This window comes from Carya illinoinensis, chromosome 13, assembly GCF_018687715.1.
Source record: "Carya illinoinensis cultivar Pawnee chromosome 13, C.illinoinensisPawnee_v1, whole genome shotgun sequence".
Lineage (NCBI taxonomy): Eukaryota > Viridiplantae > Streptophyta > Magnoliopsida > Fagales > Juglandaceae > Carya > Carya illinoinensis.
This window is the reverse complement of record NC_056764.1, coordinates 29,988,334-30,060,422: the sequence shown is the minus strand read 5'-3', so window position 1 is coordinate 30,060,422 and position 72,089 is coordinate 29,988,334. Positions and strand designations below refer to the sequence as shown.

The 72,089-nt window shown below is 35.9% G+C and overlaps 6 protein-coding genes across 7 annotated transcripts in view; 2 read left to right on the top strand and 4 right to left on the bottom strand.

Moving 5' to 3' along the window:
• Positions 1-4,068, bottom strand: part of LOC122290765 (DDT domain-containing protein PTM) — a 13,769-nt gene extending 9,701 nt beyond the window's left edge. Inside the window, exons 1-3 of the mRNA XM_043098397.1 lie at positions 2,168-4,068; positions 1,458-2,072; positions 1-805 (exon numbers count right to left, since the gene is read on the bottom strand). The exon at positions 1-805 is cut by the window's left edge and continues 357 nt beyond it. Of these exons, the coding sequence (XP_042954331.1) occupies positions 1-805; positions 1,458-2,072; positions 2,168-3,864 (3,117 nt within the window). The 5' untranslated portion in view covers positions 3,865-4,068. The remainder of the gene's footprint in view (positions 806-1,457; positions 2,073-2,167) is intronic.
• Positions 4,069-5,101: 1,033 nt separating this feature from the next.
• LOC122291795 (nuclear cap-binding protein subunit 1) lies at positions 5,102-26,471 on the bottom strand. The gene is made up of 19 exons (XM_043099772.1): positions 26,175-26,471; positions 25,914-25,973; positions 24,581-24,637; positions 19,694-19,765; positions 17,630-17,692; positions 16,760-16,936; positions 15,922-16,053; positions 15,264-15,330; positions 14,147-14,346; positions 11,523-11,593; positions 11,054-11,138; positions 10,642-10,710; positions 10,384-10,502; positions 9,480-9,618; positions 8,218-8,718; positions 7,265-7,564; positions 6,271-6,449; positions 6,027-6,141; positions 5,102-5,511 (listed from the first exon to the last, which is right to left on the bottom strand). The coding sequence occupies exons 1-19, from the start codon at positions 26,256-26,258 to the stop codon at positions 5,407-5,409; spliced, it is 2,595 nt and encodes an 864-aa protein (XP_042955706.1). The 5' UTR covers positions 26,259-26,471; the 3' UTR covers positions 5,102-5,406.
• A 10,961-nt stretch (positions 26,472-37,432) lies between these two features.
• On the top strand, positions 37,433-38,633 carry LOC122291614. Its single transcript, XM_043099420.1, has 2 exons — positions 37,433-37,938; positions 38,379-38,633. Exons 1-2 carry the CDS (start codon positions 37,599-37,601, stop codon positions 38,393-38,395), a joined length of 357 nt encoding a protein of 118 aa, XP_042955354.1. The 5' UTR covers positions 37,433-37,598; the 3' UTR covers positions 38,396-38,633.
• Positions 38,634-40,216: 1,583 nt separating this feature from the next.
• LOC122291129 lies at positions 40,217-40,722 on the top strand. Its single transcript, XM_043098774.1, has 2 exons — positions 40,217-40,565; positions 40,700-40,722. Exons 1-2 carry the CDS (start codon positions 40,217-40,219, stop codon positions 40,720-40,722), a joined length of 372 nt encoding a protein of 123 aa, XP_042954708.1.
• A 4,874-nt stretch (positions 40,723-45,596) lies between these two features.
• On the bottom strand, positions 45,597-48,117 carry LOC122292420 (scarecrow-like protein 3). Its single transcript, XM_043100763.1, has one exon. The coding sequence runs from the start codon at positions 47,232-47,234 to the stop codon at positions 45,819-45,821; it is 1,416 nt and encodes a 471-aa protein (XP_042956697.1). The 5' UTR covers positions 47,235-48,117; the 3' UTR covers positions 45,597-45,818.
• A 3,929-nt stretch (positions 48,118-52,046) lies between these two features.
• Positions 52,047-61,371, bottom strand: LOC122292743 (pseudouridine-5'-phosphate glycosidase). 2 transcript variants are annotated; one of them, XM_043101229.1, is made up of 13 exons: positions 61,209-61,371; positions 60,874-60,985; positions 59,798-59,908; positions 58,871-58,953; positions 55,856-55,915; positions 55,659-55,719; positions 55,019-55,125; positions 54,828-54,905; positions 53,947-53,992; positions 53,733-53,853; positions 53,533-53,618; positions 53,245-53,319; positions 52,047-52,332 (listed from the first exon to the last, which is right to left on the bottom strand). In XM_043101229.1, exons 1-13 carry the CDS (start codon positions 61,281-61,283, stop codon positions 52,310-52,312), a joined length of 1,038 nt encoding a protein of 345 aa, XP_042957163.1. In that variant the 5' UTR covers positions 61,284-61,371; the 3' UTR covers positions 52,047-52,309. The 2 variants fall into 2 exon arrangements, with proteins under 2 accessions (XP_042957163.1, XP_042957164.1); XM_043101230.1 differs by lacking the exon at positions 61,209-61,371 and having other exon boundaries at positions 59,798-59,937.
• Between the last annotated feature and the right edge of the window lie 10,718 nt (positions 61,372-72,089).

Sequence of the window (72,089 nt, the reverse complement as noted above, 5' to 3'; positions counted from 1 at the left end):
AATTGCCTTCATTTGTGTTGAGATTATATCCTCCTCTGATAGTAGGGAGTTTTCATCAATTTTGTCTAATGATTTACGCATCAACTCCTCTGCAACTAATGAGGCAGTTTGCGCAAAACCGTAATAGTTTGTGTAGCCAATCCCGCAATTTGTGTGTAATGTGTCACCTTTTCTAGTGGTTATAGCAGATGAGTACTGCCGAGGACCAGTAGATTCCAAATTACTTTCTCGTCTAACATCTATGCTGGTAGACGCCAACGAACTGTCTCCAAAACGTGAGCGCTTACCTTGCATTTGAGACCGATGTAAGAATTCAGCAGATCTATTGGAATCACGGGTCCCATGATTTTGATAATTTTGAATGTCTACACAAGTTTGTGTAGCTCCAACTGATCCTTCTAAAGTTATATATGGACTTTCTGAAGCATTCATGGAACCTAAGACGTTCACAGACTTGGAAAACTTAGAGCCAAGATGATCAGAGCATCCACTAGTAGGATTTTCTTCCACTTTCATGTTGTCAGTTTCCTTCTTAATAGTATTACCGTCTGAAGATGTCAGTGGTGCCAAGGGCATTAAAATAGCCAAGCTTTGCCTCTTTGTAAGAATGTCTGAGCATAGAGAATGATTCCTTGAGTCAAAATTACTAGCTCCTTTTAAGTTCAAAGGGATATCCCAGTGCTTGTATAAAGCCATTAATATGCCACTGTAGAAAATGTCTGAAGTCTTTAGCACTTCAATAACAACACTCAAATCATTTCTGTGGTAGTAACTAAATGCAGATTCAGTGTCACGTGACTCTGACCTGCGAATTGAAAATCCAGACATATATGAGGGAAGAACATAACCAAATGATCAGAAGTGTGGAAGAAAATTGCTCAGCATGAAATATACATTCTTTTTTTCAATGGTAATCAAGAATTTTATTCGTAAGAAAAGGAGGCATAGCCCAGCATGAATTATACATTTAATAATCAGGAGGAGCATAAGAAGATGCACAGCATTAGGGCTATGCTTAACAAAGGATGAAACAAAGTATTATTGCTTAAAAGAACTCCAATCAAAGACCAAGGCAATCAGTTCATTTAAATTGTAAAACTAAATCAGGCAGCCACGCTACTGTTTAAATCCAAACAATAAAACAAGGACAAAAGAACTAACAACCCGCAATATCATGGCCTTTAAGAACAATTAAAGATCCAACAGCTGATAAGAGATAGACTGATTAACCTTGTACACATGAATCTTGCAATTCTGAGGTGTATGCAAAGAATGACATAAACCATCCTTAGTAATTGTGGAGGTTCCTAAAATTAAATATTAGCTTTTTATGGGAAGGATTTGATTGCAGATGATTAGGGAACACAGTGCCAAGGAAATTTATCATATAAATAAGAATGGCTATTAGTAACACTTGTGTACGGATAGCAGTCATATTCAAATAATAACCAACTTACACCAACAAGTAACCGCAGCTGCTAAAAAACAGCCGTCCATGAGGGTCAATTCCCAGTAACTCTGCCCCACGGGGTGACTTCTGGTGTTTCATCCAAGGCTTACATCTGTCAATTGCACATTCGGGGCAGTACCAGTCACCCTCTGGCAAAAGATCACTACTAATTCCTACACACTTTGAATGGTAAGCAGCAGGACAACCGTCACAGCATATTAAGTTTCCATCCATTTTACAAAGGCAGCAATCATCACTATTCCAGTCAGTGGTGTCCTCAACAATCTCTTCTGTCAAGCAAGAGCCCACAGAAACATCTGCTGTAACTCTCCTTTTCTTGTAAACATCAAGGTTCATACTCCGATCGAAAACCATGTCAGGCTCAGCTATCAACGATCTTCTACTAAGCTCGGACCTTATAGCTTCCACTTCAATCATATCATCAGACAGACACCGAAGTACCTCGACCTTCACAGAAGCAGGTTGTTTGTAGTAGTCAGTTCTGAATAGTTTTAAGCGACTGATATCAAATCCAGGTTTCAATTCTGAACCATGGATCAGTAGGTACTCGGCCATAAAAATGGGCCACGTAATTAAGTCTAACAAATCCCAATTAAGACTCCTACACCAAATGTTGATAGAGAGAATGTTAAGAACGAATATAACGAACCAAATTACTTTAGAAAAAAATAGCAAGAGGAAGAGAGATAAGGATACCTTAAGCAATCAGAAGCAGATTCAGAACCTTCATTCGAAAGGTACTCCAAATGCTTCCTCAGAGTTTGCAAAATAGAAAGATGAATGCAATCAAACAATGTACTAGGAGACTTGCACTTCAGTGCTGTTACAAAGTCCTCCAACTCAAAGGGACTCAGGAATAATAAAGTACTAAAGGATCTTAAACATGCATAGACAGAAAAAAGGTCAAGAACAGGAATGTCGTCTAAATTCAAATTTTGTGAAGAAGGGGGTAATTGCGGCTTTGGAGGAAGTACACTGGTATTTTCAGATGCTTCACAACCTGAAATTGCCGCCATTTCCTCTGTTACAACACTAACGGCAGGGGATGATGATAATGGATCTTGGAAAGAATATGCAACACGATTCTGAGCAGACCCTCTGCGAGAACTTCTCCTCAAAACTGTCTCTGTGATCGATTTCAAATTATCTGCTTGTCTCCTCCTCTTTCTTCGGCTACTTCCTTGTGTACATGGACTTCCTAAGCCGCCTTGGTCCCCATGAACAACTGTAGCACCAGCCTCAGAAAGACCATCCTCCAACTGAACTTCCATAGAACCACGATCCTTGATGCAGCTATCATCCAAAAAACCAAGAGAACGATGAGCTTTCAGATCTTGACTACAAACACCAATTTCCTTCTCAAGTCCTTCAGCCAACACTAAAGATACATCTCCGACTGTAGCCTCAAGTGACCCACTAACATCTTCTTGCTTCGAATTACTATCATTAATGTCTGAATTAAGTTTCTCCAAAGACCCCTTTGCGACACCATCTTCCTCACACTTTTCTTCAACGTCTCCAGCAATCTCTTTCTTTTGGGTTTCTTCAATCCTAGAAGAATTGCTAACCCTAAATTCTACTCCATCATCACCATCCGGATCCTTAATATCCTCGCAAACCTCCAAATTCAAATCAAAATCACAATTCTTCTTCTGGTTTCCCGAAACTGAATAACCCAAATTAGCCTCAGTCAAGTTCTCATCAAAATCACCACTTACGTCTAAATTCAAATCAATACAATCCCTTTTCCTCGGAGATTCCTCAGATTTTACACGTGTATCACATCCATCCTTCAAGTACACCTCCTGCTCATTCACATTAAGCCCAGCATTCAAATCAAACCCGTCTTTCAAATTATCCTTTCCATTAACATTTCCACTAACGGAAACACTCTCTTTCAAATCCACCCCAAACCCACTTGCGTTTTCTAGGCTTTGTTCAATATTAATATTCAAATTCAGATTAACCTCCACATTTTCTCTCAAATTCCCTCCAAACCTATGTCCCATTTCTAAAATCCTTACAAACCCATCATTTAAATTACCGTTTCCATGTAAATTGCCACAGGTCCCCACAGTTTCCCTCAAATCTTCTTCAGGAGTATTTAGTAAATTACCTGAACTGCTTCGAACTTCGCACATCCGCTCGATACGGCGGCGCTTCTTGGTCTTACGGCCAAGCCGCGGTTTTTCGTGAGGCAATTCAGAGGCGGCGGAGGCTTCTTCTCTGCCCTCGAAGAGAGAAGCCACTTCGGCAAACTCCAGCTCCTCGGAACCGCCGTTCTCATATACGATCTCGAAGAGCCCAGACGAGGCGTCGTAGGATCTCACGGTCCCCGAGAATACCCCGAAGCCCTTGAACTCTTTCTTCACGGACCTTCCCAGGAACTCCATTCGGAGCAGCCCTTGCGTGATCTGTGGGAAGGGAAAAAAAACAATAGAAGATATATCAGGGTTGTGGTGTTTCTCGCAAGAATTGCCTTTTAGGCAAAGTGGCTCTCTCGCTCTGGAAATGCTTTTCACGCGCAGAGAGAGAGAGAGAGAGATGGGCAGGTCAGCACTTTGACTTTTCTATATGGGCAAGTACAAGTGGGTGAAACGAACCAATCGTGCAATGGGGGATGGGGGGGAGTAGGGATCACCATCCTTACAAATTCCTTTGTTCTAAACCGTGATAAATACTTCAATGAACTCTCGTATCTACGAATGATTTATTATTTTTATTTTATTTAAATACATATATTTAGAATAATAAAAATGATAAATCATTACACACTATACATCATTTATATGACATAATTTAATTTATAAAATTTAAATTTTGAGATTAATAGTTCATTGCATTTCTTATTGTTAAATAAAAAAATGATAAATAAGGATTTAAAAAAGACCCGCATGATTAAAACTTTAAAAGTTTATTTGGCAACACAACTGTTATAAAGAATTTTCAAATATTTCATTTTTAAACATTACTCAAAACACAAAACATTTTCTATTTAAGATTTTTTACTTTTTGATCTAATCATAATATAATTATTACAATTTTCTCAAACTCTTAAACAAAGTGAAAAAAAATAATAATACTACTTTTTTAAATATCAAAACAAAAGTAATATGAAAAAATAATATTTAAACAATTTTTTAACTTTATAATATTTTTATTCAACTTTTACTTTCTCATTTTCCAAAACCTAATATAACATCTTAATCTAAAACATTTCACTACTATTTCCTGATATACATAAATAATCTTTAATTATCCAAACGGTCTCTAAAACATTTTTGCAATCGCAAACGCCATGCATTAAAATATTTTAAAATTATCCCAATAAACAGTGTGATGTATAGAGGTTTTAGAATAAAAAGAAAATAAATGGAAAGAGTTTGTTAATTGTTACGCCAAAACTCTTACTCAAAATATAAAAGCTCTTATAAGAGGTTTGATTTGACAGAAAGAGCTTGTTTTGATTTTTTTTTTTTTTTCCTTTCCCTTTCATAGCCAATAGAATGTACAAGTCAAGTGAGAAGACTAATTTCCCCGACCAAAAATAATTTTTTTTTTTTTTTAACCTATAATAGTTGGAATGGATGGAATTTGATTGAAAGATACTCATATGGCCCCCATCAAACATAGTAAATATTCCTTCCTAACACAAGGAAGCAGACGATTCAATGAATCATTTTCCATGTATAATATACACATCCGCATTAATTCTAATCAAAGTTGCTTTCTATACTACTTTCTGGTTTGTAAACTAACATATTTATCTATCTTTGAAAACAAGCCACCAATTAAAAAAAAAAAAAAAAGGTAAAGGTTTTGCCTAAGAAATCTGCCTCAGCTAGATGTTAGAGCATTTTAATAAAGCGAAGTAGTCTCCAGCAATGTATCAACTCATTCCGATTTGCTTCCCCATGCAATAAATCACATCACACCTAATTGATTGGCCGACGAAGTCCGCAATAAACGGCTTTTCGAAAGAGAGGATGCACATTCTCGGTTAATACCTCCGCATCCAACTTCTCAATGTATAGCCATATCTGCTCACCAACAATTAAGTGGCAACAAAAAGGAAAAAAAAATGTTATAAAGGGTCAAATATCTGCCATAAGAAACAACTTTAATAATTCATGCACAATTTAGATAATATCTATTTATAGTTTATATATTTATTTTAAAAGATTTTGAATCTTTATATTATATCCCACTATTCCAATGAATCTTGGTGGCGGGCCACCCAATCGTTAGTTATCCCTTCATCTCTTCTGTACGAACTCCTTAATCTATAGTGGATACTTAAGATTTTCAAAACAGATCACCATATGTGAAAATGGGTGACCCAATGAATCTTGATTGAGTGGCACCCCAACATAGTTTAACCCTTATATATATATGCCATAATGTAGCAATAACGAACATATGCAACTCCATTAGCTGAAATGTGTTGCATCTGTGTGAGTTAAGAAAATGAGAACAGAAAAAATGGGAATAGGTAACTCTGACAGACTCATCAAGAAAGAAAGTAGCTAACAGGAATGCCAGAAACTTGATTTACCTCAGAGGCATATTGTCTCGAGAAGGCCTTGACATAGCCCAAAGTCGACAAACACCACTGCTCTTTTTCACCTATGTTATAGCCATCACTACTGGTCCTTCCACCATTTGATTGACTGCCAAAAATAAGACAACATTGATAATGTATAGTTCCACATGAATATCATTAGATAAGAAGTCATCAAAAGATAGTTTTTGTCCTTATATTATTTTTATTATTATTTGGGTTGGTTGGGGAGGGAAACCTTTTTTGTTGTCTTTCATTCTCATTGTCCACCTCCATTGCTGATGGTTCTTCAAGGTCAACCGACATTGAATCTGCACGAACAGACTTTAATTCCCACAATGTTCCAGCTCTAGATGCATCAGGCAGGCGTTCCGTCAATACATTAGAGAAGTTTTTGTACAAAGCAACGAACAATGCCTGCAAATCATTGTATAAGCAAATAAAGTGTGAGGCAGTGCTGAATTAGGAATGGAAACAAAAAAAATTCTATTCCAAGATTATCAGCGTTATTCTCAAAATTCAACCCCACTACGCCTTGCCGGTGACCACAAATCAAGAGGCAGCGACCAGTACGTATTTTCTAGCCATGCCATTGAAGCTTGAAAAATTGTTTAATGTTGTAAGCTTTTGTAAATGACACTTCCATTTAGGAAGTAACAAATGATGTGACTTGGATGCGCCGTAGGATAAATAACAGAAGGCAAGTAACAGTAATAAATAACAGAAGGCAAGTAACAGTAAGCTCAATCGACATGCATGCTGAGCACAAATCTCCAATACAAGGCGTGTATCTCTGGCCCATTTTCCATGCCAAGGCAAAGAGAAAAAAAAAAAATGAAAAGAAAAGGAAAGGGCCTGAACTGTACATAAAAACCATCGTTTAGCCAATGTTACCAGGTCAGGATGATTGGAGACTGGAATTGAAAGAATCAGAAATGTGTTCCTCATGTCACTCAAGTATAGTGGCAGGAAGCAAAATCATCGTCTAACAATAATGAAAGGAACCATTTTCACACAATCATTCAAAAGCATGAGCAAAGAATGCCTGCTTTTAGCCACCAATATATAATCAATCAAAATCTTCTTCCAGCTTCCACAATTTCTTTAATTATAGCACCTAATTCCAGATGATAATACGTGCTTCACTAAGTGAAAAGAACAATAACAAATTAAAGGCGTGCGTCTGTGAAGGGAAGGTGGGTTCCCCGGGGGGAAGATAAATACTCAAATACCTCATTTTCATCAATGGCCCGAGCAAGAAGGGCCTCCTTTGCCTCCAAAGACTCACGTATTGACACCTCTTCCTCTTTTGCCTTTTCAGCACGCATTTTCAAACGATTCAATCTCATAGGATTTTCACCAAGAACAGGTTCACCATCCACAAGTGTAAGCTTTGCTTCGGCAGCTTCTAACTCGGCTTTTGCCTTTGTTGCAGCTTCTTCAGTTGATACAATACCATTCTGAAGAGACGATATCTCTTTCCTAAGATCAGAGATACGGTTATATGTCTTGCTAACCGTATTTCTTAGAACCTGTAGACGGTAGAACAAAAAAGATAAGTCTATAAAACAAGAGTTTTAGGCAACTTTAAGATGCAAGTATTCGTTTGAACATGTCTAAAAGCAGTTTCGTTTGAACAAAACTTTCTAGTTTAAGAGATTTGGGGGAAGAGGTTTCTGCATTTTTAGAGAGAGGCAAATCAAGTCAACAATTTAAATTTTCTGTATGTTGTACAACCTGCACATAGATCACGTCATAAGGCAAATATCAACTCAGATGGAACAATCAGACATGAAAATGAGAATTTGTTGACAAGAAACCCGGCAAGAAATAGCATAATTGGATTATTTACAGGGTATTAGGGCAAGTTATATATGTATGTTTGGGTTAGGATATGTCAAGAATGTTTTGAGAATGTTTTAGAAAAGTTTTGAGAACGTAGAATTTGTAAGGTTTTGTCAAAGTTTTGAGAATTGTTTGAACAAAAATCTGCTAAGATATGATCTGATCTGTATTGGGGTTGGTAAAAAGTGGGAAGGTAGATTTGAAAAGTTGTTTCAATATAATTTTGAGTTTTTTTGGGGGGGCTTTTGTAGAAGTTATTTTGAAGGGAGTTTTCTACTCAATAAATATATGTAAAGCATCAAGTTAATGGAAACAAAAAACTACAGAAATTCTAACGTACCTCCCAAGGATGATCAGACGTATGAAATTGCTCAATATTTTCCGGAGAGAAGACCCATCTCACAATAGCCAAATTAGATATAAGCCGGTATCCCATCATCCTATCAATTGCTATAGCTGCCATTTGGGCATTATTCTTCCAGTAATAACCCACCTCATCTATAAGCATGACTTGCTTATCTTGATCAGGACATATCTTTGCTATTACTTGACCATATCTTTCTAAGACAGTGATTAAATGTGTAAAACTTTTCGATCCAATGTCAAGAAAAGTTTGCAGAACCACTTTGAGAGTTACTTCCAGACCATGAACTGGAAACAAACTTTCTTCAATCCATGAAATTATTTCACGGGCAGCAGCCCTTCCTTTCACCATGTTACTAAGATCCACAGAAAGTGCATGTTGTTCAGTTCTTTCTGTATCACCATCCACACTGAATCTGAAGTTTGGTCCACCCTTTGGGGGAAGCAACTCTTCTAAACCAGGTGCATTCTCAACGCTCTAAATGAAATTATGAAGGAAATATGTCAGATAAGTGACACCATGGACACAAACTGTGTTTATATTACCCTATTTTAACAAGAGTTTGCTCCACCCTTTGGGGGAAGTAACTCTTCTAAACCAGGTGCATTCTCAACGCTCTAAATGAAATTATGAAGGAAATATGTCAGATAAGTGACACCATGGACACAAACTGTGTTTATAATACCCTATTTAACAAGGGTAATAATATACCTACAACTCTTTTACAACTCTTTTACAACTATTTTACAACTCATTTTATAGCCAACCGATGTGATTGTGTCATTTCATTAAAAAATAATTTCAATTATACATAACCACCCTCCCTTTGAAATAAAGTTTTAAAAAACAGTTGTAAAAGGGTTGTAAGTTGATCATTTTCCTTTCAATAAAAATAACTTCTGCAGAATATTCCATACAAAACTGGTAATTTGTGGAAAATCTGTTTATAATTGATCACAATAGTTTTTCAAAAGACTATGCAGAGAGATTAATTTATGCAACGATAGTCCAGAGAAATGTCCACACAAGCATTTATTAAGAAATTAATAAAATGGTCAAAATCTAATCAGATGAGGCATAGGATGCACAGGGTGCAGTGTAAAATAAAAAAGGCTTGCCCTATATTGTAGTGATTGAAGTTTACGTCTGTAGGCACTTTATGACCACCATGTCTTGAGGCTGTGTCTAAAAGGAAACAATTACAACCATCTTAAACAGCCGACAGCAGGATGAATTACCTGTTTCACCTTGTCCCAGTATGACAAACGGACTTCTCTCTCCAAAACTTCCTGGACAAACACACGTTGTGGGGCCCATTTTGGAAGGTCCAAGACGTAAGCCCACTCTTCCCATGGCCAGATGAATTGGAAGTTTGACCTGCATGGTTAGGATGCCATCACAAAATGTACACAAACCAACTAAAGAATGTGTTCATTTTTTTCATGGGAGTATCAATTAGGAAGGCAAACATAGTTCTAAAAGCCTATGTTCTCGTCATGTGAACATAGATTGAAAGCAAGTCTGCAATTAGTCTCATGAACTCTTAATTAAAATTTAACCTGGAAATGTCCCAAACATAAATGATTGAAGAAAAAAGAAAAGAGTATTCCTTGATTCTAGTGCAATGGACTCTAATCCTAGTATGGTAAACAATAATTGTACAAGACAGTGTGTACCAGATTTTACATAAACACACACGTATACACATGATGAAAAGGTGTTGCCTTTGTACAAGTGGCGTACACATAAGAAATGCCTACAAGAAATAGAATGGGAAAAAAAAGTCCAGAAAACTGGAAATAGAAGAACCAAAGTGAGCAATCATTCAATAGTAAAGGGATCGAATAAAGAAGTTTTTGAGTTTCTGCTATCCAAATAACTCCAGTTATTTCTCTCTCCATATACACCACAAGCGACGGGACCGCCTTCTACAAGACTGCAATGCTTCACTTTGAGAACAAGAAAACTTCCTTTTCAAAATCTTCAAAAGATCTACCACCCAAAGAGGCATAACCCAAGCTAACCCAAACAACCAAAAGATAGAAGCCCATAAAAACTAGGCACCTCACAGTGCAACAAAAAATGATCAATAAACTCCACACTCTGAAATTAAATTGCTTAAGGTCTGAAAGCCAAACTTACAGGTGGTGTGAAAACCAAAGGATGAGTCGCGTCCGACATTCCATATCTAAATCAGCTATTTTCTCAAAAAGAGCACGAACTGCACCCGCCACAACTGCAGGAAAGGCCCCAGGAAGAGCCTAAGAATAAAAGGTCATAGTCAGGCAATAAAAAATGCAGCAAAATCTTAATTGCATTTGGAACAGACTTTAGACCTTCCATCGGTTCCTTCCAACAAGGTAAGATTTGTTCTAAACTAAAATAAAGTTTCTGCAGTACCTTACAGAGGTCAATAATAACCAAGGTGTAGTACATTGGCCTGAATGGAGGTTGTGGTAGCAAGAGTAACTGCAAAGGACAAAGTATCATTTAAGTCTCACATTCTCCAAAACCAAACTGTTATATGCAAGTACTAAAACTATACTCAAACAATTGAATTCAGATTATAAACATAATAAAAATCCTTTTTCTAATTTTTTTCCTTTTTGTAAGTCAAGACCAACCTGAAGAAAAAAGTGAGGTGGGGCATCAAGCTGGCTTTTTGGGACCTTTTTTTAGCAAGCTTAAAGCACATTTTTGTAATTTTGTTTGTACAGTCCAGTTGTTTTGGGTTACAGCCGTGTTAGTTTTTTGTTTACCAAAGAAAAAAAATATCAAAAGCATGATAAGATGGTAAGGTCAAAAGTCATACCTGGGAGAAAATTGTCTCCGCCATAAGATACTCATATCTGAAAGGCACAGGGAGGCCAACCATGAATGCAGCACATTCCTTCCGACTAGCTTTGCATGAACCAAGATACAGGGACAATAAAAATTACAATATAACAAAATAAAAAAGAATGTATAGGCCAAACAAATCAATCTAGAGACCAGAGATTGGACAAACTGAAACTACGAGCAAAAAATGTATGCAGCATAAACAAACAGAAAATGTCAGGAAACAAACTACCAATTCAGAGAAACATTCTAGGTTTTAGAAATCTCTTTCTGACCCAACATTCGTACCATGGTATCCCGACACATTGTGCTTAGAAGCAAATCTTGGTCTCTCTTCTATAGAAATTTTGTAAATTGATTAATTTATTCTTTTGATTGGTACATTATACGGGATAAGAAAATCAATCCAATCATTAAATAACTGGCACTAGTGATTCACAAACCAGCCGTTGAAGAAGAAAAGCACATCTAGCAGATACTCCTCCACAATGAACCAATCAATAGGTTGTAGGTCCTGTCATTCAAGAGGGAGGGAGGGAGGGAGAGAGAGCACAGAAAATCGTAGCATCAATCAATCACCATTCAAATGCTGTGACAATTTTCATTTTACAGAAATAAAAAGTTAAATACTTCAATGATGGCATGCTAAAACTCAATATTAAGTAATATAGTACTGGTGAATAGAATTATAATTAAAGAATAAATAGCGTTAAATATCAAAAACTGTTACCATTTGCAGACATATCAAATGTGTTATGTCAATTGGCATCAAAATTGCAAACATTAAAAACAAGAAAAAGGGATAAAAAAACCTCAAAATGTGAGTGACCAAAACAAAGGTTACAAGATTATAGTGGACTGGTGTTGTATGTGCAAAATAAGTGGTGATACTGTGGATCATCTTCTACTGCATTGTGAGGTTACTAGAGATGTATGGGAAGATGTATTAAGAAGGTTAGTGCTAGCCTAGTTTATGCCTGCCACAGTGGTTGAGCTTTTGGCCAATTAGACAAATCTAGGCAGTATTCCACAAATCACAGCTGTGTGGAAGATGGTTCCTATTTGTATTTTGTGGTGCTTATGGCAGGAGCATAATGACCGGACGTTTGAAGACAAGGAGCATTCATTAGAGGAGCTTAGATTAATTTTTGCTAGAACTTCATTTCTATGGGCCAAAACTGTAGATTTCAATGACCTTGATCTTCATGATTTTCTTGTTTCCATTTCTTCTTCCTAAATAGGTGTTACCTCTTGTATAACCTCTTATGTACTTGGGCTATGCCTATTATTATTAATACAATTGTTCACTTAAAAAAAAAAATTACAAGATTAGTTCCTTAAAGACAACCAAAATCCTCCATTCTTTCAGAAACCAATAGGTATCAATCAAAAAACAACCTGATTTTCATTTGCATTTTCTTCATAGGTATAATCATCTCATTAGAAAAGGACCAGAGGCTCATTCCAAGGATATACAATAATCATGGAGTGTAAACCCATTAAAATCTATGAATACTGTCTAGAGAGGGAAAAGTGTTTTTTTTTTAATGACGGGGGAAACCATCCCACGACAAAACCTTTAGGACTCACCCATGGAACCTAAACCCTCCGAGGAGACTAGCACAGCAACCCACCGCCATGGCCTCCCACTTAAATCGCAGTTTGATCCCAGAGGGAATCGAACCTGTGACATGAGGCTCATGCACACAAGTTCGCCCTTACCACTCTGTGGGTAGCCCAAGAGGTAAGTGTTGAAGAAGAGTTTTGAGCTTCTCTATTATCCATTCTTGATCCTTAAAATTTATTTTCTTCTTTGATAGGTAATCAAGAAGTTTTATTCATGGTAATAGGCATAGCCAAGTACACAGGACAAATACATGTGTAATACCTGACTAAATTTTACAACCAAAAAAAGAAATTCATGGGCGTTAAAGCCCCTTAAAATCTATTGCCCCCACCCAGAGGAACAAGGTTGTAAAAGAAAGGCTTTCAATTCATCCACTGTCCTCTTGCGACCTTCAAAGCTTCCATCATTTCTCTCCCTCCAAATACATCAGCACATACATATAGGGATGGGATCATCTTCCAAATTGCAGTCACTTGTGGATTGCTTAGAGACCACTCCAACTTACTAGGAAACCCACCAGCCTTCTAGGGATGACCCATCCCACAAAAAAATCATTCCACATGGTTCTGGCCACCTCACAGTGTACAAGTAAGTGATCTACTATTTCCCCATTCTTCTTACACATGTAACACCAATTCAACACCATGATCCGATGTTTTCTTAGGTTGTCTATAGTAAGGATCTTGTTAGCATCTTTTGCTAACAAGATCTTCTGTGCCTTTCTAAAAATGAGAAGTTTACAGTATGTTCCTCAAATCAATTCCTTATTAGTATGCAAAATAATAGTTCATTTACTTGGAAGAGCATTTGGAAGACTAATACACCTCTAAAGCAGCTTTATTTGTATGGACAGCTTGCCTTAAGGAAGATTCTCGCTATAGACAATCTATGGAAACAGCAGATCATTGCGATGGATTGGTGTTGTATGTGCAATTATGAGAGGGAAGACCTTTGACCATCAACTACACTACGAGGTAGCTACGACCTCATGGAATGATTTCTTTGCAAGAGTGGGGCTACGATGGGTTATGCCAAGAGGTTTGCTTGGCCTTCTTAGCAAATTGGAGAGGTCTTCATGCAATCCACAAATCACAACAATATGGAAGATAGCCCCAATATGCCTATGATAGGGTCTTTGGAGGGAAAGAAACTTTGAAGATCAGGATCAAATAATGAATGAGCTTAGAATTTTCTTGATCAACACTTTATTCCATTGGTCAAGTGTGATAGATTTCAATGGACTGAGTATCCATGACTTTCTTGCATCAGTTGTTAATAATGCTTAGGTGTCTCCCTTATAAAAAAAAGATTCATTTTTCCTAAAAAAAAATAATTTTAAAATCAAACAACTTAAGAACCAAAGGGTTGATATATACACATCAATATGAAAAAGGAGAATAATAGTACACAGAAACATTAACATCTTCCATCGAAAGCTACCTCAGCTTTACTTGCAGGAAATATATTCAGTCTGCGTATTCTTTGAGGATACTTTAGCTCTGCTTCGTGCCTCTGTTTACCATGAGTTATCCCAGAAAGTGTTGAAGGTGAATGGGGTTGCTCAGGGCAGCTAATGGGCCCAAACTCATGAGACTTACCAGAAACCAGTTGAGCTTCAAATGAAAGATGAGGCCTAGGAACTGACAAGTGAAAGAAGTACCAACACATATCAGGGGAAGAGATGTTAACAAGTATAACAACCACACTCAATATTGCATTCCTGTCATAAATTAACTATAGTATGAGTCCTTCCACAATTTCATGCTAAATGCATGAAATTAAATCACTGCAACTGGTAAAAGTCATTATTGATTATTACTAGTACATTACCTGTAAATCATGAAAACATTTGAAAACTAAATGTGTCCAAATACTACCAGAAAAATAAATGATTTGGTGGCCGAAATCACACAATGCAAAAGGCAATGGTTTTTTTTTCTTTTTGACAAGTAAAAATTTATTAATATCAACATGCATAACCAAGTACACTGGATGTATACAAGAGAGAACACCTAGCCCATAATAGAGAACCGCTAATGAACAGTAAGTCCATCCAATATACACCAAGCCCGATTGGTACAAAACGCACCTCCCCCCAGCAAACCAAATCACTTTAACTAACCTGACCTCTTGTTTCCACAAAACTAAGACTCCACCCGAAACTCCCTTAGAAGCTAAATAGGACCATTCTGCAAACTACACCCGAAACTAATACTCCACCACTTCCTACAAGGATGGAGGAAGGCTTCATTATACTGGTCCTGCCCTCCCTCTAGACCTCCCACGACTTGAACTATTTCCCAAAAGGCAATGGTTAAAATAAGGACTGAATTATACAAAGGAAACAGATATTATTTCTAGAGATGTAGCCCTCTTGTACATATCCTATGTACTTGGATTGTGCCTTCAGTGCTTTTTAAGGAAACTTTTATTATTTATTTGAAAAAAAAAACTAAAAAAAAAAAAGATGAAGATAATTAATAATTAATGTTTAACGAGCACCAATAATTACTTATCATTGTCACAACCTAGAAAAAGAAAAGAAAAACACCATTACCACTATCAAGTTTCCATCCATTGTTGGATAAATCTTGTATCCGACTCCACAAATCTTCCAAGAAATCCTGATGAAAGAAAATAAAAGAAGATAGTTTAAGCAGAAAGATGCAAGTCCAAGGAGAAACAAGAAAATAATTGTTGCAAAAATAGAATCATACGTATACAATTATAACTTCTTCTTTTTATAAGATCATAACATAACTAAAATTGAGTGTTAAAAAGCTTGAGCAAGGCACTAATTTTGAAGTCCACAATGACCCTTGGTTCATAGACATTAAAACAGCTTCAAACACAGGAATTTTCACTATAACATCTAACTATTCAAAATCAAAAATTGCTCCTTTTACAAACTAACAAAAAGATGGGGAATGGCTGCCAAAGCAAAGGACTTCTTCTGCAGGATCCTCTTTTAGGCTACTCGAGATTCACAAACTTTTGCAAGATAGCAGAAGCAACAAATATCTGTATACAACATCTCCAATAACTATGTGGACCTAGAGACAAAGGAACAATTGGCAATAAAAACAACAAAAAATGAAGTTGTGTTTGTTAATAAAATTGCTCAATTCACCCAAAAAGAAAACTGAACAGATTGATGACCCAAAAAACACAATTAAAACTCCCTGAAAATAAATATTTATGGTAAGAAAATATACCTTTTCACCAAGTCCATTCTTAGCTTCATCATCATCTTCGAAAAACGATAAGCCACGGTCAGAAGCATGCCTTCTGATGCTCAAATAAGCTTCTACACCAACCATGACTCTCTCAATCTCCTCAGGAACTTGCTGCATTTAACGTGCTATGTCACAAAATGAGAGAGAGAGAGAGAGAGAGAGAGAGAGAGAGAGAGAGAGTTTAATGTTCAAGAGAATTAAAACAAAAGACCAGAAGAACACAGGAAGAACCACAATAAACTTCCATGCAATCTAAGTTAACATGTGCCAAGAACATTCCAGAAAGACCATGCAAACTTTTAACCACAAAGGTTTATTTTCTCCAAAACCCTCTTCATTCTTAGTAGTATGGTAGACATATTACAATATAATAATTTTGATTGTTCATAGTGGGCTTGTGCTCTGAACTGATCGGTGTGTATCTAGATTGACTGCAGAGAACTAAGATAATTGTAGATCCTCAATTTCATTTTTTTCTTAAATAAGGATTGCATTTTAATTTATCAAACAATCCTATTTTTCCCCTTTTTTCCTACTTCATCCACAGCTATGACATATATGCCCATCAGCCAAATAAACATAAAATATAAGAAGCACCAGTATAAAATACCCAAGTTTGAGTACTCAAGATTGACGATGTTGATAATGCTGATAATGAGGCGTAGATTCTGAAAGACATATCTAGAACTTAAGGGCGATGATACAGACACAACCCAAGATTCACGTTTGATGGAATCGTATATTTCTTTGAAAGGTAAAGTAGCAAAATGCCACATAAAATCAGCAGATTATATGTGCAGCACCGAAATAACATTACCTCCACCAGTTCAGCTCCTCCCCACGGGAGACAGGATAAAATACAAGTAATGTAGAAGTCTGCACATGCTTGCCAAGAGGGATTTCCCTTCTCCTCATCCACTGTTGTGGCAGCTGATGATAACAGCGTTTCAAAGGCAACAACTAGAGAACTGGGTTGGAGAACTTTACTACACATCTGTAAATGGAAGCATATCATGCCAAAAAGTTCAGCACAGGAAAACAAGATTAGTAACAGCTAAAGCAAAGATATTCATGTTCAAGAACATGAATAGACCATTTAAATTTTATCTACATTCTCATGCTTCCAAACTGGAATCTGACAGTGGTGGATATAGATGTCATCTTAGTAAGATCTTTTATTACACGAAAGAATCGACCAAGAAATGGTCACAGAAAAATGGGTGCTACAGAGTCTACAAGTGAAGCATATGGGAAGTCATGGTAACAATAAACTTCATTTATACCATCGATTTTTTCTTTTTCTTGAGCCTAATTTATTCTCCTATTGATAACTACAAAAGCGGAAAATGCAAATATAAACCATCCAACCACAGACCCAAGAGTATGAAGCAATGCACTTCATAGCAATTTAAAATCTAATTTATATTTTTCCACCATTTTGTTTTGAGAGGTATCCACTCTGTGACATATATCTCCATTTAATAACCATCCAACAAAATGGTAAGGCTAACATCGGTTTACAATAAAAACTAAAGAAACATAATATCCATTTAAGATGAAAGGGTTTCCCAATGCATGTATCGAACAACACTATAGGTAAATTGAATTTCTCCATTTGCCATTGGCTCATCATCATTCATCACAATAAATGATGGGTATGTAATTTCTAGGAGAAAAGTTTACATACCAACACAGTCAGAAACCGCATCAAAATACGAATTCTGTTGCAATTTCCAGAATCAAGGGCATCCTGAACATTAACCAGAGTGAGAGAAGAAAAAAACAGGTTATCTACAGGAATAGTCCCTCAAAAAGAACAAGAAAGTTACATTCAAACAAGACAAAAAAAATAAAATAACATCTCACAGAGCTTCTATGCCTCAGCAAAAACATCAAAGAACAACTTATGATGTAAAATCTATTTTGCTTGAATCGGATTGGGTAACAAATTCGGCATCTTGGGCAGCCAAGCCATGCCAAAAAATTCAGCAGCTTACATCTATCAAGCCAGATCAGGTTCCCCAAGTCATCATATTATTATAAAAATTATTTATGACAAAAGTACATTTATTGGCAAACTCTATCTTTATACAGAAATGATAAAGCTGAAGTCACTATGATATCCATGATGAATCTAAAGTAGCCACCCCCACCTCTAATGATTATAAAGGTAAAATTATATAAAGCAAGCTGCTACGATTAGAAATGTGAATAGAATCCAATTGAATGTCTTATAACCATTCAGTCTCTTGAGAATAGGAGAAACCACATGACAGGGTGTGCACAAAAGATTTCGAAAGAGAATTAAAAAGATTGTCCAAATCTAAAGAGAAAGAAGAGAAATGAATGTAACCAAATGCAGCAATCCAGTTAATATTTGGAATAAATCAGGATTTCAAAAGAGATTTTTGTTTTCATTAGTGGGGAGCTAAAATCATAATTTGGAAGAGATATCAGACCTGGTTGGTTGATTTTTCACTAAAAATGAACTTTTTAAAAAAACAACTTAAAAAGAGTCTTCAGTGATAGCATTTTTTGTCTAGACAACAGCCATGCAGAAGATTTTAACATTGGATAGCTTTAGAAAGAGACATCGCAGTAGTTGACCGGTGCTGCATGTGTACGCAGAGCTGAGTAAAAATTGATCGTCTTCTGCTTCACTGTGAGGTGGTTAGGGATTTATGAGCAGCACTATTTCATATGGGATTGAGTGGGTCATGCCCCAATGGGCAGTGGATTTGTTGACTTGTTGGCAAAGTCCACCTGGTAGCCATAACAATTTAGAGATTGGGAGGATGACCTCTTTGTATTTCATGTGGTGCATATGCGGGGAACATACTGCCAAACCCTTGATGACTGCATGAGGACAGCATTTGAGAGAACAATTCCTTCCTAAGGGAGGATGAGGGAACTAGATGTCAGACCTCGATGGCCAATTCCCAAAGGAGGGGTATAAAGCATGCACGCGTACTTGAAAAAAAGACATGGCTCTTCCACTCCAACTTTCACTCATAGCTTGCTTGTAGAAAAGGAGTCCGAAAAATCAAAAGCAAATTTGCTAACACAGTTTTCCCTAAAGAGTCCCTTATACTGATCCAACAACGCCATGGGTATACAGCCACCGTCAAGTATAGCATAGCATGTGCGGGAGTCATCAACTTATAGGGGTGCAATAACTCCCATCAAGCCCAAAGTTTGTACCAAGAAACAGATAGGTCTAATCCACTTCAGGGGAATACTCCATTTCCAGGTCTGGCTTTGGGCCAAGTTTGAACTGGACCAGAATGACAAATAATATTCATGGAGTTGTACTCAAATCAGGTCAGCCTTGAAATCATGCCTCGTATTTGTTGGCCCAATCCCATTCAAGCAATGCCCATTGGATTTTTCTCAGATTTATACTCCAAAGCAAGCCAAAAGAATTTAACTTCTGGCCAAATCCAAGCATGATTTCCAAACCAAACGTCCAACTACACCCTCATAACATAATCTCCACAGCAATAGCAGCAATTATGAATGTCAAATTGGGAGCAGTTGGAAACATATATGGGCATGCTCTATAACATCAATTATGATACTAAATATGACAAACAAAAAACAAAAGAACAACATGAGGACATAGATCATTTACATGGCAACAATCCAATATTCAGTTTACTTTTCAACCTTAGTTTGATAGCAGAGCATGTAGGATGCAAAATTACTATAGGAAGGTATTCTTGCAAGCTGTGACAGCCACATACTAGCTCACCTGAAGATTAGTTTGAGTATTCTCAACTAATTTCCTAACAAAGTCTTCGTTTTCCAAGTTCATCAAGCCAACCTGAAGAGAGAGAGAAAGAAGAGGTGATTTTTGCTATGGAGGAGAAAGATCTATTAGGAGAATAGTTCAAATGCGAAACTGAAATACAATCATAGTCATCAGAAAATTAACTCGTGCACTTTCACAAAACTTTTCATCTCATCTCATCTAATTATTACAACTTTCTCAAATTTTCACACAAAATAAAATAAGCAATTCAAATTTTTCAAATCCCAATACAAAAATAATATTAAAACAATATATTCTAATAATATTTTATTCAACTTTCAACTTTAATCTCAACTCATCTCATCTCTGAAAACAAACGAGGCAAAATACAGAATATGACACTGCATTTCTTGCCTGCAATAAGAAACAGATATTTAAATGACATATTAGAGACAGATATGTTGTTTGCAGAGTTGTTCAATGTTCTGTAGAAACTCCAGGCTTTACATTTCTTAATCTAAACAAATTACTGTTCTGTTGCTTGAATGATACTCCATAGTTCAATGAACCATACTCTTTTGCTTCTTTCATGAGATATAATCTTCGGTTCATCAAGCCAGGAGTCTAAAGCAATTCTATGTCCTATTCTAAAGCAATTCTATGTCCTATTTATGAAAACTAGAGTAACTACATCATTCCAAATAAAACAATAACTTCACACATTTCCAAACAGTAGACTAAATAAGCTTTAATTTTCCCCAAAAAAACAGAAAGAAGAAAAAGAAAATGAAGAATGGGAATTTACGACTCAACTTCTGCATTTAATAGATATTACATTCTTTCCCCCAAATTTAAGTGTCTTCAGTTTCTTTGTTTGGATGTTTGAAATTGAGAGTCCACTTTCCAAAATGCATACATTCTCTAATCTTCTATATTCCTTCATCCTTTTTAGAAACCAAGGAAAATTCTCAACAAACTTCATCCCATACACAATATAAAACAATGAATAAGCAAGGAAGATCACTATATCTTTTTCCCTCGAGGCTTTGTGGGATGCAATCTTCTCGAGGCTTGGCATTGCATGGGTCATGCCCAAGAGGGCGATAGACCTATTGTCTTGTTGGCAAAGGATTAGGGGCAATTGCCAAATTGCTGCTGTATGGAAGATGATACATTTATGCCTAATGTGGTGCACATGGAAGGAAAAAAATGGCCGCCGTTTTGAGGATAGGAAACGCTCCCCGAACAGCTTTAGGGACTTTTTCTTTCATACTTTGTTGCTTTGGGCCTCTTCTATTGCATGGAATGGAACGGGTCTTAATGATTTGTATGCTACTATGCGTAGCATGTAGTTTTGTAATTAGGCTTTTTCTCGTATACTCTCTATGTACTCAAGCTTTGCCTATTTACGTGGATCAATAAAACTTCTTTTTACCTATCAAAAAAAAAATCTCTTTCCCTCACTTAATATTCCTAGGATTTCAAAAATAGTTTTGAATTCTGTTTTGTTACGGCAGAATGGCCTGAATTTTCCTTTCCAGTGTAGTACCCAATACACTTTTTTTTTAATAGGTAAACAAAACTTTATTACTCAAAGAATAGGCCTAGCCCAATATATACAAGAAACAGCCATTTTAAGCGGGCGCAAGAGAGATAAGAAAATCATGAAGGACCATTCCATTGAAATCAACAGCTATGGCCCAATTACAAAGTGTACTAAAAAATAAAGCCAACAACTCCTCTAGCGATCGCTCCTTGTCTTCAAATGTCCGCGCGATCCACACCTGCCATAAACACCACATGATATACAGTCGGATCATCCTCCAAACCATTGATATCTGGGACATACCTCCTATGTTGGGCCAGCATACCAAGACTACCACCACGATCCCCGGCATGGCCCAACCCAACTCTACTCTACTAAGCACCTCATCCCACAAAGCCCATGCAATCTCACAATGTAGCAAAAGATGATCTACTAACTCGCCCCCTCCCCTACACATAAAGCACCAATATGCTACGATAACCCTCCTTTTCTTCAAATTATCAATTGTAAGGATCTTACCCAAAGCAGCTGTCCACACAAAGAAAGCTGCCCCTCAGCCTTATGTCTCCATATCCTTTTCCAGGGGAACCGACTGTTGGGATCTTGAGAGAGAGCATTATAGAATGAACGAACCGAGAACACACATTTCCGGGTAGGGACCCACCACAACCCGTCTTCCTGTTGGGATTTTTACAGGAAACTGTAAAAATCCACAAAACTGTTCATCTCATGAAGCCTCTTTAAAGCTGGCAATTTAAAAAAGAGAGGGAAATAACTCTTGTAAAGTCGTATCACCGCACCAAATATCTTGCCAGAATTTAATCCTGGTTCCATCCCCCAACTAAAAGCGGGTGTGCCGAAGAAAGACCGTCCAACCTCTTCTGATATGTTTCCACAACCCCACTCCATCAACTCCTCTAGCTTCTTTAGTACACCACCCCCCCTTCTCTCCCCCATATATCACCATATTTGCACCCGATCACCCCTCGCCACAAGGCTTCCGGTTCCCGAATATATCTCTACAACCATTTACCAAGAAGTGCCCGATTGAAAGTCCTCACATTTTTAATACCCAGACCACCACTGGATATAGGACGATAAGCCATTTCCCACTTGACCAGATGGTATTTGAATTCTTCCCCCAAACCACCCCACAAAAAGTTGCGTTGGAGTTTCTCAATACTGCTTGCTACTCTTGTTGGAATAGGAAAAAGAGATAAAAATAGGTAGGAAGGTTAGAAAGAGTACTCTTGATCAATGTGAGCCTACATCCTTTCGACAAGTACATTTTCTTCCAACTCGCTAACCTTCTCTCTATTTTCTCAATCACTAACTCCCACAGGAGGGACAATATTGCCCCTACCCCCAATGGAAGACCCAAATACATCAATGGGAGGAAAGCTACCTTACAACCTAACAAACGAGCCAATTGCTGTAAATTAGGCACCATTCCAATTGGTACCATCTCGGACTAGTCAAAATTCACTTTTAACCCAGAAACTGCTTCAAAACAAAGAAGCATCTCCTTCAAAGCCCACACCTGATTCTGATCTGCATCACAAAGGATAAGAGTATCATCTGCAAACAATTTATGAGATATGTTAATAATGCCCCTCTCCAGATTTCCAACCGAAAAACCTTTCGCCATGCCATTACGAGTCAAAGCCGAAATCATCCTACCTAGACTCTCCATCACAACAACAAACAATAATGGCGACAACGGATCACCTTGTCTCAGGCCTCGCGAACTTTGAAAGAAGCCAGCTGGGCTACCATTTATCAACACAGAGAATTTAGCCGTTGATATGCACCATCGGATCCATGACCTCCACCTCACACCGAAACCACATCTCCCAAGAAGATAAAGTAAGAAATCCCAGTTAACATGATCATATGCCTTCTCCATGTCTAACTTGCAAATGATCCCAGTAACGCTTTCCTTCATTCAACTATCCACACACTCATTCGCAATAAGAACCGCATCAAGGATTTGCCTACCCTTAACAAAGGCATGTTGAGGCTTAGTGATAATCTTCCCTACCACCTCACTAAGCCAGTTCGCTAGCACTTTAGAGATGATCTTGTGTACACCACTCACTAAGCTAATTGTTTACCTCCTTAGCCCCCACCTTCTTGGGGATCAATGCTATGAAAGTAGTATTTAAACTTTTTTCGAATTTTCCAGCCATCTGGAGTTCTTGGAACACCTTCATAATGTCTTCCTTTACCACATCCCAGCATTCTTGAAAGAAACCCATAGAGAACCCATCCAGCTCCCGTGCCTTATCCTTAGCCGATATACTATACATTCTTAATCCATTTCATTCCAAATTTCGGCCTGATGGGGGGTCCATTTCGGCCCATTCCGGCCAATTGTGGACTACATTCCATTCCAAACTGTTTTAGTAACAATTTTGAAATGAGTTTGGATGGCATTTTTGTAAATTTTAAATCTAGATGGCATTCTTGTAACTTTAAAATCTAAAAAGGATTTAGATAATTTAATTTTTTTTGTAACTTTGAATATGCCCCCTCATTCTCTCTTTTTTTTTTAAATCTCATTATTTTTAATAATTTCTCAGCTCTAAATTTTTTTCCTTGTTTCTTTTTTTTTCCCCCTCTCTCTCAACTCAAGTTTGTGATTTTTTTAACATTATCTTTTGACGCAAATATTTCTACCTTTTCTTTTAATATATTCAACGTATATTCATTTTAGAAATCTTCAATTCTTCTATATATATATATATATATATATATATTTACACACACAAATACATATATGATACACACTTACATATACATATATTTCTTTTATTAATCACATATAGCTAATCCCGAAATGATACACTGCAACGCACTGGCACTAAAATATTCCATTCCAGTACTTAAACTGGAGTGATCACCAGAACGGAATTTAAAATATTGATTTCAAATCAAGACATATAAAATTGGGATGGAGGATGTACTTTTAAATGTTTAAACAAGACCCAATTATTGTTGGCATATATTTTCTTTTCATTCACTTTAGGTTCATAACTTAATTACAACTACACAACTAATGATCTCATAGTTTTTTTTTTGAGAAAAAACTAATGATCTCATACTTGTGCTCAACATATTGAAATCAGAGTCATACAAAACTAGGAAGCAAACCCTTCTTCCTCACTCACAGACAGATACACTAATAATTACAAACATCTTTCATATCTGAAATTTAACGACGTTTTTATAACTGGTACACAAAAATATCTAGTCCTACAAACACAAACATTAAACATAACAGAGCTTCCTGAACACAATATAAAAGCAAAAGGAGAGAAAAAATGATGAAATGCACTTACCAATGTCCCATACAAAGGAATCTTGTGAGGCAATTGTTCAACACATTGAACAAGGAACTGTGTGGAAGAAAATAATAAAGTAAATACCTCAACAGATGTATACAATAAAATCAGTATGTGATGCAGCAAAGAGTATTAAACAATATTTTCTTATTTGGAATAATAAACACACAAAAACAGGATCTATGCAGATATCAGAAGAACAAAGAAATAAGCTGTTGAGCATGGAACTTGAATTCGAAAACAAGAACAACCTTGTAACACCCCAGTCCCACATTGAGAATATGAATATCTTTCACAAAGTGGATAGATTATAAAGATAGTCGTGAGTGCTAAGTTCCACGTTAGTTACTTGGTGAAACTCAGCTTTATGAGTGACTCTAGGAAGCTCTAAATTGACTAATCTTTTTGTGGTTCTAATGCAGATATGTCTGGTGCTATCCCTAAGTCATTACTTGTGGTATATGAGCCAATCCCCAGTCAAAGGTAAATTAAGCCAAGCCATCTACAACAATAGAGCATAACGAGGACATCAAGATTTTAAGGATGAAGATTGTAATACCCCTGATTGAACATAGGAGACGGTGAATGAGATCCCACATTGTCCAGGAGGGAGAAGGTCTTTTCCTTTTTAATGATTCCAAGGGGCTCTAATTGTAGACTTTACTAGTTCTTTTGGGATATACGTCCAAAAGTGGCTTGGGCTTCCAATGGTTGTTACATATCCACTGTAGCACAACATTGTACTCAAAACTTCCATAACCACTACGAAGAGAAGGAGAATAGGACTTAATGCTGAAGACGAGAGCTCTTCTGTACCATTAATTTTTTTTTTGATACATTTTTGGGGGGGGGGGGGGGGGGGGGGGGGGGGGGTGGGTGGGGTGGGTTCGAACTCCAGACCTCCATTTTGGAGGTTAGGGGTAATGCCAACCAGGCCACAGGCCTTTGGCATTACCATTAATCAAAATATAGAATACGCTCGAACACATTTTCAAATTTCCAATGTGTGATATTTCTATGATTTTCATATACTTTTCAAGTGATCAACCAGCAGGTAAAAGTACAGAGTCTACCAATATATTTACATGCTACATTCTGGACCAAAAAACCCAACCCTAGTCTCCTGATATTTCTGCTAAACTAAAAAGGTTAGCTTCTCGTTCAAAATCTTCCCACTAAGCAAACAAAGAGTCAACATAAAACCTAAATAAGAGAATTATATCTGGAGAACTAAAAAAGGAATCAAGCCCATTTCTTTTTCATCATTTCCTTACTAATTGAAGCAATGGAGAGGGTACACGTTTAGTACTAAAAAGAAAGTGAACATTACATCCAAAATATCTTTCTCGGAGTGTTCCAGCTCTCTCCGAAGTGAACTAAAACATGTTTCCTGCAAGTCGGAAAAGAAAAACAATTCCAAAATTCATCAATCAGGTGCAAAGCTTGTGATAATTGCTTCATTAGGTTACTAGAGAGAGCTCGCGACTTGGCAGTATAACAGCGCAATAGTGTTTTGTGAACTAGGGTTTCCGGAAAAAGTACGATACGCGACGGGGAGGGAGAGAGAGAGAGAGGGGGGGCGGGTACGAACAATGTGGTCTTTGAAGTCGGTAGAGGCGCCGTACTCATGAGACTTGTCGCCAATTCGTAATAGAAGATTCTTCCAACTGCTCATTTCCCCCAAATTTTCCTTCCAAAGTGCGAGAAGTACAGAGACTTTCAGAAAGAGAGAGCGAGAAAATCGGAGAGAGACAGAGAGATTTGCAGAGGTATCGTTTGTACAATTTGGTATGGGACTTCACTTGAACCCTAATCCGAGCTGCCCCGCTGGCCCGGCCCGGCCTTGCCGACCCATTTGAGTCTTCTTTTCCTTTTTCTTTTTCGGCTATTCTCTTGTTTCCCGTTTATTTTCTTATTTTTGTATTTGAATTTGTTATTCTGTGTATTTTTTTTTCTATGTCGAAGAAACCCTTTAAGGTAGAGACCTTCAGATCCACTCTTACAAAATAAACTACAGTCCCGTGCGCTGCACTTTTAAAAAATTTTCTATATAAAATTGGTTAAATTATTTGCTATTCATCTGAGAGTATAGTCCTAAATGATTATTTATAATCATGAAATGTTGAATCATAGATTTTAAAGAAAGTGATACTCCAAGACTAAGCCTTTCACCACTTGAGTCAATCCCTTTGAATTATTTGAATTATTATTCTGTTTAATCTTTACCATTCATTCATTCTTTTTATTAATTAATTAAATTTACTTGACAATAAATAATATAAGAAAAATCAAATAAACACAAAAAACCCACTCAAATTTTAAAAAACATATATATTTGACATATTTTTAGAATTTTAGGGTTATTATTTTTTCTAAAGGAAAAATGAGGTACATTGCAATTTTTAAAAAGTTTAAGGACACTTGTCAAAAGTGGTTGTTTGGAAATGATTTCAAATTGAGTAATAATTTGAGCAAATCTGGTGTATTTTTTCTTGAAAATTCCATCTTCATTTTCCATTCAAAGTTTAAACAGTAGTATAAAAATGAGAATTTCCTTACTTTCCATCAAAAGAATTAGGAGAAAAAATATACATTACCGTAAGAGCAAGAGTCTAGGAGAGTATAACGTTTAACATTAAAAAAATTATCACTAAACTTTTCATTATTTTTCTACTTCAATATTTTAGAATATGTCAACTATTTTATATACTCCCATAGGGATAGAAATGGTTGGTATCAAATTAATGAAATGGAAAGGACGTCACTAATTAACCAATTTGTTAACCAAAGTACTATACCACTCATTCCCCGCCAACCGCGTCATGCATTATTCCATTTGATTCTTGAGTTCTATTTTGATGTTGAGTTGAGTTTAAATAAATTGAATTTTTTATTAATAGTAGTTAATTAAAATGATAGAATGAGTTTTGTGAGACCCATATAAGATGAATTTAAATGTATTTACGTGTTAAGATGAGTATTGATATATTTATGAGAAGTTGAAAAAAGTTATGAATCTCATGTGTTAAGATGTGTTGAGTTAAAAAAATTATGGGTCTCACGTGTAAAAAGATTTTGAGTTGAGATAAGTTTAGTGATTTAAGAGTTGAGTATTTGAATATTAGACTTAGTTTAAAATTTGATCAATCTCAATTTAATTCAAGTTCCAAACGGGGCCTTAATTAGAATTCAGATCTTTAAAATCTAATCAACCATACTTATCTAGAGTTGGCATATGGCCTCCCAAACGTTGGAATAGTTCTACGTATTTCTGTTAGCAATCAAGCCACGTCATCTTCTGGCTCAAATGAAATATCAAGCAAATCAAAGTCAGTTGCACATGAAAGTCCGAAACCACCCTAGCTAAAAGAATCTTCTGGAAACATTTTTTGTTGTAATATGAGAATATTATGTATGCACAATTCTGTTTATATCGAGGAACTTTCTCTCTGTTATAACAAACTTTTACAGCTACCATTAGGCAATCAACACACCATGTGCTCATACAAATGCCAGAGTGATCTCAGCATGTTTTCTTCTATAAATAAAGCATTGTACAGAGAATTCAATATCATTGAAGTGGAATATTTGAAACTCTGTTTTTATTATTATTTGTTGTTTCACATGGTATCGAGAGCCTTTATAGACTAACGTCTACCATGGCCGACGATCCTCCTCTGCAAATCACCACAGCTCCGAACTCCACCTCTTCTTCCCCCCTTCTTCCGTATCTCAATCATCTTGTTTCTGTCAAACTTACAAATGAAAAATTTCTTCTCTGGCGAGCTCAGATGATTCCATATCTGGAAGGCCAGTGTTTATTTCATTTTGTCGATGGGTCAATTTCCCCACCTCCCCCATCTTCTATCCGATGATTTGGTCTGTTTGTCACATGGAACCAAACAGACAAAATCATCCTCAATGCCCTTATCTCTTCCCTATCTGATAATCTCATTGCTCAGGTCATTGGATATTCCACGGCTAGGGATGTTTGGGCTACTCTAGATAAACTTTTTGCATCACAATCTCATTCCCTTGTATCCAGTTGCGTTACCAATTTGCTACCATCTCCAAAGGTTCCTCCTCTGTTTCGGACTATTTTTGGAAAGTCAAGCATCTATCCAATACTATAGGTGCTGCTAGAACCCCCCTTTCCCCTTCTAAATTTGTCTCCAGCTTACTTGTGGGACTGAGTAGTGACTATGATGCGTTTGTCACCTCAATTACCACTCATCTTGATCCCTTATCTCCAGAGGAACTATATAGTCTTCTCCTCATCCATGAAAATCGCCTATCTCATTCTTCTCATCTGCCTCACTCCATAGATCTCTCTACTAATTTCACATCTTCTACGCGTGGCCGTGGTAATTATCGTGGAAAAAATCGCGGTAATTATCGAGGCCATGGTAGGGGGCGCACTACTCCCTTCTCCCCCACAAATTTTATTCCGAATCCTTCATCTCACACTTCATCTCTACCTCACTCAAAACCCATTTGCCAAGTATGTGGAAAAGTTGGTCATAGTGCTATAAAATGTTACAATCGGTTTGATCATGCAGTCCAAAGTGACCCTCCTCGATCTTTTTCTGCCAACTACACCACATCATCTTCCACCCCTGACCAATCTTGGTACCCCGACACTGCTGCTACCAACCACCTCACCTCTGACCTCACCCACCTCAACCTCAACCTCAACTCAGCACACTACACTAGTACATATCAAATTCGTATTAGCGACGGTAGTGCACTAGTACATATCAAATTCTCAGTTGTCTTTTAGTTCCTCTCATCAGCACTCCACCAAACCTTTACAGCTTATTTACTCAGATGTATAGGGCCCGGCCCTAGTCCTTTCCGTGATGGTTTCCGTTATTATGTTGCTTTTTTAGATGATTTTACTAGGTTTACTTGGTGGTTTCCATTAATACAAAAGTCTGATGTTATCTCGGTGTTTATTCAATTCCAAAAACAAGTTGAGTTACAGTTTAATTCCAAAATAATATCACTTCAAAGTGATTGGGGTGGTGAGTACCATACACTTCACACATTTCTTAAAAATCAGGGAATTTCACACCGCATTTTATGTGTAACAACCCGCTAGAAATTCAATTGTGGAATTTCTTTTGACCTTAAGAACCTCGTGAAAATTCTGTAAGTTTACACGAATCGACTAATCGCATAGGTTTTAGCCTGTCAACATAGTTAGTGTTATCACTCATTATGGTGTCAGAAATGCGATTTTAATTATTTGAGATAGTTAGAAGTGTCAGAATACATTATAGTCTACACCACTAGGCTTAATTGAATATTTAGGATTTTTCAGTACTAAGTTTATTACGTTTATTTTTGGAGTGAATAGTAATCTCAATAAACGTACTAAACGCAGTGTTTTCAAAATCACAGTGTGAAATGTCCAAATTAGGTTAGCGAAATTTTATTTGGATACTTGGCAAGATCTTAACCACACATAATGAATAGTATTAGATACTTAGCACAAAGAGAAACCATTAGATGGAATTGTGAAGGAAATCAAGGTGTGAGATCATGACACCTAAGCAAAATACACATTTGAAAAATATCTTAAGAACATAGATTTAAAATACACATGGAAAGATTTTAACCACCTTACTCTTCCAATTCTACTCCACATTTAGAAAATATTTTAAGCTAATTTCGTGGATATTATTGGGTAAAAATATCTTGAGTTGATTTTTGTAGATATTATTAGGTAAGAGAGTCCTACACTCCACTCTCACTCCGGTAAGAGAGTCTTACACTTAACTCTCACTTCGGGTAAGAGAGTCCTACACTTAACTCTCACTCCAGCCTCATCTCTTCCATATCTTATCCACAAGTATCTCCAGCCACCCCTCCCCACGAAATTATCTTCATTTATGCTTTCCATTGAAAGAATACCAAACACTCTCTCTCGGACAGCTTTTTGGAGTTCTTTTGCACACCCATTTCGAAGCTTTTGTAAGTATTTTATCATAAAGTCTCCTTCATATAAGTTGTTCCTCTTTGAGTCTAGTTTCCGTAGATGTATTTTTCGTATCATTCCATGGTCATTTGGTCGGTCAAAAGTATTTTTAACCATGGAAAGGTCATTCTAGGCGTGAATCTGGAGAGTATGTTATAGTTTGGAGTTTTTGACCAAGCTAATGGATAGATATTGGTCCGAAATTTTTATGGAGTATTGTTAACATGTATATATGACTATTGGTTGAGGATTTTGCATGATTAAAGGTTTTGATGAAAGATTTTCTTAGATTTAGAAACTTAGAAACTGGAAGAGGAAAAACAGTTTCTGTTTTGAGAAAGTTTAACTCTTTGGTGGTCTAAACCTATTCTAATGACTTTAATAATTTTATTGGAGGATCCTAAGTATCTTATATACATGTTATATTATTATTTTGAAGATATTTGATGTTAGTTTCAAAGATATGAAATTTTATGCAAAGAGATGTTCAAATAAGCCAAAGTGTGGATATTCTTTGCTAAATTTATGTTTTGGTTAATTTCTAACCATGTGATCTTGAATTAGAAGCTTATATATGTTTTAGGACATCTTTTTAAACCATGTGATGGTTTGGTTTGAAGATCATATAATTATAAGTCATAGATCAAGAGATTTATCAAAACTAGTTGAGGAAAAAGTTTCTGTTTTTGGACTAAGTGTAAAACCAAAAACTCCAAATGTTATTTTGTGATTTTGGTGACTTTAGATTGATGATTTAAAGCATGGTTGATGTTAGGATGATATTATTAATATGTTAGAAGTAAGATTTATTTTTTTGAAATTCTTGGAGATGTTTTGATTTAAGGTCAAAACTTGTGATTCAAGTGCTTGGATCTTTTTACAAAAAAGTTTGGTGTTAATTATTAGCTTTTTCTAAATGGATGCTTTAAGTATGGTTTTGAACTTAGAATTGGAAGATGTTTGTTGCAAAATTTTGGTTTAAGCATGAGTTTTGAAGTTGGAAGGAATTGCAACAAAAATCAAGGGAAATGGCCTATGGATGTTTCGGCCATAGTGTGTTTTCCATAGTTGTGTGTTGTTTTAAATTTTTCTGAGTTGATATTTAAGTTTAGAACAAAATTTACATGAGAAATGTAAATTTTGGAAACTTTTGAAGTTAGTATGCAAAATCCTTAAGTTATGGGTAAAACGGTCATTTTCCCACATGTAGAGAGTAAAATGAAAATTTTACTCTTTAAGTTAGTATTTTCCATATTTCAAATTATTAGTGATTTAGTTCTAACTTTTAGAATCACTAATTACAGTTCCTCGTGATCGCACTTGAAGTTTTATAAGAAACGCGGAGATCGAGGTAAGTTAGTTTTTAACTTACTAGCAGTCTACTGTGTATGTATGCTAAGTAAAAGAACTACAGTGTATGTATGTATGTTATCATATATGTCATGCCATGCCAAGTTATCACGTAATTGTCTATTATACAGAATTTATTCTGTCATCAATTTTTATCTATTACATAATATATTCTGTCATGTATTACTGTACATTACAAGTATGTCATGTTAAATATGTTGTCTATTATATGTTATGTCATGTTACGAAATGTTTCTATTTCAAGTTGGTCATGTATTCTAAGTTATGTTCAAGTCACGTTATGTTACGTCAGGACTTCAGTCCTTTCGTATTCCAGTCATATTTCATCTTGAGTACATTATGATGTGTAGAATACATGGAGCCACAACAACTGTGGAGTATGTATTTAACTACAATTGTGATGCGTAAAATACATGGGACCACAACAACTGTGGAGTATGTATTTTTCATGTTAAGTCAAGTTTGTGTAGAATACATGGGGCCACAACAACTGTGGAGTATGTATTTTTAATGTTAAGTCAAGTTTGTGTAGAATACATGGGGCCACAACAACTGTGGAGTATGTATTTACACGTAGAATACATGGGGCCACAACAACTGTGGAGTATGTATTTTTCATGTTAAGTCAAGTTTGTGTAGAATACATGGGGCCACAACAACTGTGGAGTATGTATTTTTAATGTTAAGTCAAGTTTGTGTAGAATACATGGGGCCACAACAACTGTGGAGTATGTATTTTTCATGTTAATTCAAGTTTCAGAGCAAGTTCATGCTAAGTCAAGTTTCAGATCAAGTTCATGTCAAGTCAAGTTCAGTTCATGATTCAATTTAAGCTATGTCAATTATGCTATGTTGTACGCTAAGTTATGCTTTAATTACTTATGAATTTGATTATGCATTTATGCTTTTACTGTCATACATGCATCATTAGTCTGTATGGAAGTTTTTTGTTAACTTGCTGAGATTTGTAATCAAATCTCACTGTGGTAGTCCCAACTACCATTCCCCCCGAATGGTAGATCTTGTTACAGGACCTGAAGGAGGATCAGGAGCTGACCAACTAGACACAGTCGACTGAACGACGGTGCGTCGTTAATGTTAATATAGTAGTTAAATTACTATTTGTACGATGGAGTTGCATCTCCAGTACTTTTGGATCATAACTATTTTGGAATAGTGCTGTGATTTTAGTTATTCAATGGATCTTTATGTATGAAGTATGTTTTAAGTATTGGGATATTTTCAGTTTGGTGCATAGTATTGCTAAAGAAAAAAATTATCCGCTGCGAATATTGCATAATGTTAGATGCATGTTAGGATTATTGCATCTTATATGTCATGAACGGGGGCAGGTAACCTTGTGTTGCATGTCTCGACGCTTCAAATGTCCGTCCAATCCCAAACGGAATTTGGGGGCGTCACATTATGCCCTCACAGCCATCAACAAAATGGAGCCGTAGAAAGAAAACATCGGCATATTGTAAAAACTGACTTAGCTCTCATGGCTCATGCCTCTCTACCTCAAAAATTCTGGGCTGACTCTTTTCATACCGCAGTCTATTTAATAAATCGTCTCCCAACGCCTCTCCTCAATAACCAATCTCCTTTTGAAAAACTCTTCTCAAAATCACCTAATTACACCATTCTCAAAGTTTTTGGCACAGCTTGTTGACCTCACTTGAGGCCCTACAATCGCCATAAACTTGATCTCCACTCCACTAAATGTTTATTTTTAGGGTATAGTGATTCACATAAAGATTATAAATGTCTTCATGTTCCCTCCAATTGCATTTATTTTTCTCGTGATGTTATTTTTTATGAAAATTGCTTCCCTCTTGCCAAAATCAATCATAACTCCTCTCAGCCCAGTTCTCTGTCTCTTCCATCAATTTTGGACCCTCTTCCACATCCCTCACCAGTACCTCCTGCGTCCATTACCTTAACCAGTTCACCCTCTAAGACCATCAACTCGCCAGGCCCACTTTCTCCTCCTAGCCCACCTATACCACAAACACATTCCTCTCCTGTCACGAGCCTCATTATCTCCCCCAGCCCATCAAATATTTCACAATCTCTCGAAAGTTCCTCTCCTTCCAACTCATCAAATATTTCACAATCTCCCAAAAGTTCCTCTCTGTCCCTGCCACAGAAGCAACATTCTTCATCGACTCCATTCTTATCTACTTCATCTACTCCGATTCTCACCCGTTCCAAAACCAACTCCCTTCGTTCAAAAATATTCACCGACGGGATAGTACTCTGGCTACTGCCACAAAGCTATATTACCACCACTTCCACTTTGGTTTTTCTTGATGACCCACAAAATTTCACAGAAGCCTCCAAGCATCTTCAATGGTGCACATCCATAGCAGATAAATTTCAAGCACTCATGCAAACAAACACTTGGACCTTGGTACCGTCTATTGGCATCAGTAATCTGGTAGGTTACAAATGGGTTTTTCCCACCAAGAGGAACTCAGATGACACAATTGAGTGCTACAAAGCGCGCCTAGTAGCCAAGGGATTTCATCAACAATAAGGTATTGATTTCTCTGAAACCTTTAGTCCTGTAGTGAAACCAACTACCATTCGGACTATTCTTACCATTGCTATTACTGAAGGATGGCCACTCAAACAGTTAGACATTAACAATGCCTTTCTGCATTGGAACCTCCAAGAACAAGTCTACATGACTCAACCCATTGGATTCATTAACCCTGACTATCCTAGTCATGTTTATCGCCTGAATAAAGCCATTTATGGCCTTGAGCAAGCACCAAGAGCTTGGTTCTCAAAACTGAGTACACGGCTCCTTAAACTCGGGTTTACACAATCTTTCGCCGATCCTTCTCTTTTTTCGTACAAACACTCATTCGTTACCATTTATTTTTTGGTCTACATTGATGATATTATAATTGCTAGATCTTGTTCGAAAGCTATTTCTTGGGTTCTTAACTCTTTGATCTATACCTCAGACGTACAGCCTAATATGGCCTTCACACTCGGCCTGATTCTTCTTACATTCTTCAAGCCTTTTCAAATACCGACTGGGCAGGGTGCCCAGATGATAGGCGGTCTACAGGGAGCCATTGTATTTTTCTTGGCTCCAACATCATCTCATGGGGTCCAAGAAGCAACATACAGTTGCTCGCTCTAGCACCGAAGGCGAGTACAAGGCACTCGCAAATACCACTGCAAAATTATTATGGCTTCAGTCTCTCCTTTGAGAACTTGATATTTTTCTCTCTAAACCTCCCACTTTATGGTGCAGCAATCTGGGTGCCACGTATCTCTCAACCAATCCGGTTCTCCATTCACGTACAAAATATATGGAAATTGACTTTCACTTTGTTCGTGATAGAGTTGCATCCAAGACATTACATGTAGCCTTCATTTCTTCTCGTGATCAAGTGGCTAATATCCTTACCAAACCACTGCTCTCTTCTCGATTCCTTACACTTTGGTCGAGCCTCACCATAGTTCCCTTGTTGGACTCGCGGAAGGGTGCTAGCAATAAAGCCACATCATCTTCTAGCTCAGATAAAATATCAAGCAAATCCAAGTCAGTTGCACATGAGAGTCCAAAACCACCTTAGCTAAAAGAATCTTTTGGGAACATTTTTGGTTGTAATCTGAGAATATTTTGTATGCACAATTGTGCTTATATCAAGGAACTTTCTCTCTGTTATAACAAACTTTTATAGCCAGCATTAGGCAATCGGCACACCATGTGCTCATACAAATGCCAAAAGGATCTTGGCATATTTTCTTCTATAAATAAAGCATTGTATAGATAATTCAATATCAATGAAGTGGAATATTTGAAACTCTATTTTTGTTATTCTTTGTTGTTTCACAATTTCTTATATGTTTGCGAAGTTATATTGAGTCGTCCATCCGTTCCCACCTATCTTATTGATTTTTCTAAAACTCTGAATCAACATACTCACGTATCCAAGTTTGTGGAGTAGGGGACGGAGACCTTCTTCAACTACAACAATTAATCCAGAACTGGTGCAACCCTATCTACAATAGCCTTTCACAGTTGCAACTAGGGGTGAGATTCGATCGGTCCGAACTGGAGAAATCGATCGGGTTCGGTCCTATCCGATTAGGTTTGGTTCAAGTCTAGGGATTTTTCACCTCAGACCGGACTAAATAAAAATAAAAATATATATTATTATTTATATATATTATTTATATAAATAATTGTATATAATTAATTATTAATATATCACAATATTAAATAAGTATTATATTCTTTAATGTATAACTATAATATATAGTACTAGTATATATTAATATATTAACGTATTATAAGAGTTATAGTATAAATTATAGTATATGTATAAATTTATAATAATATTAGTATAGTTAACTTAATTACTATAACTATATAGAATATTATTTAATATAGTATTACCAATTTATTACTAACATATAGTATATTAGTAATGCTACTAGTATAGTTATTAGTTATAGTATCGGTACTAAGTCTATAATTATATATATTTAGATCAATGTATTATTATATTTTTTAATATATGACTATAATATGTAGTACTAGTATATATTAATAATTGTATAATTTATTATGTAATTTTTATTTAATAAATAACTTAATTTTAATTTAGTATTTTAAATAAATTTTTTTATTAATCGATTTATAAAAAAAGTAGTTGGACCAAATGGACCGGACCGGTCCCTAGGAAGGTTCGGTTCGATCCGGTCTGGGAAAAACGATGGACCACCCACCCTCTTTTGAGACCGGACCGGACCAGTCTTACCCTTGGCTGCAACAGAAAATTTGTAACAAACCAGCTCTGAGGACTATCAAAAGAAACCATATTTATGGTTGGTTGTCTCTTGGACCATATTGCAGTCTATTGGCCAAGAGAACATGGAATAATCCGGCGGCTGAGATAATCCACCCCAAATGGAACTCTGCAACGGTGCCTCCATGGCATTTCTGTAGGAAATACGTCGCAGACACAAAAAGTTGCCAAGTATACATACGTAGGAATACAACGTAAGGAGTGTAAACTCTGAAAGTCTTAGCCAAGTCCCCACGTCTGGTTGACAGTGCTAATTCATGCTATTAGCGCCAGAATTGAGTGATTTAAACGACTTTGCAACTGATTGTGGGGTCACTTGGTGTTGAGCTACGTGCGTACGTACTAATCAAACTTAAAAAGAAGATAAAAAAAATTCAAAAAGAGTGAAATTAATTGATGCTGCCCCATGCACGTCTGCTTTCCCTTTAATTTAAGGCAACCATGGCATTTCAATTTTCATAAGGATCGACATGATTAGCCTCCATGATCTCCATATAAATTTTTGAAAAGCAATTTGGTTTTTATAAATGCATGCATGCTTGAGTGTAGCATTCACAATATACATTAACTATTAATTTAATTAACATCCATATAATGAAAAACAAAATATTACCACATATATAAAGAACATACCCATAATGTTCATCTATCTAATCATTCCTTCCCCCCAGTACTTCTCTCTCTCTCTCTCTCTCTCTCTCTCTCTCTCTCTCTAGGACTCTGTGTATATATACATGGCATATCTCTTGGCCAGCACCACATGAAGTTGAGCAACACATTCATCAGCCATACCAAGATTTGTGATCAGTGAGTAACTGAGCGAGATCAGATGGCAATTATTCATGCTAACATGAATATTAGAAGAAGCTTGGGCATGGCAATATTGGTTATGGTTGCCACAACCCTAATGCATGGTAACCATATTCAGGTGTCAGCACAATGCGGAGCAAATATTCCAGTCCTTGTAGCTGAATGCTCTGATTTTGTTGGGAAAAGTGGGCCAAAAGTTCCACCATCGCAGGATTGTTGCGCAGCGCTGAGTGGAGTTGATATTCCATGCATGTGTAAACGTTATGCTCAGCAAATCGAAAACATTGTCAGCATGGAGAAGCTGGTCTTTGTTTTTCAAACTTGTGGATTAACAGTTCCGCATGGCCTGCAATGTGGAAGTAAAGTCCATTACAAACTCATGACTACTTTTCTGGCTGCTTCTTGATGATCATCATGATGATGGAACTCACATGCATATTCTTAATTTCCTTTTTTTTAAAAAAAAAAAAATCATTTTATTAATTATTTATCACAACCCAAATACGATATATCATTCATTAATATTTCATTAATTCTTCGATATCATATCATTTGAAATAAAAATTAACTCACAAAGGTGAAAGCAACAGATCATCAGTCTGCCTGGCCAATTTTTAGTAGTTTACACAGGTCACAAGGGTCTTCATGGCTTGAAAATGATCTCGTACAAAATTAAAACAACATTAAATATTATGATTTCATCTAAGATTTTTTTTTTTTTTATAAAGAGTTTGTGAAATATTTAATGACAATAACAGGGGGCATAATTAATCCTAATACTGTGATATGATTCGTTCAGGCTCTACAGTTCCCTAGGCGTGATTGCATGAGCTTGAAGTCGGGGGAATATGGATGGCTACAGGCTAGCTGCTACATGCCGTATCTTAAACTCTACATTATAAAATTGTCTCAGAATAAGCCTAAAATTAGGCATATATGATCTAATTTTCCATTGTAATAATTGGGATGTGCTTCGATCTTTTCCAGCTTTCTAATATATAAAATTAAATCTCAAAATTTTCATTAAAAAACAATGAGAAAAGTAGTTTGGAAATAGCATGCATGCAGTACTATTATTTTGGTAAACATTTGTTGCATGCATCCATATTATTTTAGAAAAAAAAAAAAAATATAGAAACTCTAAGGTTGCATTTAGTAGTCAGGCGATCTCAGATATTTTATAAATAGTAGTAAAAAAAATAATGATAAAATATTAAATAACAGTGAATAGTAATAAAAAATATATATGTAAAATATAACGATAAAATAATGAATAGTAATGAAATATTATCAGAATATTCTAATACCCAAACTATCCCTAAGATTACCTAGAGCAAATTCATGTAATCCCCGTATATATATATTGCAAATCAATTTAAAATTGGCTAGAATATATATGATATTTCGGGATTTTTTTTTTAATTTTTTATTTTGTCATAAAAAGAATATATTATGCATGATCTGAAGAATTACAGGAATATAGCAAAACCTGTATTAATTCTACAATATGGATCCAATATTAGTATGAAAGTCTCTTTTAGATCTAATGTTGGGGATCACATGCATTAATTAGTTACCAGTGAAATATTTTTAATCATAATGTGTACGTACAATAAAATAATGGCGATTTCAGGAAATTCATGATCTTGGGGATCAGACTAGTATTACAATAATCAAACATATTTTTCTACAATATATCGCATGCCGTATAGAAAAACATGCAGTCTGCTGCCACATAAAATAAAAAATAAATATCATTATATATATACATAATTCTAAATACAAAAAATATTTTCAATATATGATATATATATATATATATATATATAAATATGTGTGCCTATTTTTATGGTAATAAAATATCAACAATGTTTTGAATAAAAGTTTAACATATTCATTGTTAACGATCGAGAGGAAGAACTACTAGTTGAGGTGGAGATCACTACTGGAGTACGTTTTGTATTATAAATTTATATATCAAACAATGAAAGAGCCACAGTACCAGGCCATTCATTTTTCCGTGCCAATCAATCGAGTTAGCTAGCTGGTGGAGTCCGTTTTTCCTGCATGCAGAGATTCGCTAATCATGATATATAGTTAACATAAACGAGATCTTGAAGTTGAATTAATTATTCCGTACTCGTGTTTCATCTGGTCAATATATATATATATTGACCAGATGAATGTATGAGAAGTGGAGAGACCGGAGCTAGAGTACTGCTAAGTTATATGATCTAAATGAGTTAAAGAAATGAGCCAGCCCGCCTCTTTCTGTGGCGTCAAGGCCGTGCGCCCTTTTTGGAATCGTAAGTCAAGTGTTTTTGCTTCATTTGGATGAATCACGTTTCCATAATTTGCTCAAACTTTCACATGCGAATGGGGTGTGTTCTGTAGATCGAGATGATCTTTCTCCAACCAAATCAAGACATTTCCCGAGACAATGTTCACATATATATGATATGGAATGAAAGGCAATGTACGTCCTCGTGATGCTAATTCTATGGTCAAATAAAATATTACAAAACCCAATAACATGTGAACCTAAGCACTGATCTCATTCTATAAATCCAGGCCACAATTCATGTTAAATTACAACAGAAACTGGCACATAAGTTTTAGTTTTGATTGAGAGAGAATATGGCTATTTCTGTTATGTCTAAAAATTATTGCCAGACTTTGGCAATATTGATGTTAGCCGGAATATTGATCTCCGGCAATCACCAAGTCATGGCCCGAAAATGTCGGCCGATCAATAACAAGCAGCTAGCCCAACTTGTATTTCAATGCAAGCAGTATGTTAATAAAGGGAAGCCGAATGGAGTCATTAAGCCTTCGACAGCGTGCTGTAAAGCGGTGAATACTGTGGGGCTATGCCTGTGCCAACTTGTTACTAAGAAACTTGAAAGTCAGATTGATATGCAGAAGGTAATCAAAGTGGCACGCAAATGTACTGGCCAGAGAATTCCACCAGGAACAAAATGTGGAAGTAAGTATACATTTTCTTGGAACTAAGTAGACTTTCATGATCATCTATTATGATAATTACTGTATCATTGTTGTGGGGATTTTTCCTTTTTCTTTTTGGCAAAAGGGCATGCTAATTATGTGATGTTTTTGCAGGTTATACTGTCCCCCGGGCATGAAAATTGTAGAAAATGAAGGAGAGAAGAACGCCTTTTATCATATATGTGATCTTATTATCTGTGTAATTTGCTTTTCTTTCCCAAATAACACTGTTTATATATCAGAGGTGCCTCTATATATGTATGCTTTATGCATCTTTCTTTTCTTTAAGAGTCAATAATTTGAAGTACTTCCTGGTTTGGTTGTGTCAAGTGACTGGTCTGGTATGCGTATTTTGAGTCTCAGGAGCTTGCATGCATGCGCAGGCTGTAGCAACTATATATTGGTGCTGCTTCTGTAATCTGTACTCATACAATTGGTACTGTTCCTCTGCCATAAGCGAGGCTATTTATCAATAAAGTTAAAGATTTTTATTCATATATATGTATGTATATTATATGAATACTGGTGTCTTGTGATCAAGCTTTGAGTTGGATTGTGTAGTAATTCATGCACCGTGTCATTTTGTGTTCTTTTGTTCATAATCTCTTGAGGGACAGGTTTCTGTCTCTGTGACTGTACTGTTTTATTGTGAATGAATCTATATATATCCTACAGGTACTGTAACTGCACGGTTAATTTTCCTGCAAAATAATCACCTGGTAATGAAACTAATTTGAGTTCTAAACAAGCCGGCCTGATCAGTTTTACATGATGCAGTACTTAAACTTGGTTCGCTAGCTTATCATTCAAGGAATTTCAGACAAGCCTTTCAACGAGCTGATGATAAACTTTTTAAGGATAATTACAGACTAATAAATAAAAGAAAATAACGAAAATGATCCGCATATATTTAACCATTTTCGTAACCTTTTAACAACTATGTTTTAAATGAGTGGTATATTTGTAAAATAATTTATAAAAGTAACATCATTTTACAGAATTAAGTACATACGTACCATCAATTTTGAAACATGGTTGTAAAAAAGATTGTACATCTATCCTTAATCAAAGAATAATATTCTCACTTTCCAATATAAATGTTTTTGAAACTGTATTCATATTATCTATGTATCGGGAAAAACTTATACCTAAGTTCGCCTATTGGCATACCAAATTAACTAACATAAAAACTTATAGATCTCATGATCTACTTGTTGAGTACTGTGGAGTCTGGTCCACACCACTCGAGTGGAGGTATTGGCCGCTCGAGCGAAGTCAGACAGATTCGAACGCTCGATGTTAGCTCAATAGTGAGCTCGAGCGGATGCGGAAGGAAGTTTCACTCGAGCGGAGACATTGGCTGCTCGAGCGAAATCAGACAGAGTTGAACGCTCGATGTCAACTCGATAGTGAGCTCGAGCAGATGAGGGAAGGAAGTTCGCTCGACATGCCGCTCGAGCGAACATACATTTTACACAGCTCTAGGGTTTTTTCCGCCATTTGACTATATATATAATTATTATATCATATGGCCATATAGAAGAAACACTGTGGACGTATAGTGAATGATCCATCATTGTAATGTGATATTCCTCAATAATAAAATCCTCTGCAGCTCCCGTAGACGTAAGCAATTTACAGAACCACGTAAATCTTGTGTTGTATGTGATTGTTTTTCTCGTTCCATATTCTTTTTCAATTTATTGTCATCGTTTTTCACAACACTACCAACCTATGCACCTCTTATATCTATTCTATATCCTTGTTTGTATAATAACCAGTACATCGAAAAGCTCCAAATTAAGGAACTTCTTGTGTGAGGAGGATTATTGGTGATAAGTTAAAGTTCCATCTTGTTAAGTGATCATCCAAGATTAGCATCCGTTTCTCATTAAAAAGTTTGCTTGCTAGTTGCGATCAATAAAACTCAACTTTCTCATCTAAGATCTTTTGGGGAATGGTTTTGGAGGTGTATATGCCAATGAGAGAGATCAAGCGTTTCATGTGATAGTTGATGGTGGAAACCAAAAATGTGGTGATATATTATAGAAACTTGAAATGGAAAAGAGAGGGGGAGGAGAATGACATAAAGAAACTCTAAGAGCGAGCTACACCTTTATTTTTTTTAGAAGTAATGTTACAAACAATATTTGATCTCACTTTCATTCAATTATATAAAAGTTGCATGCACTTTTCATCACCATTGATCATCTTTATATAATTAAAAAAACTCCAAAGTTGATGAGCTATGTCACCTCATCATAGTGAAATAAAAGTAGGATGATGGTGTAATTTGTAGAGTTTTTATTTATGTCATCTTATCATAACGGGATGAAATTAGGATGGGATCGTCGATGTAAATTTTTTTCTTTATTTTTTCATGTGGGGATGTGGGTGTTCAAAAGAGATTATACCTGGAGACCAACCCCTTGAAAACAATATACCTGGCCTGGAGTTGTTTCGCTTATCCCTCTGTAAGGAGAATAGTTGCAGCTAGATCTAAGATAATATGTTCCAGTTGTGGAATATTACTTTTATCAAATAAACTCATAACTGGGAGATGGAGTTGTTTTCTTCCTTCTTCAACATTAGGCTGCATTTTTAATTGACTATGAGCTTCTTTTGGGCTTGAGTGATTTACATCTAATAATGTGGTAAGAGTAGTTAGCATATTTGTGGAATCTTTGTAAGAGGACTGGGTCAGAATTACAAGCCATAATTTTCAACAGTCTTTTATGCTGGACAACTGCAGTCGGTTGCCTTGAAATTCGTGCAAGATGTCGTTTGGTTGGAAAATTATCAGGTAGTCTTGAAGTATAGATGTCGTGGTAGTCCCAACCTATCACGATATGCTATGACATTAATATTGCTTGCAAGTATTACTGTGTTTGGCCACACACTCATCTATAACTGCTTTGAGCAGCCCCAAGTATTTGGATTTGGTCCAGCACAAAAGCTTTCACACAGACAGGCAGACAGAGATGGATGCTCCTAGCATACACAGCTGCTTTAGCTCGACAACCTTAACGATTCGGATACTAGTCTTGTTGTGAGGAATTTTGGAGGTCCATGCAAGGATTGCGAGCCCCATTGATGGGGCATTCAGTTTTGATTGGGGGCACAAATAGGCTGGAGAAGGACAAACAGAAGGCAGCACCAACCACTTTGGGCTTTGTGTTGTGAGGCACTGAGGTCCATTGGCATATCATGCCTCATCAGTTATTGACGTAGTCCACAAATTTTATACAAACACTAATAAATGTTGCAACACTCGCTTTTATATGTTATACTCAACCCTTCAAATTCGGATGAAATGTCTCTTTCTTGTCATTAAGGTCCACATCCATGATCATCTTTAAACATTGAAAAGTGATACAACAACAAAAAGATCTCATAAAAATAAATACACAAACTGATATAATTTTATATAATACTTTAGGTCTATTTTATAATAAAAGTAACTTTATAATTTAACATCACGTCAAACTGCATTAATTTGTGGATTTATTTTTATAAAATCTTTTTTAACTAAAACATTTCTCAAATTAATTATACCAAAAGTTTACTCAAAGACTTCCAATATCTATCGACTAGATCTTGGAATATCTGTGTGTCTCCCTAGTGCTTGCACATCTGTAACACTTCTATAACTTGTTAACTCTAAAGAAGTTTAAAAAGTCAAAAGTTAAATTTTGCTGACAGACGATTGCAAAAAGAAATTCATTAATTGTTGGTGGCAATTCGCCCTACAGTATCATTAATTGTTGTTAATATTAGCTAAAGTCTAATGAGGTGTTCTCCCATCGCCATCAACATTCATAATTCATGCGACCTAAGGTAAGTTTCTACATATGCCATGGCATTATTTTAAGGTTATTGATGGAAATTGTTCGAATTTTAAAAAAAGAAATAATATTTAAGTTTTAAAGTGTGTAAGTCCTACGTACTTCTTTTGAAAAAAATAGGTAAATATAAGATCTATATGAAAAAATTATTTTTTTAATAGTGAATCCTACATTTTTTTTTTTTAAATTTTCAAAAGGAGTATGTGGAGCTTATGTATTCTAAGACTGTATGTAATATTACTCAATTATAAATTATGTACAAGTCAATTTTGTTCTAAACTTTGGTTTGAATTGATGGCGTCAGGATGTTTCTTTTTTCCATTTCCTTGGATTTGAATGGGACAGCAATATATTTTTTTTTGTGGCACCACAATTAATAAATTGATTAAAGAATCCTAGAAAAATCTCAAAGAATTTTTTTATGCAGCCCCCAAGTATCCCCTTGGATTCGTTCCTATCATTAACCACTGAAATATATAATAATATAATTGATTGTAACATAACAGTATATACATGATTAAGTTTGCACATAAGTCATGTTGGACAATTGGAATATATATTCAATCTTATTCGAGTGGCATTAAAATTTTCATTTGTATAAACATATTTATCATTTGTTTAATAATGTTTCAATTCTATTTTATTACCTCTATTTTCCTCAATTAATCATTCCAATATTCTGCAGCTTTTGAGGTTCCTCAGAATGTAGGAGAAGGCTGCAAAGTCTTTAAGCCTTTTACTACAGTCCATTGACCATGAAATGAGCTATTCTGATGTGTATTTCTTTTCTCTGCAATTACTTTCCAAATAAAAGAGAAATATGATAGACTTACCATTGAATGAACAATTGGAGATACTCATGTTTGGTCGTCTTAGATTCAATCGGAGGTGAAGTCTTTTGAATTAAGCAAGGGCTCAGTTTCTCAGTGCTGAAAAAGAAGAAAATGCACTGAAATTCTTTGTTTTCAATACAACTCAGAAAATCTTAACACCATTTGCCTATAATTCTTTGTTTTCGATATACAGGCATTGTTGTATGTACTCAGGAGACAATTCACAGCACAGAGTCTAATCTAATGCAATGACCAGAAATAAAATGCTAATGCAGCACAAACTTTGAGCAATGCAATTTGAGACTGTAACACTTAAAATACAAGCGCACATAATACAAACCAAAACGTTAGTTTAAGGTTCCATTGGTTATTTAATGAGAAGAAATAGACAAATTCTATATGTAGGAAATAAAAGAAGCCAGCCTTGTTTTTGGCTGGTAAGTGAAGGGACAATTAGAACAACCCTTAACTGCATTCATTTACAGGGAAGAGAATTCTTTCACACCAAAAAGGAAAGAACAGGTACTAAAACCAGAAAGATCAGTATTTCAAATCTCATTTTTTACACCTCCAAGCCGATACTGAAAACAAGGTTCGGTCTTGCCGGCATATTACCACACAACCATTCTCTTCCTTGATTTTGTACCCGTCACAACCAAAACCTTGCAACAACTGTCTTGCCTGCAACATACCATAATAGCTTAAAGGCACATTCCCAAACCCACCCAAATCAAGCCTTTGGATCCACTTCTCAAGCTTTTCATGCCTTTCTTTCCTCTCAGCTCCTTCACATGCTATAATGTTCTTAATTTCCTCCCCAAACAGCATCTTCTCCACCTTCAACCTCTCCAATGATGTTCTTGGCATGGTAGACTCCAAACAATCAAACAATGCTGCATAAGAATACAGAGCTTCCAATAGCCTCTCCATTAGAGTTGACCCGTTATGGTTAGAATCTTGTTCTGTTATTATCATGAGCTTTGGTGTCAAACCCCACAAGGCATTGAGAAAGCTATCCATCTTTGCCGAACCGCTTAAAGATGTTGGTGATGATGAGGTTGAGTCAGGACTCTGGCTATGCCTGCTAGCTAAATCTTTCTCAAGCAGCTCACCCAGTGTGCTTTGGTTCATTTGCAGGACTCTAGATAAGTGTACCCCATTGAGATTCTTTGTTGCCAGTGGGGATCTCTTTCTCAAGAGTTCGTCATCGGAGGCCAACAAGGAATGTAATTGAAGAACCGAGCTGATTGCTAGAGCCTCCCCAGTTTTGACACGAAGTTTTTCAAAATTAAGATCATCTAGTCGACTAACCACGGGATTGAACTGAAATGGGATATCCAGTTTTTCAGCTTCTTCACTCAGTCGATATGCCATTTGATCCAGTACCTCTTTCTGTTGATGAACCCCGGTAATTCGCAAATGTGGTGGACCTTCAGGCCGTGCACTCAAAGCTTGAATAAGAGCAACCCATTGGACAGGTTCTGCAGCGTTCAAGTCGATTATGTGAACCATTTTTTCCCCTTCCATAGCTTCAATAATAGCCTGGTTTGTGAGCACTAAGCTCACCTTCAAGAAGGGAAGCAGCTCAAAAAACAGTTTTTGAACAAGGATTTCTTCCGAAATCAATGTTATTCTGGTGGCATTGAGGGCTTTGTGAAGACCGGGCCAAGCTTTTAGGATTCTGTCAGCGAGCGCCTCAGTGAAGTACGCCGCTATACGCTGCATGGTATCACCATCAGGAGAAGAAAGCAGGGAGATTTGCTCAAGGGCAATATTTGCATTCTCAAGGCTACCCGCAGCAACATGATTTGCACAAGTAAGCAATAACTGGATCAAGTACAAACCCCGCTCTTCGGATTTAAGTTCTCTAAGCCAAGGGTATGGTGATCCTATGCTTGGAGAAAGGGACATCATGGAAAATAATTGTAGAGGTGACGAAGTAACAGAAGAAGACCCTTCTTCTTGAAACATTGGAGAGCCTTATAACGACCACAACAATTAGGGGAAATCGAGGAAAGAAGACAGTCTGTAATTGTCAACAAAAAGAGAACCACACTCGCCACACAAAATAATCTAAACGATGAGAGGGTCTAAATCTTCTGACAAAACATGAGATTGTTCAAGCAAGCGCCAGATTTGCATGAAATCTTAATTCAAGAACATTTTTACGTTCCTCTCACCACCCACAAGAACAAAGCAAAAGAGTGCAGAATCAGAGTGCTCGGAGGGCCTAGTTATAAGTCTAAGAGGGCAAAGAATCTACCAAATTAACTAGATCAAATACGCAAGGAAGGGAGAAAAGGCAAAAAACTAGAAGGCTAAGAGTAGACAACAAATGGAGTCCAAATTAAAGAAATTGATCAAGCATTTTATGTTCAATGAACAGATTCAAAAAGTCATTAAAAAAATCATGAATTTAGTTCAAAATCGCAAACAAAAGCACCTAAGCAGTAACAGATGGAACAGAGAAGACAAACAGAACCAGCTCAACCACACCAGGACCAGAACTAGCCAACTAAAACTGGAACAGCCAAATCCTGACTGGGTTTCGTAATTGATCAAGAACCCACATGGAGCCCCATGAGAATTCCAGAGATTGCTTCTCCAATCTCTCTCTGTGAACGCGGAGCTGTTCTTATGGGTTCTCTTTTGGTGGGGAGGAGGGGATTCCTCTGTTTATTCGACTTTTGATTAAAAGTTTCCGTCTGTTTGGAAGGACTTGTTCATGGCTACTACGTTGTCGACAATGCGTGGGGGAGTCCTTTTGTCGTTACTGTTTTGTTTTCCTTCCCACTCCCAAGTGGAATATGGAATTTGTAAGAGCCTTTTTGCTTTGCATTTTCTCTCTCTTGAGATTGTCTCTCTTTCCTCACTCAGAAACTTCAACTTTTTCCTTTTATTTATTTTAAAGTTTGCATCTTGTCTTTGCATTAGGTGAATGGGGAATCAGGTCAGAGTCGGCCTAATAACTTTCTTTTTCCCCCCAAAGGGTTACTTGAATCCAAACATTACAATGACAAAACGATGCCCTCAAGTTTTGTTTCCTGGTGGAGTGTGTGGGAATTGCAAGAAACTGAGAAAGTGAAGAAACCTCTCATGATACCTCCAAAACCCTCTTTTTTTTGTTTTCTTTTGAATGGGCAATGCAATGACCACACGTTGTTCTTATCCTCTTGGATAGAGACAAAGAGGCAAGGAGGTTAACCAAAAAGCCAGAAAGTATAGAGCATATTTATCTCTTCGTAAAGTTTTAGGTCCCAATTTTTCATTTCCAGTTCTGTTACTTATAATTTAGTCCACAACTTATTCATAAAAGCTAGATGATATTTACTGTTATACAGTGTACACGCGTCGCATATTTTTTAAAAAAAAATAAGTAATATAAGATTTACATGAAAAAATTAATTTTTTAATAATAAATATCACATTATTTTAAAAGAAATGCATAACACTTCCATAACTCATAACTATATCTAAAATCTCTCATTTTCTCCTATAACCACACTAGATATATCAATGCAAGAGTCGACTCATGCGCCGATAGTGATCGGATAGGATGAGACAGACATGAGAAACCTAAAGCTGATAAGTCCAAATTATATGATGCATATGGATGTTGAACATTTGGAACTTTAGTGAAGGGTGATGCTTGTGGTTTGGGTGAGATGTGAGCCTCATACGTAACCAATGAGTTCAGTGGTTTAACATGTTTGTAGTTGAAAAATGATAGATTGTGCCTATTTTTTTATTGGCATCGGGTGTTCAGAAACAACATCTTGACTAATCTCGGGGTGGATAGATTGTGTCTATTCTTTTTTTTTTTTTATTGGTATCGGGTGTCCAGAAACAACATCCCGACTAATCTCGAGGTGGATAGATTGTGTCTATTCTAATCTAGATAAAATAATAATAATAATAATAATAATTAATTAATTAATTAATTTTTTATGAATATTGTCTTTATGCCTTGTCTAGAAAACGAGAGGAGGAATAGCCTTGATGCAACCCACAACTCTATCTAAGATTATTCGTGATATTAGCATGAAGCAATGATGCATGTGGTTCAATCCTGACTATCAAATTATGTTTATGCTTTTTTCCTCTGAATATCCAAATGATGAAAAAATGAAATCTCCATGGAATACCCTAAAATAACCAATTGCATTGCTCACTTTCGGGCTGCATCCTTCTAGCCTCCATTTCCGGCAACAATCCCTATTGTGGCTTGGCCAGTGAAAATGGATCTAAATCAATTGTCGTGTCCATTGCTCTTCCTCTATTTGTTTTTTTTTTTTTAATTATTATTTTTCGTTCCTTGTCCTTTTGTGTTCTTGATTTATTTTATAATAAAATTTAATGCTCTTATGAATTTAATGCTTGGAATACATCAAATCATACAAAGTTTAAAACTCGACAACATTGAGCTTCTTTGTTCTTGAAGAAAATAGATAAATGGATACCCGTTTGCTGCCTGTTTGGCTTTGGCCATGGTCTGTGTAAAATACATCAATTTCCTTTGGAAACTGAGATGGATGATCAATGTGTTTATAATTAAGCATAAGACAAGCTAATTTTGTCTTTCAAATTGGAAGCTTTTCTTTTGTTTATGCACATATTGACATGACAATTAACCATTTTTTTGTTTGGTTTATAGAAACATCATCATGCATGGTACCCATCTCTGTTAACTATCAGTTGTCTCTTTACTATGTCTGCTTCCAAACATGATAGCTAGTAATGCACAGTGTCCATGCCACATACATGAACTAAATATAATAATAATGCACACATCAATTCTTGAATCTAATCAACTTTAATCCTCCACTGCCGTGTGCCGTCCACAATAAGTAAGTTGCGACCCAATAAGCTAGCTTGTACCGTTTATATAAATGATATTTACAGTTATAAATTATACAAATGTTGCACACATTTTTTTCAAAAAAATGAGTAATTATGAGACCTATGTAAAAAAATTAACTTTTAATAATGGATTCAAAACTTTTTAAAAAGAATACACGGCGCTTACACAATTCATAATTATATACAACAATACTAAGATATATATTTGTGCAATGGAAAGGCTATATAAATATATATATATATATATATATATATATATATATATTTAGATTTGCATAAGTTTAATTATTAGGTGCATTGGATCAAACTTGTGGGAGCATCAATACATTTTATTTTATTTTTTTTTTAATTTTCTGTTCTAAAATAGGATGCTTTTAATTATGTGGAGCAAGTATTAACAGTTTGTTGCTTTCTTGGGACCTTGAAATGATGGATATCATTTCAACTTGTGCATGCTAGCAATAGACAATATCATGAAACGTACCCTTGGCATATTCGTTTACTTTGTATTGCCATTATTTGGTTATAATTAATTAATGTGATATTACCAGAGAATTAATCCCTTTGAGATGGCCAAATTCTACTCTAAAAACCCACGCCATGGAATTGTTCTAATTGTGAGCTACTTATCAACATTTGTTCATATTTTCATGAATTTGTGTAGCAAAACTACCATCTTATAGCCTATACTTTCTTTTTTCGGTTTCCTTCTTTTTTTTTTTTTTTCCTCTCTTTTTTCTTTTTTTTACAAAATTTTCTTTTAAATTGAGTTAGAAAGCACTTCCTCCAACCCATTTAAACGATGACAAAGTTTTCCTCCAAATCCTAACAAAGGATGCTAATTAGCAATCAATTTAGTTGAAAGATGTAATATTTTAATTTTGATAATTTAGAGTATGGAAAATGCTAGTATGCCGTCTGTATTTGCCCCCTTATTTTGACAGTTCATGTATTTAGTTTTTTTAAATTTTTTTTTTCTTTATTGAATGATTAAGTAAGTAATTTTTAGTGTAATGGTATTTTTTTTATTTTTTAAAAATATTTAAAAATGTAAAAAAGAAAAAAAATGAGAAGAAAATTTATACCAACGGGCACACCTAACAATCAAAGTTGGGTGACACGCTAGCACCACTCTTTAGTGTATACTCTATTTTCTCATTTAATAATTTATAATGCCTTGCTCTATACATTATGGCATGTTGCTACTGCAGTTTTGATATGAAATGTTTATGACATGGACTAGAAGGTCATTCGTTGTCTTCAGACTTGGAGGGACATGGTAGAGATGAAATGCCATGGCATGGGGGGTGGTTGTCTTCCTTCTTTGAATCCAGTGAAAAATAATTGGTCATAGTTTTATAGATTATACAAAAAAATAAAATCACCCATTATTATGTAATTTAACATACAAGTTCACGTGGCTTCAAGAAGTGAATCTTATAATTGAGGGTACGTTCACATCAGCTGAAGATTTGAAATTTTTAATTTCAGCCAATAATCACTACAATATTAAATTATTCATAAAGAGTCTAAAGATGGAAATGATGATTGTACAAAGCATTATAACCATAGATAAGACATAGTCAGGGCAGTGTCATAATTGTGACAAAACCGAGTAGGTCAATTCCTGTTGTCTTAGCTTCTGTGGATTCATGTGGCAACCAACAGTGACGGGGCGTGTTCCAGGCTTGGCCCTAATAAAATTAAACTCTTTATAGCTGTGGAATTTCTAAAAATTGAATTGACAGTACAAGGTGAGCTCCTTCCAGAAACTCAGCAGAAGGATTTATTTATTAATTTATTTTTAATTTGTGTTATTAATTTAACATGAAGATTATACACTTAATAGTTCATAGCCTAAAGCATTAACATGCTTTAAACGCCAGATAACATTTATATAAGATAAGAATGTAATGGCAGTGATGAGGCTAAAAGATTTCTATGAGAAAACATGTATACATACACCAGCTAGGATGGGAAATGAAGAATGGATCATCAGCCACAAGGCAAAAAATTGATATAGAATTTCCATACATTTAAAGGGCAACTTATGTGCATTTAAAGCACACGTAAGACTTCTCAAATTAGTTTCCATTCCTCACAACTAAAAATAAGCAAAAGAACAAAACTCCAACTTGCCAAAGAATTGGATTTGCCCAGATCTGGATGAGAAACTTTGTGGCGGCCTATGGCACTGACTCAAAACCACCTGTTGAAAACGAAAAATGAGCCCCTTCAGGGGGAAAACGAGGTGACATAATCATATCCAATACATCAAGGAGCCAGTTAGTACAAGTATTGACACTTTTTTTTTTTTTTTCTTTTGAGGAAGTTTTGCCTTGCATCATCAAGCTATCACTATTATTCATCAATCTTAATGGTCATATCTTAACCAAAGATGTAAATGGTCAAAATTTGGTAGTTTAAGATGTCATACTAGGATGCTAAGCACATTGTTTCTTGTGTATTGGTGTCGCCTAGAGATGATTGTGGTCCGATACTTATTCAGTCCCTCATAGAAGACCTCTATAGCTACTCATCAGGGTGCATCTAGTGGTCAAAGGGCAAGCTTGGGATGAGTAGAAGATTCATGCATCTTGGGTTTGATTCTGCCTTAGAGTTCCCCTGAATAACCTGATACACAGTTTTGGCAGGCGGCTTGTGTACCTGGGATTTACTTCTATGGGGTAGATTAGAAGAACCATGCCTTGGTCGGGTTCCATGTCATCATAAAAGACCTCCATAACTAATAATATCTAGATCCAATTATTATGACCATGCCTTGGTAGGGTTCCATGTCATCATAAAAGACCTCCATAACTAATAATATCTAGATCCAATTATTATGGAAAACTTGATATCCATTCCTCATACACAATGGACAATCTGCAACAGATAACAGAGAGAAAGTCAAGAATGGTAGCAATGCCACTAATCCCACGACGATGATGATCCTGGTGTGCAAGTCATGTGTCCAAACGTGTTAGCTTTAGGTGGTGTCCCTTTTCCTCAAAGGAAAATATCTTATTCATTGGAAAAGGTTGGCCCTAATGCTTTTCAATACTCCATGTGTAATCAAGTTTCTGATTATAAGCAAAGACACACAGAATAAAGAACCTACCTTTATTTCTGAGCTGGGCAAGGGCTACAGCTATCCTTGTACCGACAAGAGCATTATTCTTCACAAGTGCAATGTCTATGCATCAGTTAAGATAGTTAAATAAAAAAAAAAAAACCATATATACAAACTCAAGGCAACAGTAAATGAAAAGGAAATGAATTATGATAAAAAAAAAATATTTTAAATGCAGACACATGGTTGAATTCATATGCTTGAGCAATTAACTTAAGAATGTTTAAATGCAAATCCTATATAAAAAAAATTTCTAGAATGATACAGAAAGGATACTTGAAGCAAGAGAGGCTCCTCCAGTTAGTTCATTCACTCTGGCAAGCAGGAAAGGAGTTTCAGCATTTCCTGTTATATTCTTATCCCTAATGATCCAACGCCATATTTATATAATTAGTACTCAGCATAAGATAATAGAATAAAAACATGTGGGAAAGGAAAATTTTTAACAGTTTGATGACAGGAAAGGCACATTTTACCTAGCCTCTTTAAGTGCTCTCTGTATGGCAGATTCAATTACGCTTCCAGAAGCAGAGTGTTCTTTTGGAATCGGAACAGCAATCAAAATTCCAGTATCAAGCTTTAGTTTCATGTTTGCATCTAAACAAAAAAACAAAAAAATGGAAATAGAAATCACTTAAAATATTTTGAAGGTAATGAAGAAAAGATGAAAATGAGCTGGCTGTCACTTGCCTATTAGTCGAGCACAGTCTTCTGGGCTATCCACACGACAAGGCACCTAGATTTTTTTGTCATGATCAAAGAACTTCAGTAAATTAAACTATACATTAAATTATATTGAACAAAACGTTTGCCAGATATTTCTGTGCAAGTCTAAAAACTTAGCATTTTAGAAATCATTCATATAATTACTTTTCTTCCTTGTAGGCTTTAATATCATTACATCTCTTAAGCTTTGCTATCTTACAATAAGTTTCAACCACCAAATAAATGCTGTGTTTCTTGCAACAAGAGAGAGATATTCTGAAGCTGATCTATAGGCACTCAACAATAGAAATTAAAGAGATACAAAAAATACAGAAAAAGAGGACAATGGTCTGCTTGAACGTATCAGAGATGCTAACCAATGCAATCCATTAGCTACTACCTACTTAATAGTGGAGTAATAGCAGAAACTATAGTTGAGAGTTAAGACAACAATTACAACGACTATTTTAATTGAACTTAAAAGAGTTTTTAAAGCAGAACAATACACTGTCAAGAAGACTTTTTCATTGAATGGAATAAAAACTCCAAGTATCAACAAAATACTGTGGTGCATTTCATGAAAAAGTTATACTATTTATAAGTTGGCGAGTAAACACACTATTTGTTATGAGAACCATTATAATTATTAAAAAAAAAATCAAAATACCAATACTTTTTCTATTTTAGCTGATGTGGACAGCTTTAACTTAGCGGTATGCTGGGTTATACTTATAAAATGCTAAGTTTATGTTATACTTAATCTTTTTCTAGCAAATGGATTTTTTCATCAATAAAATCTCTTATACTTATAAAATAAAATTCAACTCTAAGAATAATTGCTCAGCAATTGAGTCGACGACCAATACCTTGCAGCCACTTGTTTCAGTAAAAAATGCTGGAAACTCGTTGGTTTTGTAAGTAGCAACACAAACTCCCTGTGTTTCCTGTAATTACAATAAGAAATGCAAGGAAACAGAGAGGTAAGAAACTATAAGCTATACTTCTTAATCTGAAGCTCTGTTACTTCTAATGATATTGGAGATAAATTGGTTGGTACCAAATATTCCAGGGTCCTGGGAATATCTAACATTGATTTTACACCAGCAGAGATAACCGTTACTGGAGTCCTTCCAAGTTCAGTAAGATCAGATGATATGTCCATTGCTGCAAAGGAAACATGACCAATATGTATACCAACATAAATACTTAGGTTATTGCATTCCTATAAATGAGCATAAAATTTGAAAATTTATCAGCGAGCAGCAGCTCATTTTTAACAACACATTAGAGACTTGTCCTCCTTACTAAATTGCAGAACATTTAAATACAAATGATATATTCAACCATGATATGCCTTGTCTTGGTCTCTTACAGACAAGGTCGATTCATGCTCCAAACCAGACCATCACATGGGCTATAAACTCCACAACATATAACATACACGTCAGTTGGCTTGTTGAATAAACATAACACCCAACATATAAAAGAGTTTGCATCAGTTAAAACAGAAAGGACAAGATTCCTTCTACCTAGGTCTTTCTATGGTATACACCATTTACACTTGGATAGTGTCTCTGCTCATTAATAAAATTATCTTGTTAAAAAATCTACGGACAAAATTCCATGAAATATGGCTCTGCAACCCCAAAAGGCCAAAACAGCATGTGCACCATGCATATAATTAGAGATACACTTACTGTGCTCGCCATGCCTATGTACTCCTCCAATCCCTCCAGTGACAAATATAGGGATGCCAACCTGATAAGGTTTACATTGAATTATTAGCAAAACCTAATTAAGGATATCAGAACTGGAAAAAAAAAAAAAAGGGTCATAGTACAGCTGAATATGAAAAACTGGAAGTTAATGAGAAAACTGAGAACATGGTGGTCACCATTGAAGAAAAGAACATTGTTGCAGAAACAGTAGTTGCACCATTACCTCTGGTAGCCACCTAAAAAGAGCACAACTTAGCATGTAAAATCAGCAGCAAAAATATTGAACAGCCAAAAACAGAAGTTGTAGTTGTTAACAAGGGATTTCTTCCGTCAAAACCTTACTATATGATACAATATACAAGTATAAGAAACACAATAAGTCCTCTGAACATGCAGACTCAAGTATTAAAACATCATGGTGTTCTTTTTTCTTTTTTAAATCGAAACTGCTCATACAGGCTCTAAATATTTTGTGGCAGAAACCTTTTCAATAGTAGTGAAGTGTAAATTACTCAAGGCCGGTAATATCTCCAGATATCACGAGTCCTGTTGGTCATTAAACCTCATATATTGGAGATGATTAGTCCATGATATTACTCAGATTCATTTCATATCAATACTTTCCAAATTATTTTGTATCTTCTATGTAGTGTAGCCTGATCTTCTATATCATCAACCAAGCCAGCTAGTTTTCCCGTTAGTCCTTTTAATAAATTACTTCTGTTTTAGTCATTTAAAACCATCTCTGAAGCTTCTGGACTCCCAATCTTGCTGTAACCTACCTCATGGTATTAGCAACTAAATAGGTCAACACAGCAGTGCAACTTCTACTATGTATTCAAGTGAAATCTGAATACCTAATTGGCAGCAAGCCGACAAGACCTAAAGGAAATACTTGATTTTATAGGAAAAAAATACCATTTACAGAGGAACAACACCAACAAAGTTTCTTCCTGTGTACATGGGCTTCGCCTAGTTTCATTTACTTCAATAAAGTTTCTTACTTATCCAAAAAAAAAAAAAAAACACCAACAATACGAGTCAAGTCTTAAGTACCCATAGCACATAGGGTGCTTGACCAAAACTCCTATTAATTAGGACACATCATAATTATGCAACAATTTTTTTTTTTTTATACGTAAGAGATAAATATTATTGATTTGAATGCAATAGGCATAGCCCGTGCACACAGGAAGTATACATAAGAACACCTAAATACATTCTAGGAGCGATGAATTAAAGTCAGGAAATCATGAACATTGTCCCCGTTTAGTACAATAGCAGAAAACCAAAGCAGTAAAGTGTGGAGAAAAAAGTTCTTCAACTCTGTCAAAGTACGTTCCTGATCTTCAAAGCAGCGCGCATTCTTTTCCAACCAAATACACCACATGATACACAGCGGGATCATCTTCCACACTGCTGCCACTTGATGACAGCCTTGCATCTTTCTCCAACAACCCAACAAATCTACCACTCTCGAAGACATAACCCAAGCAACATCAACCCTTTGAAAAATCTCATCCCACAACTCCCTTGTAACCGCACAGTGTAGTAGGAGGTGATCCATGGATTCTCCATTCTTTTTACACATATAACACCAATCCATCACTACACACCCCCTCTTCCTTAGATTATCCGTGGTCAAGATCTTCCCAAGGGCATCGTTCCATACAAAGAAGGCTACTTGGGAAGGCACACGAGCCCTCCAAATGTTCTTCCAAGGAAATGGAGGATAATCTTGTGTTGACAAAATTTTATGGTATGCCTTAATAGTACATTTCTTGTGATCATTAGTGCTCCACTTCAAACGATCACACTAAGCCATGGGAGTCCCCATGGAGTATAGGAGTCTGAGAAAATCTGATACAATAGATAATTCCCAATCGTGAAAATTCCTATTAAAAAGAATATTCCACTGATGAGAACAATGAAAGAATAACCGCATATCCGCCATTGAAGCCTCCCTATTAATATCAATACGATAAAGAGTTGGAAAAGCTCTTTCCAATGCATGATCTCCACACCACATGTCCCGCCAAAAACTAATTCGATTGCCTTCTCCAACTACAAATCGAATATGTTTTTCAAAACATGACCACCCCCTCATAAACTTCCATAAACCCACATCATACCCCCCTCTCAATTCGTTGGAGCACCAAACACCCCAAGCAGCTCCATAACTGGCATCGATAATTTCCTTCCATAATGAATCCCCCCTCCGAGTGGTATCTCCATAACCATTTCTCCAATAAAGCTTTATTGAAAATTCTTAAGTCGCACACTCCCAACCCCCCTACACAATTGGAGCACAAACTATCTTCCATCTAACTAGATGGAATTTCTTCTCCTCCCCCAATGCATGATCTCCACACCACATGTCCCGCCAAAAACTAATTCGATTGCCTTCTCCAACTACAAATCGAATATGTTTTTCAAAACATGACCACCCCCTCATAAACTTCCATAAACCCACATCATACCCCCCTCTCAATTCGTTGGAGCACCAAACACCCCAAGCAGCTCCATAACTGGCATCGATAATTTCCTTCCATAATGAATCCCCCCTCCGAGTGGTATCTCCATAACCATTTCCCCAATAAAGCTTTATTGAAAATTCTTAAGTCGCACACTCCCAACCCCCCTACACAATTGGAGCACAAACTATCTTCCATCTAACTAGATGGAATTTCTTCTCCTCCCCCATACACCCTCGCCCCCCCCCCCCCCCACCCAAAAAAAAATAATAATAATAAGAATGCCCTAAAAAGTTTCTCAATCTTGTTCCCCACCCCTACCGGTAAAGTTAACAGAGATTAAAAAAAAAAAAAAAGTGGGGAGGTTTGTAAGGGTGCTCTTAATAAGGGTGAGATGACCTCCTTATCCATATGTTTTAATGTTTCTCTTGATTTCAAGATAAATGTCTTATAGGACTATATGATAATTACTTTGGAAGTATAGGACGATATGATAAATAAAGATACCATTGGAGAATTTAACAAATATTCAATAACATTTTAAATTTTCAGCAAATCCGTTACGAACTCAATGGAACAAAAAAAATTCCTCTTCTGATCAAAGTGGGAAATCCAAAAAAATCCATTTAATATAAAACAAAATAATAAGATGTCCATGAATATATGTCACAAACGATATACTGCATGCACATGTTGGCTAATCTAAGAGCTACTCACAACGTGCACAATGTCCCGCCTAGCTGTCTTCTGAGCCCTTGTTCCCAAAATTGCAAGTCTTTTCAATTCTTCCATACTCAAGCCTACATAGACATATATTCACATTATGGAATAAGAATTAAAATAGATAATCCCAAGAAGTAGACAAGGTCTGTAATCCCCCTTCCACCCCAACACGACATACACACACATAAATCCCTTGACAATCTTGACAAGTATTCAGTAATTTTACTAATATTTCGGGTGATAACTTTCATAGTGAGGCCCAATCATATATGGTCAAGTGATCAACAAAGCTGAGGACAAATATTCCACCAAGCAGATAAACTAGAGGAAATATGATTATTTGATGAACTCGGGCCATTATTTTATACTGATCTCTCCGAAGTCCGAAGAACATTTTGAATCTCAAAATGTCAAGCCTCAATGAGGCTGATTTATGGAAAACTAGATCTAATCAACATATGAAACAAAGTGCAGACTCTGATATTCTATATTGAGTCATAATGATGAACCATTTTATGGTTGCTCACTATTGTTTATCCCATGGGCCATGTGATAGTTGCAGTTGAAAAATTTCTCAACATCAATATGTACAATGTAGGAACATACATATATATGTCCTAATGGCACAAATACATACTGTTTAAGCAAATGGCAGCTGTGACAGTATGTGTGATCCCACTCCAACAAGCACATAACAAAAACACCATAACTAAATAGTGGAAATCCATCTAATATGCTTATGGTTTTCAGAAATCCCCCAAAAATTATGGCAGATCAAAGCACAGTTCAAAATTGGGTGCTAAAAACATTTGATCAAGCTCTTACACTAGATTTACTTCAATGAAACTTTTCAATGGTCAACTCTCCAGGTGCACATTTATGCATACATCTATGGTAAAAGAATAAGTTTAATATAAACACCTACGCATGGTATGCCATCTAAAATTGCAACAGTAGCCGGAACAGCTCCGTTTGTCTTAACAATTGCCTCCAGCTCCTTTGCAGTTTCCAAATTTTGAGGATATGGCATTCCTGAATTTGTATAGAACATGATTCAAAGTCTGCACCATTTTATATTTATCATGCAGTATACATATGAAGCATTTATGAACAAAAATTGCATATGATTGTGCTTCTAAGAATGAAGAAAACAATTCCTTACAAAAAATGTATATTCTGGATCATAATCAATCAAATTGTTATGTCAATCATATTAGGTTCAATTGAAGAGTTAATTTGGCACATAGTATGGTTTCCAACTCAGAAGAATGCCAAAGGGAACCAAAAAAATATTCTCGGTAGTCCAAAAAACTCAACACAACTATTTCGATGGGAACCATTACACCCAAATAAATCATGGCCACACAGAAATTTAGGTACAAAGAAATACTACTATCAATGAAGAAAGTTTAGCATGTGTAGTGCCTAGAAGGGTGGTTGATCTTTTTGCAAACTGGAGAGGATCATGTGTCAATCTTCAAGTCACAGCAGTGTGGAAGATTGTCCCCAGTGGTGTATTTGGACGAAAAGAAGTTATCAGAATTTCAAAGACTGAAAACGATCATTTGATGAACTTAGACGTCTCTTCATCAATACCTTGTATATATGTGAAATAGCTATAAATTTCAATGGGCTAAAGTCTCCATGATTTCCTTGTACTGTTCCTGTTTTTAATCCTCAACTAAGTGCTTTCTCTTGTATAAGTCCAGTGTACTTAGGCTAAGCCTATTTATTATTTATCAATAAAGTTTTTGTTCACCTTAAAAAAAAAAAAAAAAAAAATGAGACATTACAAAAGTTTTTCCAAGCATTGCTACAAAGTATCTTACAAATAATTAGCCTTATGAAACCTTCAGGTATTTTTCCCTTATAGAAAACAAAGACAAAAAGATACCATCCGACACTTGAACAATTCTCCAAGAAGGCAAGAACTAAGATCCTCTAAACGCAAAGCAATAACTCTACCAAGAACAAGCGAAGCCCAAAGCTAAAATTACCATGGGAAATAATGGTGGATTCAAGAGCAACCACTGCACGCCCACAAGACAAGGCTTCCGAAACCTCCGGAGAAATCTTGATTAACCTTCCAGCGAGACCATCACTGCCACCCTATATATAAAAAATAAAAATAATAACTTCTTGATAAGTAAAAAATAAAAATAATAGCAAAAATAGAAAGATATTTAAATTGATCATGGTAGAAGAAAAGCAAGCAGTAATTGATGAATAACCACACTTTGAATAAGAGTAACTTGAGCATTAGTTTAATCGGTTTAAGCATTGCCTTGAAAACCTAGAAGTGATAACTGTGGTAGGGGGCAAAAGGAAGGACCTTGTCGTTGTTTGAGTCAGTGGGGTGGAAGTGTCCTCGCAGATTGGAAAGTCGAGAGAGTGCTGAAGAAGACATTTCTCGACACCGAGGAGACCAGCAGTGCAGGAAGCCCACCCGATCGACTTGTCTCTCACTCTCTTTACCTTTATTTTTTGGTGGGGAAGATCAAAACGGCTTTACCTGAATTCTTAGGGTTACTTTAGGAAATACATTGACTTTTTTTTTTTTTACCCTACAAACAGAAACTATCATTCATAAAACATTAACCATTTTAGTACTTTATAAAAATTGATTTTTTTTTTAAAGTGAGATTGAGGTGATTTAATAGAAAATTATTTTTATTAAATCTAAGGTTACATTTCTGAGATAAGATGAGTTAAAATGAGATTTAAGTTGAAAGTTAAATAAAATATTATTAGAATATATTGTTTTAATATTATTTTTGTATTGAGATTTTAAAAAGTTGAATTATTTATTTTATTTTTGTATTGAGATTTGAAAAAGTTGAATTGTTTATTTTATTTTGTATGGAAATTTGAAAAAATTGTAATGATTAAGATGAGATAAAATAAAAATTTTCTGAAAGTAAACAAGGTAGAAACGTTAGGAGTTACTACCTTACGTGTCAAACACTTTGGAAAGTCTTCAATGAAGGGGCAAGGGGCAATTTTTTTTTTTATAAGTAAAAATATTATATATATCAATAGGAGTAACCAAATACACTGAACGTATACAATAAAATACTTAACTCATTCTAGCTAGCCCCAAATAATCCAAAAAGCCCATGAAAATTAAAAATCTATCTAAAATACATCAAGCCCTACCCCAACCCCAAAATACATATATCCAAAATATACACCTACACAACCTCAACTGCCGTAAGACTAGTACTCCACCTGAAAGTCCCTACACGAGGACGTCTTCATAATGCCCTCTCTTTCATCTTCCCTTAACTTGAGCTAACTTGAGTTGCCTTCCTTAGCGTCATAGTTGATTGTCCAAAAAAGACGCTTTAACTCCATTCTTTTCTTAAAATTTGATTTGGTTTCAAGCGAATGGTTCACCTATATTACAATGACTAATAGAGGCGGACCACTCCATATGAAAGCCCCATAATATGTTGAATCTTGTTAACCTTATGCAAAATCCAATTTGATGGTAAACCAACTATGTTATTTGACAGAGGAAGAGAAACCAAGGGAACAACTTTATTCCCAGACACAGTTCCCAATTACTCTCCCGACCCTAGTTATTCCTCCTTACAAGGCACTAATGATAAACCCGTAATTTCCTCATCGTAGTGTCCTGCGTTCAAATCCCGAACCTCCTCAACAACTATATTGTTGCTGTCACAATTAGGGGTTCCTTCACCTTCAACATAGGTGTCGTCGATCCATCGATGAGAACATTGCTTATAAGTGCGTTACCCCTCGACGACATTTTCTGTGCCACTTTGTCATACCCTACTACTCCCTCAATAAGCATAGAACAAGTAGAGGGAGCATACCTTTTGTTATCCCATTTTCATCTTATAAAAGAAGCTTTTTTGCTTCTTTCAAGGTACTCAAAAACATGGAAGGATCCCCCATCTTCAGCGGAAAGTGAACCTTGGAAAAATGTATCAACCTCAAATACAACTAGTGACTGAGGGCAGCAGACGACAAATCAGCGTGAATAGTGATACAGACGTTCGACGACCCTATCTGACAACATTAAAGTGCCATTTGCCGGTGCACTTTAGGCCTTCAAACTTGTAGGATCTACCCCCTGCCCCCTCGTTCGTTTTCAACCCACCACCCAAACTCTTGACAAAGTCCAACCCTTTCTCCACATTAATCATAAAATCTCTCACATACTCCATAATTCCCGTCAATTAAGCTTTTATTGCCCACAAGACGCCCTCCACTTCTCCCACACCCAAACACTCAACCGAGACAGCCATTCCACCCTGCACCACATGGTGCTTACCCTCCACTTCTTCTAATTTCACCTGACAACCTTTGTCTCCTACTAGTGTTTTACCATCTTCTTCCTCTGCAGAGCTATTCTTGATTGGATTACCTGCCAATGACCTCAACATTGAGGCGTTCGAGACACCTTGATCGAGGAAGGCCTTCCTACTGTCTTTCCATCAACGAACTTCCCTCTGTTTGCATGATTTAGAACAGCAGCTTTGGACCTAGTGACGCTTCATATGGAATTCAGAAAACATTTCCATCCGATGTCATTTGCACCTTCAGGGATCACCAACAAACATTTCCTTCTTCTAGTTTGAAATTCTGAAAGTTGTAAAAAATTGCCCATTGCGTTAAGATGATGTTGAATTATGAGAACTCTATTACCCATCCTTAACTCCCTAAAGAATCCATCATGACATATGAGTTCTAAACAATCCTTTATCCCCTTACCAACCCATGAACCTGCCATCCCATATAGGTACATGAACTTAGCTATCATTTTACTATGTTCAGAGATGCGAAAGTTATTTCCTCCCTCTTTCACAAAACAAAAGTTTTTTATTTTACCTTTAACCACCTCTCACCTTTCCATCTAAAACGAATCAGTGTTGCACGTCATCATCCTCTGGTCCCAAGTCACAGCATCATCTTCCAAAACATCAAGCTTCCTCTCACTTCATCATCGCAGGTATCATCTCCCAAAGCATGCAGATCTGAGCTGGCAAAATCAAAGGAGTGGATTCCTGAGAAAATCCGATCATCGGGGGAGGACCAATGCTAGAGTGTTCTCAGATGAGTCACCTGAGCCCAACAGTATTGTCTGTGGTGGTGGAGGCACAAATCTAATGAATGATGGTCTAAGAGATCTCCTTGAAGATGTTGAATCTCGTCACCGAAAGGAGGAATGACATCAAAGTGCTCTCAAAGGAGTCGTTAGGGCCTGTCGATCGTCGCGAGATGTAGATTTGGATGAAGGAACATGTTCTAAGTTTCCAAATGTCTGTATTTACCCTAGAATCATAGAGAGGAAAAAAAAGAGATAGAATGATAGAGTGAGGATCACACAGGGCTTTGCCCTAGAATCGACTCTTTCACTTTAGCTACTGAGCACAAGCTCTTTCACCTTAGCGACTGTGCACAATGGAGTCCAACCCTCGATTGGATCACATATATATAAATATATCTTGATAATTTTCAAAGAAAGAAAATGGAGGAGATTTTGGGGTAGAGGTAAATTTTGGGGCAAAGGTAGGACTGTTCACTTGACTCGAACCGACCCGTTTTAAGAAACTTCCGTTAACCGATTGGCAGAACAAACGGTTGCCCGAACCAGATTTGTCCTATGAGAATCGGTTTCCAACCTGAACCGAAATTTTAAATTACAAAAAAAAAAAACCATTCATTAATAGAAGTCAGTAATACTTTTTCTTACCAGAATGCTCTAGTACTTAAGTTGTTGAGTTTGCTTTAAGCTTTAAGTCACATCGTCCATTAGTGAAACTCTTTTACAAATCTACTTCATTTTTTTTTTACCTTATTCTTTCGTTTTATACTCTCTTTTAAGTGGGTTATTGTAGGATCTTCAAGATTTGTGTGATCGAAATCCCTCTCAAATCTCGTCAACTCCAATAGCAGATCTCCTCCTCTCTTTCTATATATATATATATATATATTTAGATATATAAAGCTAAGACTGATAAGGCTAGCCATGTCAGAAACTAGTCTTATCATCTACAAGGTCTTTCTTGCTTCTTCTTTGGCTCTGTAGTTCTCACCCAATCCGCCACACAGACTGCTCTTAACCAAAACTCTCCCTTCCAAACACTACAAGATAAGTTCGGAGAACAAGATCTGAAATCCAAATAAAGTCTAATCTATTGTTTGCTTTTCTTTTCTTCATTGTCATTGATAACGGCAGAGAACATGATCTTGAAGTCTGTATTGGAAGACAATGTATGAAGAAATTGAAGTTGAGGATCGAATCCAGATATGTCTTGTAAGACCACAAGGCATGCGGGGTCCCTTGTCTCTTTCTTTCTCTTTGAATCTAGATCTATCTCTTTCTTTCTCTTTGAATGAATCTGGTTTGGAATCCCTTCCCAAGTACAATACCCAAATGAAAAATCCTAGAAACAAAACCCAGACAAAGAAGACAACGGGGAAAAATAGAAATCGGTTAATAACCCGATTCCGAACCCATTTTTTGGAACGGTTATGGAACATTCCGAATTCTGAACTAATTGTTTTCTGATCGATTCATTCGTGTCTGGTCGGGTCGAATTTTCGATGGGAATCGGTTGCCAGTTATTTTGTTCACCCCTAGGCAAAGGCACAAGGAGATTTGGAGATTTTGGGATTTTGGGATAGTTGTTTGTCTTAGGAAGCAAGGAGAGTAGATTCACAGAGGAGATTCACAGTGAAAAGGAGAGGAGTTTCTAAGCTAGGAGGAACAACTGTGAGAGAGAAATGACAAACTTTATCTGAGTTGAATAAATGAGTAATGTTAGATATAATTATAGATTATGCAAGTACTGCGCATTCCTTTTAAAAAATAGCAATGTTCACTATTAAAAATTCAATTTTTCATAGTCTTCATATTTACTCACTTTTTTAAAAAGAAGTGCACTACACTTTTTTTTTTTTTTAAAGAAGAGCCGGTAGTCATATGGTAGTTGTCCCATCCCAAATTTATTAATAAACCATCACTTATGGCGGATGAATACTGTGGTTACAAGGGAGTTTACAGATAAGAACATAAAAAACTTTCCAAATATAAACCCACCAAAGCCGAAACAAAAGAAACAAAGATACAAACAATCTAAACAAGCCTATTAAAAACCACAAATAAAGCTAAACAGGCTTGAAACATGACATGTAAAAAATCTAAATAAGCCTAGAAGAAACAAGGTCAGAAACATAAACATAAGCCTAAAAATCAAACCAAAAAAAGAAAAAAAAAAAAACAAAGTTAATGACAGAAATAAGGAAGGCCTAAGAAATCCAGTCTCACAATACCTTTTAAAAACTGGGGAAGATCTTGGTTACCATTATACGTGACATTCATACCCATTTTCCCTTCTTTAACAAGAAAATCCATCGCATTGTTACCTTCCCGAAATTGATGAACCACCACTAAATTAATCCCCTCAAGCTCCTTTAGCAAAACCTCCCAAAAATCGCAAAGATACCTTAAGGTACATTTGCCATTGCGAAGCCGATCTACAACAATTTGAGAATCACTTTCAATAATCACATTGACCATATGGAGCCGTTTACACAGTCTAATACCATCCAAAATAGCTTTCACTTCCGTGCCATTGTTTGTACTGACTCCATAGGAGGCTAAAAAAGCCACTTTTACCATACCATTACAATCTCTAATAATACCGCCCCCTATCCAATTTTTGGGATTACCTCTATAACTCCCGTCACAATTAAGCTTCACACAACCTGTAGGAGGCCTAGACCATTTAGCAATTTTTCCAGGTCTCATAGAAGTTTGTGGCCTCTCCAAATTAAATTCTTCCAAAATCTTCAAATCGTGCATGGATAAGTTACTAAACGATCTAAGGTTATTAGCCAATAACTTAATCCACACCCAAACACTTCTCCATACAGTCACAACCGTATCATACTTTCCATCCATTTTAGCCTTATATCTTCTTTTCCATAGACACCACATAATAAGACAAGGAATTAAACCAACTAAAGTACCTTAAAAGGAAGTTTTTTTGCATAATTAAACTAGGTAGATACTCTATTTTTTCAAGGTAAACTATGCCTACATGGAATACCCAAAGCAATACTAGCATAAAACCAAACGTCTAGAGCCACAACCCCTATAGAAACAATATGATCGTTGTTTTCTATGCATCTTTGATCACAACAATCACATGGAGAGGCAAGAGACACACCTTTACTTTGAACCCGAGCATCCACAGGCAAACAGTTAAACTAAATTTTCCACAAGCAAGTGAGATACGTTTCGGTAACAGCTGGTGCCAGAACCAATCATGCCATGGTAATTCCTGTCCTCTTTTCCTCACCACCTCCCATGCTGTACTAGTTAAAAAAACACCATTAGAGGAAGGCATCCACACAATCATATCTAGACCTTGGGTACCACTATTCGGCATCTGTAATATTTCCTCAGTAATCTCCTCACCAACCAGCTCCCTAAGGATGCCCTAATCCCAAAAATTATTGGACCAACAATGTTGAATACGCAATCTATTATTAGCAATATCTTCAACCCTACCAAAAGGGGGCTTGACGCCAACCATCGATCAAACCAAAAAGAAGCATTACCACCACACACCAGGATAGTCACATTGTCCATAACTTCTGGCAGCCCTTTTGTAATCGACCTCTAGAATCTAAAATCAGTCGGCCTCGCCTTGTAAGAAGAAATATGGCTAATTTAAAGGTATTTGGCATGTAAAAATTCAGACCATAGATTATTAGTAGATAGAATTCGAAAGGCAAACTTCATATGAAGAGATTTTTGGACCTCTTTAAGGTCTCGCACATCCAACCCTCCTTCTTTAATAGGCAAACATATTTTACTCCATGAACTCCGGTGATAATTTCTTTTACCATCAATCTCCCCCTAAAGAAAATTAGCTAACAAAGCTTTAATGCAAGACAACAAGATTGAAGGCACAATCATCACAGACAATAAGCGGATTGGCATACTTGTTAAAACATGCTTGACTAAAATCAATCTACCACCCAGCAATAACAACTTAAACTTCCAATCGGTTACTTTTTTCCTCACTTTTTCTATTAATGGCTCAAAAACTCGGGTTGTCAACCTACCTAAGATCAACGGCGCACCCAAATAGGTGACAAGAAACTTTCATTCCTTAAAGCTCGTAATGCTCAACAAACTCCTCTTCCGTGATGCCAAAATCAAATTAGAGGGAAATATAGTAGATTTATCCCTACTAATTTTTTGACCCCACCATTTCTCATAAGTTTCAAGAGTGTGCATCAACTGTTTAATAGACCTCTTACCCCCATTAGCAAAAATAAGAATGTCATTAGCATGTAGTAAGTGAGAAACCAAAGGAGCACCAATCGAATGACTAAATTTTGCAATTCGCCATTCCTCAAAATTTTTTCTGAGTAGCCTCGTCAACACTTCTTCCAAGAGGATGAATAAATAAGGGGAAAGAGGATCCCCTTGACGAAGTCCCCTTTCAGATTGAAAATTACCTTTAAAGGTTCCATTCATCATAACAAAAAATCACTAAGTCTGCACACAATTTGCAATAAGTTGACAAATTTTTTTATAGAAACCAAATGCTCGGATCACATGCATCAAAAAGTCTCAATTCACCCTATCATATACCTTTGTCATATCAATTTGTATCCAAACATTACCACCAACAGTTTTTTTATGCAACGACTGAATCATCTCCTGAGCAAGAGTAATGTTCTCAAAGATACTTCGGCCAGAAATAAAAGCATTTTGTTCATGAGAGACCAACTTATCAAGAATAGAAGTTAGGCGATTCATAATAATCTTCAAAAAAAATTTAGAAGCCACAGAGCACAAACTAATAGGGCAAAACTTATCAAAATTGGAAGGTTCAGACACTTTCGATATAAGAACAATAAATGAGGAAGAATAAAATCTGGATAGAGGAGCACCCCTGAAAAGGTCTCTTGCAGCCTCCACTACATCCTCCTTGATAATATCCCAGCAAGACATATAAAATTCCAAACCAAAGCCATCAGGACTCGAACTACTATTTTTTGGGATAGAAAAAACAGCTTGCTTCACTTCCATTTCAGAAGGTGCCACACATAACTAGTGATTCTCTACATTCGAAATTTTCTTCTCACTAAGATTGGGTTGAACAAAGTCAATTTGGAGTCAATACCAAATTATAAATTTCATCGAAACTAAAATATATAAAATAGCCAGGCAGCTTTAAAAGAAAAATGAGTCTGTATAATGAGTTATTTATGATGAAAATAAATGTACATTTGTCACAAAAATACTCTTCTTTTAATAAAAATAATAATTATTTTAATAAAAAATAATTAACAACAAATAAATAATTTTATTATAGATCCATTGTGCCTACATTTGCATGCATACTCTGTCACCAACTAGTGCGCATATCAATATTATATAACAAAAATTTTATGCAATCACTTTTGTGCACTCCATTGATATTATAATTAGCTGTCACTACAAGAAAAACGGTCTTTTGCAGCGATTTATATATTGTTGCAAAAAAAAATCGCTGCAATAGGTAATCTGTAACAGCCCGCTAGAAATTTAATTGTGAAATTTCTATTAACTTTAAGAACCTCGTGAAAACCCCATAAGTTTTCACGAATCCATTAATCATATAGGTTTTTGTCTAATTACATAGTTAGTGTTATTATTTACTATGGTATCAGAAGTGTATTTTTGATTATTGGAGATAGTTAGAAGTGTCAAAATGTATTATGGTTTGTGCCATTAGACTCGGAGAGTTATTTAAAGTCTTATGGCGCAATAACATTTTTTCATATTTTCGGTCAAAACGTCTATTTAAAACTGTAGATATTATTGGATAAAAAGAAATATCTTGAGGTAATTTTCATGAATATTATTGGGTAAAAATATTTTGAGTTGATTTTTATAGATATTATTAGATAAAATATTATGAGATAATCTTTTATAGATATTTTGGGTAGGAGAAAACTACACTCAACTCTCAACTCCAGCCTCATTTCTTCCATATCTCATCCATAATTATCTCCAGCCACCTCTCCCCACGAAATTATCTAATTACACCTTCCAATAAAAGATTATCAAACACTCTCTCTCGGACAGCTTTTAGGAGGTCTTTTGCACGCCCATTTCGAAGCTGTTGTAAGTGTTTTATCATAAAGTCTCCTTCATATAAGTTGTTCCTTTTTTAGTCTAGTTTACATGGATATCTTATTTGCCCCATTTGAAGATCATTTGGTCAGTCAAATATTGTATAAACTATAGAAAGGTCATTCTGGAAGATAAACTGGAGAATATGTTATAGTTTGGAGTTTTTGACCAAGCTAATGGATAGATATTGGTCCGAAATTTTTATGGAGTATTGTTAACATGTATATGTGACTATTGGTTGAGGATTTTTGCATGATTAAAGGTTTTGATGAAAGATTTACTTAGATTTAGAAACTTAGAAACTGGAAGAAGAAAAACAGTTTCTGTTTTGAGAAAGTTTAACTCTTTGGTGGTCTAAACCTATTCTAATGACTTTAATAATTTTATTGGAGGATCCTAAGTATCTTATATACATTTTATATTATTATTTTGAAGATATTTGATGTTAGTTTCAAAGATATGAAATTTTATGCAAAGAGATATTCAAACAAGCCAAAGTGTGGATATTCTTGGCTAAATTTATGTTTTGGTTAATTTCTAACCATGTGATCTTGAATTAGAAGCTTATATATGTTTTAGGACATCTTTTTAAACCATGTGATGGTTTGGTTTGAAGATCATATATTTATAAGTCATAGATCAAGATATTTATCAAAACTAGTTGAGGAAAAAGTTTCTGTTTTTGGATTAAGTGTAAAATCAAAAACTCCAAATGTTATTTTGTGATTTTGGTGACTTTGGTTTGATGATTTAAAGCATGGTTGATGTTAGGATGATATTATGAATATGTTAGAAGTAAGATTTGATTTTTTGAAACTCTTGGAGATGTTTTGATTTAATGTCAAAACTTGTGATTCAAGTGCTTGGATCTTTTTACAAAAAAGTTTGGTGTTAATTATTAGCTTTTTCTAAATGGATGTTTTAAGTATGATTTTGAACTTAGGATTGGAAGATGTTTGTTGCAAAATTTTGGTTTAAGCATGAGTTTTGAAATTTGAAGGAATTGCAACAAAAATCAATGGAAATGGCCTATGGATGTTTCGGTCATAATGTGTTCTTCATAGTTGTGTTTTGTTTTAAATCTTTCTGAGTTGATATTTAAGTTTAGGACAAAATTTACATGATGAATGTAAATTTTGGAAACTTTTGGAGTTAGTATGCAAAATCCTTAAGTTATGGGTAAAACGGTCATTTTCCCACATGTAGAGAGTAAAATGAAAATTTTACTCTTTAAGTTAGTATTTTCCATATTTCAAATTATTAGTGATTTAGTTCTAACTTTTAGAATCACTAATTACAGTTCCTCGTGATCGCACTTGAAGTTTTATAAGAAACGCGGAGATCGAGGTAAGTTAGCTTTTAACTTACTAGCAGTCTACTGTGTATGTGTGCTAAGTAAAGGAACTACAGTGTATGTATGTATGTTATCAAATATGTCATGCCATGCCAAGTTATCACGTAATTGTCTATTATACAGAATTTATTCTGTCATCAATTTTTATCTGTTACATAATATATTCTGTCATGTATTACTGTACATTACAAGTATGTCATGTTAAATATGTTGTCTGTTATATGTTATGCCATGTTATGAAATGTTTCTATCTCAAGTTGGTCATGTATTTCAAGTTATGTTCAAATCACGTTATGTTACGTTAGGGCTTCAATCCTTTCGTATTCCAGTCACGTTTCATATTAAGTTTGTGTAGAATACATGGGGCCACAACAACTGTGGAGTATGTATTTACACATAGAATACATGGGGTCACAACAACTGTGGAGTATGTATTTAACTGCATTGTGATGTGTAGAATACATGGGGCCACAACAATTGTGGAGTATGTATTTACACGTAGAATACATGGGGCCACAACAACTGTGGAGTATGTATTTTTAATGTTAAGTCAAGTTTGTGTAGAATACATGGGGCCACAACAACTGTGGAGTATGTATTTACACGTAAAATACATGGGGCCACAACAACTGTGGAGTATGTATTTTTCATGTTAAGTCAAGTTTGTGTAGAATACATGGGGCCAC

Excerpts from the sequence above, each read along its gene's own strand:
- LOC122291795 (XM_043099772.1), bottom strand. The coding sequence starts at position 26,258 with ATGAGCAGTTGGAAGAATCTTCTATTACGAATTGGCGACAAGTCTCAT. Across the intron at positions 11,139-11,522 it reads CTTTTCTTCTTCAACGGCTG|TCGGAAGGAATGTGCTGCAT; the intron begins GTTTGTGAATCA and ends ATGCAAAGCTAG. Across the intron at positions 5,512-6,026 it reads CGAGACAATATGCCTCTGAG|ATATGGCTATACATTGAGAA; the intron begins GTAAATCAAGTT and ends GTTGGTGAGCAG.
- LOC122291614 (XM_043099420.1), top strand. The coding sequence starts at position 37,599 with ATGGCAATTATTCATGCTAACATGAATATTAGAAGAAGCTTGGGCATG.
- LOC122291129 (XM_043098774.1), top strand. The coding sequence starts at position 40,217 with ATGGCTATTTCTGTTATGTCTAAAAATTATTGCCAGACTTTGGCAATA. Across the intron at positions 40,566-40,699 it reads ACCAGGAACAAAATGTGGAA|GTTATACTGTCCCCCGGGCA; the intron begins GTAAGTATACAT and ends ATGTTTTTGCAG.
- LOC122292420 (XM_043100763.1), bottom strand. The coding sequence starts at position 47,234 with ATGTTTCAAGAAGAAGGGTCTTCTTCTGTTACTTCGTCACCTCTACAA.
- LOC122292743 (XM_043101229.1), bottom strand. The coding sequence starts at position 61,283 with ATGTCTTCTTCAGCACTCTCTCGACTTTCCAATCTGCGAGGACACTTC. Across the intron at positions 55,720-55,855 it reads CAATGTTCTTTTCTTCAATG|GTTGGCATCCCTATATTTGT; the intron begins GTGACCACCATG and ends AAACCTTATCAG. Across the intron at positions 53,320-53,532 it reads AGGAGCCTCTCTTGCTTCAA|ACATTGCACTTGTGAAGAAT; the intron begins GTATCCTTTCTG and ends ACTGATGCATAG.